At 43.3% G+C, this 72,089-nt stretch overlaps 1 protein-coding gene and 1 long non-coding RNA gene across 2 annotated transcripts; both read left to right on the top strand.

The window, feature by feature from the left end:
- The first annotated feature begins 2,817 nt into the window (after positions 1–2,817).
- PTCHD1 (patched domain containing 1) lies at positions 2,818–36,121 on the top strand. Its single transcript, XM_066571651.1, has 3 exons — positions 2,818–3,183; positions 15,196–15,856; positions 33,888–36,121. Exons 1-3 carry the CDS (start codon positions 2,833–2,835, stop codon positions 35,540–35,542), a joined length of 2,667 nt encoding a protein of 888 aa, XP_066427748.1. The 5' UTR covers positions 2,818–2,832; the 3' UTR covers positions 35,543–36,121.
- A 7,612-nt stretch (positions 36,122–43,733) lies between these two features.
- On the top strand, positions 43,734–47,861 carry LOC136571295 (uncharacterized). The gene is made up of 2 exons (XR_010785695.1): positions 43,734–45,458; positions 45,581–47,861. It is a non-coding gene; the product is annotated as an uncharacterized lncRNA (long non-coding RNA).
- Positions 47,862–72,089: the final 24,228 nt, after the last annotated feature.

The following is a 72,089-nucleotide window of genomic DNA, read 5'->3' on the forward strand; positions in this document are numbered from 1 at the left end:
AACAAGGTGATTTCACCACCTGCAAAGTCAGGAGTATGCAGGTTTCCCTGCTGGTTTGGGAACATCTACAGGGTGCTTGTAGCATTGTAATGTACTCAGTGCAGCTCCAGCACACACAGCTGAGCTCCAGTAGCATGTCAACATTCCCCCATATGTTCTTCCCCTACAGACAACCCTACAGTCAAAGGCAGGACAATTCCTTGAGCCAAAGGGAAGAAGAATTTTGTGGAGTAAAATCCTATGGCTCTCTTTGGAAAGACATAATTTCCACTGTCGCTAACAGTGCAGCCTGATGCTGGTTACAACAGGCAGTTAAACTGACACTGCTCTGGAAAGACAGGGGAACATCCAGCAGAATTGCTGATGCATCAGTTTTTTCTTCTATGCCCCTGCAAAAATGCATATATATTGTTAATGGTTGGGTTCAAATGATTCTTTGAGTCTTCCTGGGGTCACCTATAACTCACCCAAAGTTAATGTGCTGAGAACTGGGTTAGATGTCAGATCCTCAAACTAGTTTTCCTGAGATACCCTGGAGAACTGTGCATTGGCCACTGGATGGTTACTGAAACAATTAATAATCTCCCTTCCTTTTTAATAATGATAAAATATCTTTAATGGAGACCCAAAATACCAGCACAGATGATACTGCCTGCAGCAATGACAAAAGTTCTTTACTTGTTGGTAATGATGTAGAGCACTAGGCATTATGTTCCCCTGACACACAGAGGTGAGTAAGCCTGTGTTCAGATCCGTGTACAGTCATGGCAGTGAGGGGAAAGTGCTGGACTGGGAGACAAGAGACCTGGGCTCTGAGCCTGACCTAACAGTGAATGGTCACCTAAACTCGGGTCCAGTTCTCTCCTATGTCTGTGCTTCTATGTCCACCTTTGAAATGTTCTTTAAAATATATTCAAATTAGATTTTCTTTCTTAAACTTACATAGGACTGATACAAGCAGTGGGGACCCACCTCTGTGGGAGTGGAGCTGAGCAGGGGCGGGATCGCGTTACAAACCCCAGAATCCCTGCACTGGGCACTGTGGGTGCAGCTGCACAGACTTCACAGGCAGATCACTCCTGGAGTGATTCCTGGTCTTGGGCATGAAACCCAAAAGAACCAGGAGATGTTGGTTCTGACCTTGGCCATGCTCAATCAAGCCACTCACTTGCTCGCCACATTACAAGTGAAACATGGAGAGTTTAGCATTCAAGCTGTGTGACCTAGCTCTGAGGAGACAGGAATGATGTCAAGGTTTTGTGCATGAAGCGTCCATGACAAAACATTAGCTTAGGTCAGACACTACTGAAATGTAAAAGGGAGGATGACTGTCAGCCTATCAACAACCAAAACAGGGAACCAGTGCTGTTTTATGCAGCAATACATGTAACAGCTGTCAAAAGGAAACTTCCTTTTCTCTGATGTGTAAAACCACCGGCCTGGGTATTAAGTGGACTCCCATTACCAACACCTTTGGATTGGGAAGCAGCAGCCTGGGCCAGATCAGCGCTAGGAACCAGCGTGCCCAAATATGCCAACAGCTAGAGCATTTGCGCTCCTTTCTGCTATTTAGATACAATTTGTGTTTAAAATCGAGGCCGTGCCCCCGAATCGCATCCGGTCTGTACCTACACACAGGTGGGCAGCGCGCTCACCCACCCGCCGCCGGGGCTGCGGTTCGCGCTGCGGGGAGCGGCCGCGCTCCCCGGGCACGGCGCGGTGCCGGCAGGTGCGGGGCTCCCCGCGCGGGGCACGGCCCGGGCAGCCCGGGGCGGCTCCGGAGACGATGCCGGGCGGCCGGGGACCGTGAGACGGGCAGGGACAGCCTCGCCGCCGGCACCCGCTTTCCCTAATGGGCATGTGCGGCGCTCGCACATGCCCACTCGGGCCGCGCGGGGCCGGCGGGCTGTGCCGCGCTGCCGGCGCCGCCGCGGTGGCCGTGCGGCGGGACCGCGGGGCGCGCCGTCGGGCATCCCGGGACGAGGCCGGCCCCCGTGGCCGGGGGCAGCGCCCGGACGTTTCTGGCGGCGGGTCCCCGCAACAAAGCCCCCCACGAAACACACCCGACACCCCCTCCACCGGGCGCGGCCGTTCCGCGGCCCGCCGCCCGCCCGTCGGGGCCGCGGGCAGCCTGCGCTGTCCCGTCGTCCCGGGGGCGGCGGGGCGGGCGGGGCGGGGCGGGGCGGGGCGCGCCGCGGCGTCCCGAGCGCGGCCGGCGGGCGGGCGGGGGCCCCGGCGGGAGGCGCGGCGCTGCGCCCGCCGCCCCGTGCTCGGCGCCGCCCGGCGTGGCCCCGCGCCCCTGGGCGGAGGGCGGCGGCGGCGGGGGCGCCGCGGAGGGCTCTGCGCGCCCGCCCCGCCTCGCCTCGCCTGCCGCGGCCGGGGGATTAGTCAGCAGTCTGCGGGCAGCCCCGCTCCCGCGCAAACTCCGCGGCGGGGGCGGGGAGCGGCGCTTGCCCCTTCCCCTTCCCGCGGCGGGGCGGCGGCGGGGCTGCCCCCCCACACACACCCCCCGGCGGTCCGCGCCGCCGCTCCGCGGCGAGGGGCGGCGGGTTGGGAAGTCAGGCACCGAGGAGCTGGGAAACTCCTCTCGGGCACGGCGGCGTTGCGGGAGGACGAGCGCCCGAGGCGCCCCGCGCACGCACACGGGCGGGCGGGCGCGCACACACACCGCACACACACGCACACGCGCGGCGGCCGCCCCCGGCCCCCCGCAGCCGCGGCCGGCGGGGAGGCGGCGCCCGGCGGGGCTGCCCCATGGTCTTGAGGGGGCCGTGGGGGAGCTGCGGGGGCCCCGGCGCGGCGCTCGCTCTCCTGCGCGCCCTCCGCACTAGGATGTTGCGGCAGGTCTTGCACAGGGGGCTGGGGACGTCCTTCTCCCGGCTCGGCCACTTCGTCGCCAGCCACCCGGTGTTCTTCGCCTCGGCACCCGTGCTCATCTCCATCCTGCTGGGCGCCAGCTTCAGCCGCTACCAGGTGGAGGAGAGCGTGGAGCACCTCCTGGCCCCCACGCACAGCCTGGCCAAGATCGAGAGGAACCTGGTGGACAGCCTCTTCCCGGTGAACCGCTCCAAGCACCGGCTCTACTCCGACCTGCAGACGCCTGGGAGGTACGGCCGGGTGATCATCACCTCCTTCCGCAAGGCCAACATGCTGGACCAGCACCACACCGATCTCATCCTCAAGGTAACCCCGGCGGGTCCCCCGGCCCCGAGCATCGCTACCCCGCCCGGCCCGGCGCTCCGCATCCCGCCCCGCTCCCCGCACCTGCCCGCCGGCACGGACCCAGCCGCGCATGCCGTGCTCTGCCCGCCCGGCACGGGCGCTGCCACCGCAGCTCCCCGGTCACCTCCCTGCAACAGTTGGGACGCCAGCCCGGAGCGCCCGCGCCGCGGGATCCGCGCTCTCCCTCCTTTTTTTTTTTTTCTTTCTACCCCCACCCCCCATCTTTTTCTTTTTTTCCCCGTTTTGCTTTTATTTGCTTTGGGTGAGCGAGAAGGGCAGTCTGGCTTGCTTAAATAATTTTTTCGGTGTCTCTCCACTCGCGTGGCAGTTGTGCTCCCGAGTTAGGGCGTCTCGGGCTTTCATAAACTCAAACTTCAAAAACAGTTAGGTACCAGTCTATCAGGCTGCCGAGAATGGTTTGGGGGGCTGCTGCTGTGTCTGGACTGCACTTCTGCATGGAGAGGGGTACTACAAAACCTTCTTCTCACTGCTCATCAAGGCAAATGACATAACTCAGCAGCTTATTTTTAGTGGGTAGTGTTTTTTTCTCCTCCACTCCCAGCCCACCACCACCGGTTTCATAGATGAAGAGAAAATCCAGCCCAGCTGTAGACTGCAGGCATGGTGCAGCCTGTGCTGCCGGTTCAAGTTAGAGCGGGCAGCATCCTCCCACTTGAGCAGCACGGAGTGTGCAAGTCACAATCTGACAGGACATCTCACTGTGCTATAGATCATAACATGTCAGAAACCTGCTTTTCTTGAACCTGGTACTCTAGTTTATGCCCCAGTAGTTTTGAGCAATCCTGGAAAGAAAAACAGGGATGATAGATGCAAAAAACTTGAGTGTTAAGAGGGTCAAGTTCACTCAAGAAAAAGGAAAGGAACATTTTGAAATAAGCAGAGGTGTGGCTAGCTCAATCCTGCACATTTTTGCTGTTGCCTTGTGGAAGCCCAAAAGATTTCAGCATTGGTTTGGGTTTTTTTCCCTCTGAATGTCAAACTGTCAGCCCATATAAAAGCCAATGTTAATTCTTCTTTATCGCTTCAAGGAGTGTCTCTTCTAAAATGAAAAAACAGATGCAAACACCTATTCTAAGAGACTTCAGGGAGACCTCTCACTTTGCTAAACAATGAAATAACTGTTACAGTGAATTTACTTATGTTTCATTTCCACTGTAGGCACATACAGAACTGTGGTACAGAGCCACACAGTATTTTCTGTTTTCTTTTTGACATATTACCCAACAGTAATGAGCAAACATTTAATGAGTGTCGACTCACTAAGTACAGCAATATTACTGGCGAATAAGAAAACTCCAGAGAAATGATTTTCATGCCTTCATTTTCTTGCACTGTGAATTGCAATTGCATCCAGTATATGCACACTTACTCAGTCATAGAATAATAATGATAATGGATTTTTTCTCTGTACTGCTTTCTCTGGAGATGTGTAGTTTTATCAACAGCAGAGTGACACACAAATAAATGATACTCAGAATCTTTCTGCAGGCAAACTTCTGCATAAGATTTATCACGTCAGCAAGAGAGGTATAACTTAGAAAGTTCTGTCAGTATTTAACACAGCCCTATTTTTAATAGACAGAATTCACTAAAAAAAATTTTTTTCTTTTAGTGAGCTAATGAACACCATTGCTATTTGATTGTTTAGACATTGTCAGACGTGTCTGATGCATTATTTCCAACTCTCTACTTATCTAGTTAATTCCAATAGGTTTGTGTAGAATGGATTAAGTTCCTTGTCCTGATTATGCTTCTGTTTGTGGGCAGAGGCAGGCTCAGGCAGCTGCCTGTCCAGCCTTGGGGATGGCCCGTCCCATGGGCCACAGAACAGCAAAACAGGAGGGAGGGCTCCTAGCTCCCAAAATTGTTATATCTGTGGTGATGCAGGCCTACATCATCTGATGTTAACAGGGCCACCAAGGGAAGGAGAAAGAAAAAGGTGGCCATCAAGGCTTTCCTGTACACATTTGGTTTCATGAAAGGGAGAAGGGAGCAAAGGCAGCCCCAGCTGCGGTCCAGAGCCAACCAGCTCAAAGGACTGTGCTTGTAAATAAGTGTCCTGGGTGAAACCACAGAGTAAATCCCACTCACATTTCTGAAGCTGCCATGTAAGTACAGGCAGGGCAGAGAACCTACACAGCAGCTTTTGCTTATCTTTCCTTTTCTGGAGGATGACCTCCCCAAGGGAGAGGTTTTGCTTCGGAATAAATGTCAGGTTGGACACTGGCTCCTCCCACACGGCTGTTGCTGCATCTCCACCCACAAGCAGGAGGATGGGAGACGCAGGAGGATGGTTGCCCCAGGCAGATGCTGGATGCTCTTGCAGCACATCTTGCTGGTTTCCTTACCTGCCATATCCCACTTCATCTGCCAAAGAGGGAGAAGAATGAGCCTTGAGAAGCTACAGCTTCCCTAGTCATGTGCCAAGGAAGGAGATTTTCCCTGATCTAGGCAGAGGAAGAAGTCAGCTTCTGTTACTGTTCCTGAGTAAAAGGATACAAAGTTTTGGGCTCTAAGCAGTGGAAACTCAAACATAGACGCTCCTGTCAAAAGTTCATCAGTCTAACATCCAAGTCAGTTCATTAGTCAATGAAAATACTGTTATGGTGACATCTCTAACACACTCTGGTTACCTTAGTGCAGTTCCTGGTGGGCACATTACCAGACTGACAAGTCACCATTGCCAGTGCTGCACAATCCCTTGCTGCTGGCTGGGAGGGGATTCTGGGCAGGGCTCAGCCTCAGACCTGGCTCAGCCCAGGGCTCAGGCAGAGCTCCCAGAGCAGGAGCTGCTGGAGGGCTCCCGCTGTCAGTGCACATCTGCCAGCGCCACGCCGGCTGCTCCCAGCACAGCCCCAGGTCCTGCTGGACACACAAGCTGCTCCACACAGGAGCTCTCCTCCTTAGCAGAGAGGTGTGTGGCTCCCTTAGAGAATAGTTTTGCTTTTGAGATGATGCCAAGTACTCTTATATTTCCTATTTTTGTGTAAATCTCTATGCATCGTTCTCATGGCTCCCTGCAAGTGCTTACACCATTCTAGGCCTGCCATCCCAACATTGCATTTCCAGCTGCCATAGTCATTTGCAGAAGGGAGAAATCTAAACATATCCTCAGTCTCTGGTCTTGAATAGGTGTTCCAATAAAAAGCCTTGGTAGACTCTCAGATATGGAAGAGATGCATCCTGAGACTGAGATATCGTGGGAGGACAATAATGAAATTTTACTTGCTGCAGTACCTGCTCTATAGCTGAGCATAGGGAACTGGCATCCTGTGCTGTTGTTGTGCAGGACATTTCTCCCTCAAGATTTGTCTTTTGAGAGAGAGAGGTAGGAGGTAAAAACCCCTAATTGAAGAAAGTGTCCTTTTACCCCTGTATTTCCAAAGAGTGCTTAGAAAAGCAAAAATAATTGGGATACTTGGTGTGGACCATCATGCAGAGGTTCAGATGATTATATAAAGCCTGTAGAAATTCTCTAAAAAAACCTAGAATCCCACCTAAAAATAGTGTTAGAACAGCCCCCCTATCATTTCATGGTGATATTTTCACTTGCAGCGAGAGACTTGTTAGGTTAAAGTTATACAAACTCATGGGAATACAGACCTAGACAGATTTTTGAACCTCAGAAAATACATTGTAACTTAGAATTTGACACACCGATCCTTCTGATTCTGTTTATTCCTATATGCTTACAGTGAGTTAACTGCACCATACTAAAGACTTTTTTAAAGATTTACCCTTTTTTGCAGAAAAATATTCTCTTTCCATTTCCATTATGGTGTTTATAACAATAACACAGTACTAATATTTTTTTGGCCAAAACTCCGCTAAAGATATCAAGACATAAAGATGAAAAGGGATTGAAATGTAACACGCCTTACTGAAGGGGATTGTATTTGCAGTTTCCTTCTATAAAAATCTGTAGATGACAAGGGGTTTTTTTTCTTAAAGAAACCTTTACTAACTACAGATTTGTAGTGCTTATAGATTGCTTGTCTCCTAAACTGGCCATTATTTGATCTAGGTAACTGACTAAATATGTATTTGTACACACAAATGAAGTAAAGTCAGGTATTTCTGTTTAAGGACACATTTATTTAAGAACTTCAGAACTTCTGATTGCTGCAGAACAAAACAGTTTAGCTCCCAAATCTTGCAGACCTCATCTTGTTGGGGTTTTATTTCCTCTCTCTGCTCCTTAATTATTCTGTTCCTGTTAACGTGTGTGTTGGCACGCTCTGTCTACGGTCCTCACGGATTTCCTCACTTACTTTGTACGTGTGAGGAAATTCGTGGAGGAAACAACCTTGTTTAGAAATAACCACGTTCCCTTGTCTGTGGTATTCCCAATTGCTTTGCTGTACAAACATGGCACACTTTAACCATTATTTCCAAAGTCGGTGGAAGTGGGTTGTGATTGAAAGCTGGGTCTGTTGCAATCCTGAATAACAAAAGGTATCCTTTTTTTAGAAACTTTTGGCTACTCCTGAATGCCTGGACACAGGCAGTCAGCTGTGGATCTAGCAATGGATGTAGTAGGTCTCCACCTTCTCAGGGTAGCTCAGGCACTAAAAACACTTCTTGAGAAACAGGCAATAGAGCACACAGTGCATTCTGCTGAAAACAAAATAAAGGATGAAGTCATGTCTTTAGAGCAAGGCTGTAAGATGAGGGGAAGAGTCCTAATACAAGAAAAACAAGGGTGTGAAAGCAGCAGAAGTGCAAGCCTGTTGTCATAGCAGCACAATGCTGCAGGGCTAAAATGTATCTTATGCGAAAACAGATGAGAATTAAGATACGCAGGTAAGATCCAGGCACAGCCAAGGAAGAGGGAAGGTAAATAGCACGTTGCAAGGACAGTGTGGAAGTGTGTGCAGAAACCCCCCTGAGCTCCCAGTGTCAGCAGCAGCAGCTCCTCAGAGTGATTCCTGCAGGCAAGAGAGCTTGGTCTCTCCCGCAGGCACTGGGCAGCGCCTGGAGCAGAAGTCATAAAGTTGCCTGTGCCTGGGAGGACAGTCACATCCCCCTGGTGCCCACCACCCCCTGGCCCTGCTCCAGTAGCACCAGCCAGGACAGGGCCCCTCTGCTCTCCCTCCTGCTTCACTCCATGGTGTGATGCTCCCTACCACCCTGCGAGCCGAGCAGCCGTGCTCGGAATGCCCAGCACCCCGTGTTGCCTTGCCTTCCCTGCCTTGGAAGGTCAGACTTTGCTTCCCCTCTAGCAAGCAGAACACATGGAGGACAGGTGTTTTCAGTAGGTGGCCGGATGTGTTGTGTGTGCTGGGAGCATCCCCCCTCAGGGAGAGCACACAAGGGGGCAGGACAGGCATCCGAGGCCAGGGACATCTGTGCGTCACAGCCACCGGGACCAGGCCACCCCCAGGCAGTGTCACAGGGCTGAGAGAGAGCTGCCAGGCCTCCCCACTGACCACATTTGTACTTCCTAAAAGCTGGGACAAGGCCCTGCCTTTAAATTGGGGTTTACAGCCAGAGAACCCCCTCTTTCTTATTGAAAGACAGAAGGAGGAGCCGAGTTTTAACTGAGACCGTGGGCTGTGAACCTGCAGCTATTAAGGTTTCCCTGCAGCGCAGAAGAGGCTGTTCCTCAGGCTTCTGCTTGGCAAGAGCCCCTGAGAAGCAGTATAAAGATGGAAGGGTGTTCATGGAGACATCTGAAGTGCATGGAGAAAGCCGCCCGTGGTGGAACTGATGCAAGATCAGACAGAGGAGCGAAGTTTTATTCTTTTTTCCCCATCATGAAAAATTGATCTTGTTGCCGCACACCAGGCTGCGCGGAGAGGTTTCTGCTGCCCAGGTGTCCTGTCATCCAGCAGCAGTCAGCCCAAAAAACAGAGTGGCCTTTGGTGGAACAAATTCAGGCAGATTTACAAGGTGTCAGAATTAAGATGGTATTGATTAGAAAAGCTTCTCCACTTCAGATAAGAAAAGAAAAATCATATCTAGCGATTTTCTTTAGCTACCAAGAAGACAGATGGAAATGTAAATGTACGCACATCTGCCGCTCCCATCACTAATAGTTGTCCCTCAGTTGATGACTTGTGGTTTGAACAATTTTTAGATTTTATTTTTCTGAAAATTGTTCAGAGAAAAGATAAATCCTTGTGTTTTTGATAGCTGAAAAAATTAGTTGCAAAAATAAATCCCGTGCATAATTAATATCTTAGCGTCTCTTCAGGAAACCTGATTGTAGGACTGAGAAAAAGAGCCAAACTACTCAGAGCAATCCTTGCTGCTTGCTCTCCAGCTGTGACTTCTAATGTTTATCCCGAGCCATTAGGATCTGTTGGCTTCCTCTGCTGGCTGTGTGCAGGCTCCTCACCCCTTGCCAGGCTGGCATGGTCAGGAGGCCACTGCCCACCTGAACCCCTACCCTGGACCCACGGTCTCGGACTGACAGCAGGGCACAGCCTGGCCAGGGGTCCCTTGTCCTCCCTCTCTGCACCTTCTGATGAAAATGCACTCTTGAAAGTTTAATTCTGCCCCTATCTGCAGAACCCACAGTGGGGATTTTTTGTAAAATAAGCTGGAAGCTGTGCAAGTCTTTTCCCTCTCATAACCTTTTTATGTTTTGACTGAGGCCATCTCTTGACGTGAATAAAAAAGTACACTGCAAAGGTATGAAATGCCAGAGATTACTGAGATCATAGAAGAACTGGAGAAATTTATAGCTATCCATTAAAGGCATTTTCTCCTCTTCATTTTCCTTGGCACAAGTTACCTGTAAAAATTACTAAAAGAGTAAACCAGCATCTCATAAAAATGAAGTGTATATTTAAAATTATTGTCTTCATCCTGCTTTCTAGTTTTTCAGTCTTGAATCCAAAGCAGTAATAAAATTTTAAACAGTAATAGTCAATGAGTTCAGAGCCTTCTCAGTCTTTTCTCTGCAATCATGAGTTTAGAATTTTTTCTTTTTTCTTTTATTTTTTTTTTTAATGAAAGCTGTGATTAAAAAAAATGGCAATACTTCAGGCTCCAGGACTCAGAAAAAACAGACTTGGTGAAAATGACAGCAAAAATATTCTAAGAGTGGCAACACTGAAAAGCAAAGCTAATATTGGATTTGAACCATCAGATGGAGACTGCAAGACTAAATAAGTCAAATAATAGCAGCAACAACAAAGTAATACGGTTTTGCAAAGATGATGCTCCTGAAAGTTAAACACGTCTGCCTGCCAGATCATTGGCAGTGCAGGAGGACATCCATATATCTAGCTAGTTTTGTCTCATTGGCCATTCATTGACTGTATGTCAAGTACAAAGTATAGTCAAGTCCTTACAATGAGTTATGTCCTCTATAAACACCACATATCACTGCTCAGCAGCAAAACCAAACATATTTTTGAGGTATATATGATAAGCAGGAGGGAGTTGTACACATTCTTGTGATTAGAAATGGTGTCTGTGACTGACCCAGCTTCCAGGAGAGTCAGGATGTGTTTTCATGAGCTGGGCATGGGAGCTTGTTAAAGACTGAATGGTCCCACTGCATTTTGCTGTGGCTGTCACTGTGGAGTTTCCCCACAAAGCTGTGCCACCAGCAAGGTGAGATCCAAGTGGGACACCGGTGCTTGGGTCCTCATCCCCTTTGCCCATAGATTTGATTGGGGTAGGAAATTATGTAATATGAGTTTAAAGGATTTCTGGGATCGGACCATTGTGCAGATGAATCAGCAGTTTCTAACCCATCCCCGCTGGGAAGGGATCTGTTTCCTTCACAGGGAGGCTGCAGACTTCTTTGCTACCTGATTAAATTAACAAAATTCTGGTAATACCTTCTCACTTTTGAATTAAAGGATTTTTCGACAAAGCAAAGGGGTACAGGTTTTTCTCACCCCTTCTTGTAGCTTCCTGCATCTTTTGCAGGGACTTAAGAATAAAAACAAGCTTTCCTTTCTGTCCTGACCATACATCTCCAAGTACAACCCTTTTGCCTTCAGGCTCAGCTTTGATGGCACTGCTGAAAGTTGTTTCAAGCTCTGAACAGTGGAGAGCTGGCTCATAGAGCCCAGTGTGGGGCTTGGCCATCCCAGGGCATCCAAACTGACCCTACTGAGGGGCTCTGGTTCCCAGCACCTGTCTTTCTGTGCTGGTGGCAGAGATAGGAGGACCAGCAAAAATAAAACAGTTTGAAGAACTTCCAGCCATGGCTCTCTGAGGCCCTGGTGCAAATGGCATAGCCCAGGATAAGTGGAAGGATTTTTGCTTCCTGGCGTCCCCTCCTGGGCCCATGGACAGAACCAGCTGGCAGGGAAGTGCAATTTCACCACCTCTCATCTGTCAGCTGTGCCACAGGCTTAAACATGGCATGGTGGGGAGGTGTGAGACCAGTACAGCCCTCACCTGGAGATATTTGCTGGAAGGGATTTGTCTCCGTGTTGAAGCCATCATTCCTCTCTGTCTAAAATAAACAACCAAGTGAGCATGGGACTTAAAGTAAGCAAAGACCAAGACCAAGATGTTACCAAATGCAAATGACTAAAGACTAAAGGAAAACACAGTTCTAGAAATCTCTAAGGCGGTGCAGGACACATAAATACCATTTTCGGAAGGGAGAGGGCAAGTCCAAGGAATGGTCACTGTTTAAACCATGGCAGAAGGAAGAAGTGGATGTTATTTTTTCATGTCTGAACACTCAGTGTGCCACGGTGGTGAGGGAGCTTAGGTGGTGCTGTGCAGTTCTCATGCTGCAGTGCTCTGGCATCTCAGCAGTGAGCTGCTTTTTGGTTCCTTGCACTGTTAGCTAGCTGAAAAAGCTGGGAGTGATGAGCAAGCAGTGCATCCTTCAGGAAGAACCATTCATTCAGATTTTGTTATTGCTTTAAATTTCCCTTTCTCCTAATAGGATCAGTAAGGATAAGAACAGCTGGATAAATGAGGATCTGGTAGTCAGTCATTTGTCCCCGGACTAGGTGCCAGTTTTATTCCAAGTTAAATGGTTATTTGCTATTAGAAACCTCTGCTCTGAGGAGTGCAATATGCATTATGCATTAACAATTGCTAATGTTGTCCCCATCACACAACAGCCCTTACCATCAGACTGAAGTTTCCTGGGGGACCTCCTGGTGTACCATAGGTAAGCCAAATTGCAGACTGTGCAATCACAGGATGTGCCCTTGTAAGCTCTTGGAGCTTCTGTTTTCTATGGAAGCCATTCACCCAGGGTTATGACTGAATCCCCAGCATGGCAGCAGAAAGGAGAGTGCCATGGGACTGCAGCTCTCATCAGGGAGGAGGCAGCATCCTGTGGCTCACAGGCTGCCACAGGCAAGCAGAGGGAGAAAGGAGAGAGTCTGCAGCCATGCTGCAGCACACCCTGCCCTGCACTGAGGCAGCAGAGGGCTTTCCTAGCATCAGGTCTGAAAAAAGTGCAGATAAAGTGTTGTGTTTGTCTTGAGAAGGAAAGTCTGGGTCAGAATTCTCAGTGCTGAATCCTTGGGCATGCTGGTGCAGTTCTCAGCATCCTTTGTTGGGATGGAGGGAATGGCAAGCTTTCCTCTTCTTTGGCTGTTTGCCGCCAATTTGAGACCAAACATTGTGGCCATTGGCAAAGCTCAGAATATATCTCGTAGCTGCTCTAAACTGTACAAGCTTGCAGCCAGCTCTGGGGGCTGCTCAGCTGCCAGGATGTGCCAGGACACAGAGCTGTCTGCCTGCTTCCCTGTCTTCCCCAAAGCCCCATTGCTGAGAGGTGGGATGGACAGGTCATCCCCACGCAGCGCCCACTCCAGCCCAGCCGGTCTCGGAAGCACCAGGCCACTGCTGCAGAACAAGCTCCTCAGCCTGGAATGATCATTTCCAGGAGGAAAGGAGGATTTTAGGTGTGACATTTGGCTTCTAGCATTTCACTAAAGATGAAGTAATAGATGAGGTTATTTTATAACCTAAATATTAGAAGAAAGTGCTTCAGATGTGGGAGGAAGCAAAAGCTGCAGTGAGGCAGGGTGGGTAAATAGCAACACGCACTGTTTGATAAAAGTTGCATGTCAGTTTAGTTTCTTCTGCTTTGTGTCACTCCATAGATCCTCTCAGAAGGAGTTGTATTGTGAATCTAATAAAGGCAGGAAATTCCTTCTATTCCTCCTGGTTTCCCTCAGCTGCGATTCTTTATGTGATGTCTTGTTTTATAGCTGTTATCAATGAAAACCATTAAGTAGCTCCCACTGCAAAAAAATTAAAATCAGATATCTGTCTTTGATCTGGTAAATCAGGGCATTTTCCTCAAACTGTAGTCATGTACAATAGAATTTGTACCCCAAAACAGCGGAACTTTGCAACTCCAAACTGAAAAGATGAGAAGTATTCCACATAGAGGTTAATTTCTTTCTCATGTTCCTGCAAATATTTTATTTTGTTTTTTTTTAGAAGAAAGTTGTGCAAAAGACCCTAATCTGTTGCACAGACAGTTACATTTTTTCTCCCACCACGATGGAAAATTTTGCTTCTCACCATGGCCAGGTGAGAAGCAAAATATCATGTTCTCACAGTACTGTGAAAAGATTTGTTAGTTCAGTTCATTTCTCAAACTTATCTTCCTAATGTCAGTATTGAACTGTAATTTTTGTCAAAAAAATTAAAACTACTCAAAGGTGGAAAAATACACCCCCAAGCTGCTAGAGAAACACGATGAGAATATAGGAATGTTGTAATCTTTGTCTATATGATGTTATATTATTCTGTGGAGTGGAGGCAACATAATGAAATTTATACCCATCACAGAATGTGCAATGGAATCACAAAACAATCAGATTGATAGTAGCATATAAATTAGGAGGGGGAAGGGTGGCTGGGTGGGGTGCTGTAAATAAGTCTCAGATACCACACAAAAGTCACTATGACTCTTTAGTTTCATCAGATACAGGAGGTTAGCCAGGATTATTAGACATTTTTTTCTTTGCCCCCAGAAGAGTGTATAAACTCTACTGCGCTCCTGTACACTATCTTCTATTTATTAAACAATGTTTATCATCAGAGTGATACACATTAGCAAACTCAATATTTTATTTTTGAAAAACATTGTAACCCTAGCCTATTAGAGCTTTTCTTTTGCCATATTTTAAATTTCTTGTTTCTTCTATGTTGACTAAAATGGATTCAGAAAAGGTTGCAATAGTTTTCTGTATTTTTGAAGAGATGGTATTTTTTTTCTGCCTTTCTGATGCTCAAAAATAAGTAAATATTTTTGGGGTCAGAGCTCAGCCATGGCAAATTTCAGAAGGATGAGAAACAAAAAGGAAGGTGCACTAAGAGCTGCTAGACCTAAATAACCTACAAACCCTAAAGTTAGGGCACCCTCACTAATTAATAGAACCTCTCAGAGAGAGCAAGAGAAAACCAGTGTCTGTCTCTGCCATTGCTTCCTGCACTCAGACTACTGAGGATTTGATGGGGGAAAGAGGGAGGAGAAAAGAGGGCAAAGTAGTTATTGCCAGATCTCTTTTCCCTGCTGTGCCAGCAGTCTCTATAGGTTGGACATACAGCTGTGGCCTGCGCTGGTCCCCTGCGCTGCCAGGCTGCCAGTGCATCCTGCACAGGTGGCACACCTGGTCACGGTGCTCTTCTGCCTTCTGTACTTCAGGTTGATCTCTTGAGAGAGTAATTGGGCAATCCTGAGCACAACAGTGTCCCTGGACATGGTTGGGCTTTAGCTGGACCTGTTGAGTTGCTGCACGTGGCACATACGGACATCACATTATGCCAGAGTTACCAGCAAAGGACACAGGGGAATAATACTGCTGATTTGATGCATGTTTCCTTTTCTTTTCTTTTTTTTGCAATGAGTGTGCTATTAATACTGCAGTCACCAGAACTTTTGTTGTTGTTGCTTAGATCAATAGCAAAGGGACGGCGGTGAGGAGCTGCTGTGGCTCTGGCTGCTGCTGCACAAGATGAACTGGTGAATAACGTGTGTGATTTCTCTTTCCCTTGTAGTTGCACTCTGCAGTGACCAGGATCCAAGTTCAAAGACCTGGTTTCAATTACACGTTTGCCCATATATGTATCCTGAACAATGACAAGACATGCATAGTGGACGACATAGTGCATGTACTGGAGGAATTAAAGGCTGCTCGTTCTTCTAATCGAACTAATTTTGCAATCACTTACCCGATTACTCACTTAAAGGATGGCAGGGAAGTGTACAATGGGCATCAGCTCGGTGGGGTTACTGTGCACAGCAAGGACCAGGTGAAGTCTGCAGAAGCCATTCAGCTCACCTACTACTTGCAGGCAATCAACTCCTTGAATGACATGGTGGCAGAGAAATGGGAATCCATTTTTTGTGACACTGTTGAACTTTTCCAGAAATCCAACAGGAAAATCAAAATGTATCCTTTCACTTCCTCTTCGCTGAAGGAGGATTTCCAGAAGACGAGCAGGGTGTCAGAACGCTACCTGATCACGAGCTTGGTCCTTGTGGTCACCTTGGCCATTCTCTGCTGCTCCATGCAGGATTGTGTCCGCAGCAAACCCTGGCTTGGCCTGCTGGGATTGCTGACAGTGACCCTTGCCACCCTGACTGCTGCTGGGATCATCAATCTCACTGGTGGGAAATACAATTCCACCTTCCTGGGAATCCCCTTCGTCATGTTAGGTAACTATCTCCTCTCTCTCTTTTGTGTGTTTGTGCCTCCCTGATGCATTTCCCAGCAAGCAGACAAGCATCACTGCATGGCTCCTGTTGTCTCATTCCTGCAGCACTACCCCATGCCAAATCCACACTGCCTCTTTTCCTAAACTGTTTTTATGGTGCCTGGACATTAAAATCATGCCTGGGGCTCCAGTATGGCATAGCAAAAGGCTGTGGGATGTGGAGCCTGTGCAGTAGCAAGGAACAAGGATGTGCAAATGCCGTGCCTTTTGCAGAGAGGGAGCCCAGCTGCTGCTTCTCTGTGGATGTTTGATTCTGGTTTTGGAGAGAGACCTTTGCAGTGGTCCCCATGCAACACCGACAGCATCAGCTGTGCTGGCAAATCAAAGAGCTGCCCATGTTGGACATTTGGGGAGTGCTGGCTCCTTTGGAGACCAGAGCGATGCTGTCCTGGCTTGGCAGGTGTCTCCCTGTGGGATCAGAGCAGTGGTTGGTTCTGGGTTGCATTTCTCCAGAAGTCCTTGTGTTGGATGAGCAAGTGTAGGGAGAGTTTCACAGTCCTGGGGTGAGAACTGGGACAGGTACCCCTGGTCAGGGATGGACCTGCAAGCTCAGCACCAGCACATCCCATGGCAGAGGGTTATGGAGGGAAGGGGCACTGGTTGTTCCCTTGCTCCTGTGCCAGCAGAGACATCTTTATCTCCCTGGGTTTTGTACCACCTTCACTCACTGTGGAGTATGGAGTGGTTCCAGTTTGTTTTGTTTTGTTTTCGTCAAGGGTAGGAAAGGGGAGGACAGAAGTCTGGTCACAGACTTCTCCCAGACCAAAGTCAGAGCCCTCTCCTGCTGGCACCAGGGCATTTGTGGGAATTCTGCATATTGTACCCAAAGGGGCAGGAGGACTTCACAGGAGACAAAACGAGAGCTCTGGAGAGTTCACAGCCTCTTTGTTTGTTTTTGGTTCATAACCAGTGTGAAAAGCTTTGTGCACTGTAGGTGTTTAATATGTCCTTGTTCACGCCATTATTCATTTGTGGAGAATAATACATGCATTGATTTGATCACAGCTTCCTCAGCTGAAAATCAGTGTTCAGTAATCCTTCAGGTTTCAAGTGTAAGAGTGTCTCCACTGACTTAGTCACATCATGTAGTGATATGACACGTTGTGAGCACAGCTATTTTTATATCCAGCACCGGGTTCCTGTGCTGTGCTGGTACTGTAGTGCTGCTGCACTGTGGTATTGTTGCACTTTAATTAAAGAGTATGCCTCAGTGCATCACACTACCAGTTAACATACAGAATATATTCAGTGACAAACAGAATCCAGCTACATTACATCGGCTGTCATTTTCAGATGACATCCGTGAAAATTAAACTACATTGTAATCTAGAGGAAATGCAGCACCAGAAAGTCAGAGTCAAAAGAAGGGTATCTTTCTGACCTGAGTCTCTGGTTTCTTTGGTAGGGTTTTATGCCTGTTCATGTATTATAAAATTCAATTCCTCAAACTAAGCAGTGTATATTAAGTGTAACTTTAGATAGGAGGGGATTTTCTGATGTGTTACAAGAGTAGCAGAAAAGCAGTCTAAAGTCCAGACATATGAAGTGAAAGTACATGGGAAAACTGACTCAAAAATATGAAATATTAGCTTTGTTTAGGGATCAAATATCTGCTCACTCGGACAACCTTTCAGATCTTTAATTTACTAGTAGTGACAATGCTGAGACTTGAAATCCTCAAAGACTTACAGATAACTATGAATAGTTTCACGACTATTTTAGTGCTCCTTTAAGTGCCAAGCTGTATAGTCAATTCTGCTTTTCTTTTAGGTTTTTTTTTTCTTTTTCTTGATTTTTTTTTTTGCTCTTGCTTGGTTGAAGTATTCCACTCTTAAAAGGGCAGCTCAGCTCCCACTGTGAACAAGTCAAGATAGAGCAGCCAAGTCCGTGTAAATCTTGCCCGCTTCCCCAGCTGCATAAAATCTCCCAAGGGATGGGAATATCAACAGGTGAACAGAAGGCACTGACAGCATTTTGGAGTTTTTAATGGGAACTGTTTTAAGCTGGCAGATAGCTAGAAAGGCAGGTTGGCCTTTTTTTTTCTTCTTTCTGAAGTACAAAGGCAAGATTCATGCGTTTGGAGATGTATTTCATACCTAGATGTTGTTTTGCCTATAAAGGATGTTTTAAGTCAAGGCAACTGAAGGCTACAGACACCAAGAGCCTCCATTACAGCCTGCTGAACTGCTTCACTTAATTCCAGTGACCGTCAGATTAGATCATAGATTAACTGACCTTTAGAAAGCTAAAGGATTTCTGGCTAACGACGTAGCCCTGTATCTATTACTCATAATCTCATGGCTAAAAGCAGAAATGAGATAGAAAAAATGATTACACCGGACACATTTCAGGCACAGCCCCTTTACTGGTATACATCATTAATGAAGTTTCCCTGGTTTATAGCAGCTGAGGATTTTTAACTTTTCATCAGCGTTGCGGAGGCGGGGGGACACTCTCCAGACATCATTTGACACAGGATGAGATTACATCTTTCATAACAAATAGTTTTCATCATGCACTCTGTCTCCTCCTTGGACTACTTCCTCCTCTGTTTCACTGCACAACCACTACAGCATTTGCATCATGTCTAACCTGAGTTCCCCTTTTGTGACTTAGCTGTCCTCCTTACTTATCCATTGCATCTGGAAAATAATTTATTTTCTTTTTCTTTGCATATTTGGTACCACTCTCACTTGCCCAGTCTTCTTCCTTTTCATCCCAGCTTTCCTCAGACTCACACAGACTGTGTTTACCAGACTTCCAGCAATCTTCTTACTTTTGACCATTCCACGTCTTTGATGGAGTGTGGTTCCTAAATCCAGGCACAGGATTCAGACTGAGGCTTTCAGCAGCACGTAGAGTAGGAGGAGGATTTTTCACATCTTGCATATGGCACTGCTGTTCATACATCGCCATATGTCATTCATTTTTTTCTCAGCAGCACAAAATGGTTGGCATTTGGTTGGTGGTACATGGTAATTCACAGATCCTTCATGTCGTTTTCTACCCTATTTTCACAGCCATTTATTCCAAACAACATGTAGAAGTTTGCCCCTGTCCTTGCTGAATTATAGCTTGTTTATTTCACACCATTTCTCCTCAATAAGTTTCTCTGGAGACCATCACTGTCTCCAAGATGTATTAGCTGGTCAGCAATGTTTTGCAATTATCAACCTTTTCATATTTTCAAGAATTACTTTCTGAATAGGTTGTCCAGTCACAAGCCCAGTCTAAAAATATAGGCAGTATGTCTGGAAAATAGTCTGATCAAAGTGCTTTGTAATACTTCTTCCATTCATCCTGTTTTCTTTGACATCCCTTATTCATCAGCCATTTCCAAGAACAAACAAGCTACAGTGAAGGGTACCAGCTTCTGTAGATGTTGAATCCTCAGCTTTTGCATCAACAGGGAATTTAAAAAGTTACTAAATTACCATTACTTACCAAATTACAGTCTTAAGCTCAGGCTGTGTAAGTGTAGGCAGGAATATCTTTTGCCTACTCCACCTGTTAAATATGACATGCCAGTTTAAACACTTCATACTTTGGTTTTAATCTTGGTAGTTTATTCTAATTTATTTTACTTTTGATTAAGGCAGACTACTGTAACCCATCTTACAAAAGATGACTCTACATAGTCTGAGTATGTCATTACTGTGACAATTTTGTGGTGAGGCAGGTTTCTTTTCTGCTGTCCCTGATTTCTAACTCAATGGCAAAAACTGAAGCTTGGAGAAATGTTGCCAGAGTCCCCCTTCCCCAGCAGATACTAAATAGTGAAGGTTCCCTTTGGTGCCTGGAGTTCCAGCTGTGAGAGGCCATGGCTGGGGCTGGCCTGAACCCCACTGATGGCTGGGGTGAAGCAGCAGAGTCCAGGCTGGCTGCAGCCACTCTTTTCCTGGGATATCTTGTCAAGTCAAACTGGGAACTGCTCTTCTCCAGTTATAGGTTAACACAGGTACTTCCAACCTGAAAGTGAAGCCTAAACCCTGGGAAAATTAGCAGGCTCCCACCATTTGTCTGGACATAGTATGAATTAGCTTATGTCTCTGTGGTTTTTTCAAATTGCCATCTACATCTATCAGTGTGCAAACAAGTAATTTAAGGACAAGTTTGCTGATATGTCTAGATCTTGTGAATACTTTGCTGAATTAGGGATGTTCATTTTTGACCACAGGAACCAAAAAAAATTAATTCTACAACTAGGTTGGGTTTAAAATAGCTGATTTATAATGTCAGCTGAAAAACAGAATTAAAATTCTGATTTCCTATTGCCTTCTTCATTAAAAACTACAGATGTTTGGTCTGGCACAGATGCTAATATATCCATCATAAGTTTCCCTTACGCATTAAATGCTGTTTAAAAACTGCCAAACCTTTAAAAATAATGTTTTCCTCAAAAAATCACAGTGTTACCAAACAAATCATTGGACAACAACCAGCGCTGTCTGAACAAGTTTTTGGCATGACTTTTTTTCCCTTCCCAGAGGCAGAGTGGAAACCTAGGCACTCAAAAGAAAATTGCAACATAGCCCTTTGCACTGCAAACTAGCAATGTGTTTGCTGTTCCTTCAGAAATGGATACAGCTTACTCGGGGAGAAGTGGCTCTCTTCAGCTGCCAAGTTCGTGAAAAGCATCGGCTCTGTGAAACCGCGCTGGAACGCCGGGCGCTGCCAGATATGGGCAGGGACTCAGGGCCAGCTCCCTGAGCTTATATTTAGCCTCCAATGCTGGCAGGGGAAAAACAGGTAGAAGTTATGAGAGTGGCTTCAGCTTGTAGCACACTGTAAAAGGAAATGATAGGCAGCCGTGTGTGAAACTCAGCAAAAACGGGCAAATGAAAACCCCTTCTTACAACGCCCATCGCATCCCACCCTGCAGCATGCCCCTTCTGGGCTGAGAGAAAGGAAAAGCAGTCAGCAGAGAGAGCCAGGGAGGGATGAGTGGGAAGGAGCAGGTGGACATGTCAGGCAGGACCCAGGCAGGGTTCTCCTGAGGTTCAGTCTCAAGTGGAGGAAAGTCAGGGGGAGAAGGAGACACCCTTACAGGGCTGCAGAGCAGGCCCAGGAGCAGGCGAGGTATGGAGCACTTTGGAAGGTACCTGGAGGAACCAGGGCTCATAGTGGCACCTTACAGATGAGAGAAGTTCCAGTCACTTCATAGAAACACAAATTTGTTGAGGGCACACCTTGCATGTGGCTTGACTGGGGGAGAGCTGTGCTGATGGAGAAGTGAGCTCAGATACCTGTGCGGGGGCTTTACAAATGCAAAAAGTTGGAACACCATAGATGGAATCTGAGGTCAGAGACAGTTGGGAAAGAAGATTGGAAGGAAAAAGGCAACAGAAGAAGAGGAGAGGTCAATCTGTTTGATGATAGAAGTGAAAAGCACAGGAGGGCAAGTGAGAGCACTGCTGAAGGTTAGACACCATGAAGGCAGCAGGCAACTAAACCCAGCAGGGCAGCTGGCAAGCAGCACAAAAACCTGAGGGTGTTCAGGCCAGCACACAGCAGTACATGGGGCTCACTGGTGCGGTGCCTCAGTGCCAGTAAGGCTCCTGGCCTGGCTGCTGCTTAGTTCTCTGGAAGAACATGCTGGTAGGGAGTTGCAACAAATGCCAAATTCATACACCCCAAAAGCATCCATTATCCTCCCTATCATGCATCCAAGTGTTTGCTATTTTCAATAAAACTGAAGAGTCAACATTGGTTACATATAGAGAGTTTCAAAGACAGTGAAGCAGCCCCTCCACAGGTCTCCCCAGTGCCCCTCAGGCCACACACAGAAGTAACACACACCCCCAGATGTTTGACTTTGTACAGTGTTTTTCCACCAATTTTCCTGCAGCCGGTTAATAAAAATGTGAAGCTTATTGAGTCTGTTTTTGTATTCCCCAGCTAAGCTTTCTCATTCTACCTGTCCAGCTGTCCCTCTGCTGTCCTTTCATGCTGTGAAGAAGCATGTCCTCCTTCAGCTGGCTCAGCTGGCTGCCCCCGTGTCTATTTCTCCCATGTCATCCATCTCTTTAGCAGTAGCTGGCAGCCTCCTCCAGCAGGTCTCACCCATCTTCCTGCTCCAGGCCATGGCATCTCCTTCCTTATGCCTGCATAACTCTCAGCATCTTTTGGTCTCCTTAAGCTTCCTTCATCTTTTCTGCTGTTTTTCACATTCCTGTGAGTGTGTCCCCTCTGCCATTTTGGTTGGGTTTTCTTTAAATTTCTCCTCTCTCATCCTTCTCTCCTCTCCTCAGCCACAGCTGGGCCCATTGCTCCCACCATTCTCCCTATATTCTTCACAACTTCCTTGGCACTCACATAGGTCCCCACTGTGCCCTGCAGTTGTATCTCAGCTGCTTGTGGTTTCCACCATTCATCCTTTCCTTTTTTCATGCTGCCAAAGCACTCCAAGAGTGCCCTGGAAGTACACTTGGTTTTTTGTCACTCCATCTGCTCAGCTTTCCCAGTTCAACCCTGCACAGCTCAGTTACAGTCCTAAAGCATTTTGTGGTTTGTTCCTTTCATCCTTCTTCTAAGAAATGAATAAAATTATCTGGTTTTATCTACCCTGAACAGACAGAATCCCAGGCATGTCACTTTCCTCATCATGCTTTTTTCTTCTCCCTTTTCTGTTCTCAGTCCCTCAGTCTTTTATTGTGGATTCTTACATTTTATGACATCTCTAAGCAGCCATGCATCTTTTGCAGTCCTTCAAGCATTTCTGTTCCTCATGTGGAAGAGGGAGTAAGAGCAGAAGTAGATTCCCAGCTCACCCCTCCTCACTCAATGTACCAATTAGTCCTCTCACCAAAGTCGGCATTTTCCACCCAAGGTGGAGCTGATTAATCACCTCCTTTACCTGCTGGTCTTCCCCACTCCAGCTCTCCTCCTGAAGGATGATGTCTCCAGCCCCTTAAGGAACCCAAATGCAGAAACCACTATTGCATGGGAAAGAAATAGACTTGAAAAACAAGTGGTGCAGACTGTTTTAGGCCCCAGCCCTTTCCTGAGCAGTTGGAAAGCAGCAGGTAGAGCTTGCAGCTGGCACACAGGACAGACACACAGCCAACATGGTGTCCAGGTTCCCCCTTCACCAGCACAAAGCCCAGTGAAATCCCTGCACATGGTTGTGCTTCTTGGCTTCGGAACCCTGCTGATGACTCAGATAATTTACAATGTTTTTTGGAAGAGAGGAGCCGTATCCATAGGAAGTCAGTCCAGAGAACATCTTAATGTTGAAACCAAGTGCTGTACAGCCATTTCCTCTTCACTTTTGGTGTTCCAATATACACTTGTGAAAAGTGTATTACAGGTGATGCAGTGTTTCAATCAGCATTCATTTATGCAAAAAGTAACAGAAAATTGTTACACTTTCACTGTCTGCATTCCTGTAACTGCACGGAACTCAGTGCATGCAAGGGCTCAGTGGAGGGCCTTGTGAGAAGTGTCCCAAACAGTCACAGGAGCCAAGAGTTTGGCACTGACATCCTGATTGTCTTCATGTAGCGACGTCCCTCAAGAGAAACTTTCACATGTATGAGAATTTACTGGAAGTTCAGAGGCTAAAGAAAGGAATCTTGTCTCTATAGTTACATGTAGAATGTGTGTGTGTGTGTGTGTGTGTGTGTGTGTGTGTATATATTTGTTTGTGGTACACTTTATGTACTGGGCCTGGGTGGTCAATGAGGACTTGGGGAACATCAGCAGGAACTGATGTGACTTCATTTTAGGTCTGGCTGCAGGAGAGATGGTGCACGTTGTGAGCTTCAAATAAATGACATTCCCCAGATAGACAGTAGCCTAGAGGTATGCAGAGAGGGGACCAGTCGTTTTCAGGTCATGAAACCTCTGGCAGAGAATCCAGTGGTGAATTAACTAAATTGGAATAAGTCTGGATGCTTTGTGAAAAGCCCAAGCTAATTCCAAACTTGTAATTTTTTTTTTTAATCAGTAAAAATAGTAGGTTGGGTGTGCTTTAACTGAATTTTTGCAACTTTCTGAACATTGTGTTTCACATATGGTTGACCTATATATTATGAGTAAGAGTAGTGACAAACATCACTGAAACAGGAGAATTTAAGTGTACACCTGAGATATTGCAGTTGTAGCTTTCTTGCCAGAAAAGGAGAAACTTGAAGAGTGGTAAACAAATTCATATTCACTGGCCCATGTTCTACTGGGACAGCACTCCTAGGAGCAAATGATATTTTATCTTGTAGCCTTAGAAATTTAAAGCAGATTGAAAACCTGTTTGCCCCAAATGTACCCACTATGCCTTACTCCATCTTCAGGAGGTTTGCTGTGTGTCACTTGGCTGCTCTGTAACATGATAAACCTTAACCTAGCATGGGTGATTGCAGGAGGCTCTCACTTTTAAGTGCTTATTTTCCACAACATGCATAAAATCTGTCCAAAAATTACCTAGTGATGAAAATCAGTTTTCAGTTTTGTCTGCTGATATGAGTCATAGCATGTCATATGTGAGACAAGCCCAGGTTTCTTAACAGACTAACTCCACGTGTGACCACCTCCTCAGCTAGTGAGGCTCGAGCTTTGTGCACCACAGGGAAATTCATCTTGCCAGCTGTACCTGTCCTGGCATGGCACTCTCCCATCCTGGACAGCTGCCCTGGTGAGCTCACACACCCTGGGGTCTGCACCCCATGCCAGCAGCAGTGGTGAGCAGACCCCTGCCCTCCTCCCTTGTCTTCCTCCTTGCAGCTTTCTCCCTCTCTTTTCAAAAAACAGCTAGCCCAGGGCACTCTGCTTCCTGGGAGATTTCCTGGTGTTTCCAAGCTAAAGAGGATGAAGAGGCATTCCTGGGAGGACTTTGGGGCAGGCAGATCCTTTGGAGGCCAGACAGAGTCAGGTGCTCCCTGGTGCTTGGTCCAGAAGCGCAGAGTTGCACGTACGGCGCAGGTTTGGCTCAAATGCTTTCGGTTCACATCTGCAACAGGTCTGGGGAGTCAGTAGAGGAGCAAGCCATGCAGACACAAATATTCCAGCAGCTAAAGCCAGATTTTGCTAGCACACATCTCCTTCTGTTGCACTGAAAGAAATATGACTTTTAACTTTTGCCAGGTCTTTTGTGAAAACACAGGAAAGCAAGTGACGCGTTTAAATAGAGCTGACAGCCTGCTATTTAAATGACAAAACAACCCTTTACTGATTTTTAAGTGGAATAAATGTTCTCTTTATATATAAAAGTGGATTTTGAACTATAACTTAGTTTGCTTATCAAAATACAAGATCCACTCAAGTTTTCTTTCAAATGTATCTCTGTTTTTAAAATGTGTTTATATGACATTCTTGCTATCACTGTAACAACAAAATCTCAAATATTACATTGTTTCAAAAGTAAAAAATACAAGAAAAACATCCATCATTCTCCCAAAACCTAAATCAATAATTTTATTTAATTGAAATCAATGGGTCTGTTCAGGATTTACCATGTAAGTGCTGAATTGCATGTATAATCATTATAGTAGGAGGCTGTTAATTTAAACAGAATTTGGTATACTTTAAAAAAATAATTTGAAAATGCAATATTAAACAGTAAGATTTTTTTTAATTAGTAAATAGCTCTAAAATACTCCAAAAATAAAAATTAGTGAACCATGTTACCACCATCACTGATTAGGTATTGTGAAGAAGTCTAGGTATATGAATACCAAGGCATTATTTAATTCTACTTAATTAAAATATTTCTCATTCTCTTTGTTTCTTTTCCCCTTAAATAGATAGAAAAATTACAGAATGCTTATGTGTGTCTTGTGTACGTGCATGTATTTCTTCAAAGATAGAGATTTATATGTAGAATGATATTCATTTCAATAGTTATATGTCATCATGGTTTATATATATATATATATATATGTAATATGTGATCATAGTTTTAAAATTAGCTTGTGACTTGTCCTGTTTTCTTAAATATTGGCTCTTTTTAGTTTGTTTGCCATGATAAAAAATAGTACTGAGGAGTTTATAGCGTGTGTGCACCATGTACCCCAAGCATTGCTGACTGTGTCCCCACAGTTCAGGGTGAGAGTGAGGGGGTGATTTCATTTTGTCCATGCCTGCTTTGTGCAAATGTGTGCTTTTTAGTACAGGTCAGAAAGGGCTACACAGACTGTTTCACAGGACAGCAAAGAATTGACTGGGTGCTCCATTTGCAAAAGCTCAGTTTAAAAATGTAGGATATTATGGCAGACCCTCATTGCCAGAAGGTTATTATAATTACTCTGGTGCAGCAGATCCCTACGAGTCTTAGGAGGAACCTACTCCCCTTTTGTGACTGGGAGTGCTGCACAAGACCTAAATGAGGCCTCAATCTTGTGCTGGATTTCCAGACACACTCCATTTTCCTGACTGTGCATTAAGCAATTTCAGTGCAGGCTTAATTGCCCGGAGAGCCTTTCAGCAGGATCTACGACTGAGAATATCATTGTGGTCTCCCAGTGTGAAGCACTGAGCACCAGTTGAAGACATCTTCTCTGCAGCCACCAACCAAGGCAGCGTGTGCTGCACGGGGACACTTCTCTTCACAGTGCATTTCTGTGGGTACAGCCACCCACAGCTGTGAAATACAGCAGATTCTGAGAGCATATTATTAAACATTTTGGTTTCTCTTACTTTGTTGCCAAGAAGATACTGCACAAAACAGAGCTCTCTCTCCAGAGACTGAGGCAGATTTTTATCTGCTGTGCATGCACCAAGATACTGTGGTTTTGATGCTGGTAGTGAGTTGAGGAATACTTGGGCATGAGTGGGGCTTTGTGACTGGGATGGCCAGTGCTGTTTTAAACATGGTTGGAGAGATCAGCCTGACACTTGAGGGTGAATGGCTAATAATCAAATATAAAGCAAAACTAGAGATTGATCAAATGGTTTCATGCCTAGATACCTAACAGGCTCACCTACCTAATTTCAGTATGTGTCTCTCTTGGGAAGATCCCAAGTCAGATGTTAGTACCAGCCATAGTACATCTCGGGTGATAATATGTGTAAAATTTAAAAACCCTTTAAAAAAGAAGTTGCAAATACTGAATCTACCCAACAGTGCTGTTACCATGTTTCTGAGGTGTGTTGTCATACCTGTAAAGCAGCTACAGTACTGACATGTAGAGTCTGTGGCACAGGAGGTGAATAAAGCACTGCAATATGCACAGCTCATACCAGTACATCCCATCCCATGTTGCTCTTCATGTGTCCTAAATCCCTGTACCATGCCTGCACATAGCATTCAGGCTTACTTGGCCTTTGAACCTGTGCCTGGAGGTGTGAAATGAGGTCAGGCTGAGCTTGTGTGGCTGGGAGTTCAATCACTTTGCCAAAGATGATGCATTTAATGCTACTTAACTGTCCACAGCCTGCAGTCCCCTGGTCACAATTTCTCTAAGACAAACACTGCTGCCTGGAAGCACAGTTGTTTAGATGAGTACCTTACAGAATGTTAGTATCCTCCAGGATTTTACTCTACACTGTGAACTGGGCTCCCACAAACAGGCAAGTGTAGGAAAAGCAAGTAGGATTCACAGTGCATTTCTCAGCTCAGCACAAATGTTTGGGACAGACAAGTCTGCACTGTGGGATGTTCAGCAATACACACCCTCCTTCACGTCTGATATTCATGCAGCAAAACTGGAGTGTTGCACAATTTATGGACCACAAAGTTGGACATTGCTTGGGGTTTGTTACAACAGCATGCTAATGATGGTATAGCTGGTCAGCTCAACCTTTGCCAGTAAATTGTTATCCACTCAGTGAAAAGTGCTGTATAAATTAGGCTTGGTCTGATTCTGTCTGCATGCTGAAGGATCTCGTTGAGCTGTAGTATTGCATTATTTCAGTGAGAACAGGCTGTGGAACCAGATGTTTGCTTCAGCTGGATGCAAATATTCTTGCTCTGCCTGTCACCTTCAGTAGCAGTTTGAGCCTGCTATATGTTCTGGGCTGAAATTGTGCCTGCTGGGAGAGGCCACATGAAGCAGACCAGGTCTTCAGTCAACAACTGGTTGATTGCAACTCCTGTGACAAAGAGAGTCTGGATTAGTGGTTTCACTTGGCTTGTCAAAAGATGGGAACTGATGAGATCACTGATCTAGCTGGAAAAAATAAGTCAGCAGGGGGAAATTATCTCAGCCTCTTTGTTGACATTACTGTAGAAAGCAGTTCTAGAGTTGAGCAGTGTCCATTGTTATTTTTAAATGCTGTCAGCTAGGAAAATTCATTGCACCTTCATTATATCATATGTTATTGCAGGTGCCGTTTTGGAAAGGGCAATTCCTGTGATGTGATTCTGATCTCCTATGTACTATTTTTGCACAAGAGCAGTTCTTGAGACCTTGCCTGCATTGGCAGCAAGCTGGGATATGCATTTACAGCATCCTAGTTATTTCATGTTAATTCATCTGGTGTTTGTCTCTGAGGATGATATTTCACTCCACTTTGAATGTGAATCAAGCTGTGCTTCACAGATACCCACAAAGAAAGCTGGTGCAACAGTTTGCCCTCTGTACATTCACACCCTTTTCCACAGGATGCTAAATTCCTCTTGCAGACAAGTGCTCCAATTCAGTGGACTGATTTCAGGCTTAAATCAACCTGAGTGGGACAACACTGGTCCAGCTGAGCTGATAGTGCTACAGGGATGCAGCCATTACAGTGCAAGCAAAACCCTTAAATCAAAATCCACTCTTAACCTCAGATATTCCATCAGAGCATGCTTCCACTTCAAATTTTCAGCCACCCAGTTTACAAGGCTCCCATATATCCTACCATGAGTCATTACCCATTTCAGACAGTCTTTTATGCTATCAGTATCAGGAAAAGCTTTTGTTTCAAAAGTAACCTTCAAAAAGAAAAAAAGGCTACTTTCTGATCCCCACCATTCCTTTAGCCCAGTGTAGACTAAAACAGGTGAATCAGTAGCCATGTGGGAGCAGAAAACTTCAGTAGGAGAGGGGAAGTAATGCCTGAGAAGTGAGAAACACCCCATAGCCCAACTTTGCCACTAGGGAAGTCTGCTCCCTCTGGAAGAGAGTTTGATGCTTTATTGGAGTTAATTGTGGCAGTGAATGGGCACCATATACCCTGGTGCAGTACTCAGCCTCTCTGAGGGGCACATCTGTTGTTTTTGTTAGTGTTTTGTGTGCCTCTGAATTAAAATGGGATTAATAAAATCTATTAGCCCTGAAATGCCACCTTCCACACAGAAGGTTGGAACTTCACAACCTGTAAGTGGCATTTTACTCAGAGAGATTTTACTCAAGTATCAAACACATACAGACACATACAACCTTCAAAACAGTAAGGACAAAAAAGATGAGACCCATAGTGTACTATTGTTCTCTACTTTCATAGATGGGTAAAAGTGCAAAAAGAAGAACCAAAAACCTCTTTCTCAGTCATTCCCCTCAATTTTTTTTGATGGAAGAAGTCTGTTTGGATATCCAAGCCTCATATTACCACAATAAGATCAAAACTTCATATGATTTTAGTGCAAAATTGATACCCCTCATTTGTTTTACAGAAGCAGGCAGCAGGCCTTGTTTCAGGTAAGCAATTAAGCCAAGCAAGTAGAGATGTGGTTTGTGACTGCAGTGACCAGCAGGTCACTTTGCTGCCCTCTCACCGGCTCTGGGGCTGCTTAAATCCCTTCTCCTCCCTCTGCTTTGGTCTCCCTGTTTGCAGTCAGGAGCAGAGCCAGCACTAAGCCCGGGCTGCCCATGCCAACTCATGAGGGCCCCTTGCTTGAACAACCCCTTAACAGGAGAAAGGATGCATTTCTTTTTTGAGGTTTGAAAATGGTACTAAAAAGAATCATTTCAGTGCCTGCACATAAGTAGTATTTTAAAATGAGGTACATGATTTGATAATTTTAAGGAAGATAAAAATTTTCTTTCATTTTCACAACTTCCTACAAATGCTTTTTTTCCGATGTAGGCTCTGCATTGATTTTGCAGAGCATGTGTAATTGCAAGACTTGTTTCTGAAGGAGGCAAATGAAACTTTTTATAGCATTTTCAGGCTACTCATAAAAGTGCTGTATTTAAGATAGGCCTAATTTATCAGGTTTATTGGTAGTATTACTATTATCATCAGGTTCTAAAATTAAATGTAGCCCACCCACCTCAGGCTGAAAAACCTGTGGAGATCCTCAGCATTAACAGTAATTTTCTTCTTCATTTTCTTTGACTACAGAAGTCAGAATGTCTGCTCTCAGTCCTCCAACATAAGGTAGGAGTATCTCCTAAATGCAAAGCAGCAGAAAAAGAGAATAAAAAAAAAAATTTGATTCCTATTTTGTCCAAAATACCTATCTCCTCTCCCTTTAACATTTTCCTTTGACCCTGAACTTCTTTTTCTTAAAAAACTCCCATCTTTCTGTGTACTTCTTGTTAGCTCGTGATTGTACAGCCTGGCTGTAGGGCACGACCGGTGAATCATAACAGCAAATGTCAGCAGGAAAAGATCTCCAGTAGCCCATTAGCTGTTTGAGTTCATATTTATTATTTACTGAATGACCGTGAATAATGAACAAGTTGCTCTAAATGATTACAGATTTGTGGCTAAATCTCTATTAAAAAGGGAAAATCAGTTGAAGCAATTACAGAATTTATTTACAAGGAAAAAATTCCCTTCATCTCATTAATATTACATGGAGGAGATGTAGCAACAGCAAGAGAAATAGAGGTAATTGGTGCAAATTGATTAGGGATGCAAAAAATGAAAACTCTGAAATGACAGAGAAGTGAAAGAAATTCTCTCAAAATGCCAAAATGCTTCCATGGAGATATCTGCCCTAGTCTCAGTGGGCTAGACTCATATGAACATCAGAGAGTTACATTGTTGGACATTGTTACCCAAGTTGTGTTTACAGTCAGTATTTAGAGGTAAATTATGTTAGGTAAATCCCATCCTAGCTAAATACAGCTAATCTTTTGACTGCCTAATTTGTGCTTGAGTTTGGGCCTAATTTTTTTCTGAGGAAACTGGATAAGGTCAGGAATGGCACTGGTGCAAAAGTCTGCAACTTTAGGCATGTCCTACTCAATGTAAATGATAATTCTGTAGCTATCTTATAAATGGACAGAGAAATCACAAACTGTACAATTGAAGGAAAATACCATCTCCTAGTACACAGATTGTGTAGCAAACAACAAAAGGAACCTATCCTAAAATAGGAAAGTATCCAAATATTTTTCTCTTGACTTTGTGGAGCACATGTGGTGACGCCTCTTCATGCATTTACTTGAGCAGTTCTCTTAATCAGATTCCATTTTAGGGTAGTCTTAGAGATTATGTAAGAGCAAATTGTGGTTTTATCTTTCCTGCTTAAAGAAGGAATGTGGTATCAGAAGTCATGTTATCAGGCATTATCCAAAGCCTTATACCTGTTCAAATGTCATGTTCAGCAACATATTTAACTAGCTCTAATTTCCTTCTCTCATTGCACAGTCAAAGGTTCCCCAAATTAATATGGCTATTTGAGTATTTTTAGGCAAGAGCCTATTAATGCTGGGTTTGTTTTTTTCACAAAAACATGCAATAGCTAAAGCTCATGATGGAAGTAATTTGTAATATCCAATGATCTCATTTTATTCTGTTTTGCTCACTCAATGCTAATGCGTGTGATGCCATGTGAAATTCGCAGACGAGCCTGTCTGCGGGACTCATGGGAGCCATAAATGGATTAAACCTCTCACTCCCTACTTTGGCAAGTGATCAGTTACATTTAAATAAAGGTCAGTCTGTCTTTACAAAGAACACACTGAAAGCAAGCTTAATAGCTTCCCCTACTGAGCCTAGAACATAACTATTTGAAGCATAATTAGCAACGGGGTGCCAGTCACTGATTGTGCTTTTTGCTTGGTTTTATGTCTGGGGAGTTCCAGTATTCCCTATTAGCTTTAAGAGGGGACACAGTGCTAGTTATCAAATTGACAGTCTTGACCTGGCCTCTGAAAGCAGCTGTAAAACACTGTTGGGGAAAATTAAGATGAATGCCAAAGCCAGGTCTGTAATACTGCTACAAATTGGACATTTGAGGTCCATGCCATGACTCTAAATAACAAAATAGGTAAAATATCTGATATACATGAGAGTGTGGACTTCATTACACTAAACATCAGGTGATTAGATACACCAGTTTTCCTTTTGTCTCATCTTATGAGCTCTGTATTGTGGCTTCTTTATAAAATACTCCATACCTATTCTTTTCAGCATAACAGAGTGACCAGCTCTGCCATCTGTCAAAATACAGATTTCAAGAAGGGTGGAGTGAATCAGCAACAACTGCCCCTACAGTAAAAGGTGATGACCGCAAAAGGGTTGTTTTGTGAAGTTAATTAAATATTTAGCCTGTATGAGACATTTAAGAATTAACATGGTTAAAGACACAGCATCATAGGATGGTTTGGGCTGGAAGGGACCTTCAAGATCATCTAGTTCAAACATCCCTAACATATCATGTGGTGTTCCAGTTCTTCAAAATACCTCATTTGCTTGGGGGTTATGGGCTGGTATTTATATCCCTGGTAGGAAAAGTGATAATTGTCTACAGGGGGAGAGAACAGAGCTGATACAGCAATCTTGGTACTCTGCAGACAGCCTGAAATTCTAAGAGAGATCTGTGAATTACCTTGACCTTCCTGACTGCAGCATCAGCTTCAAAAGTTCAGTGATTGCACTTCAGTGTTATCAGCAACTAATTTAGCACTGATCATTTTATCTACTACTATCAGAGAAGATGGGTAAGAGCAAAACACAGTGGACTGACTTTTGGGAATTTCTGGAGATAATCCAAGAGCAGACCAGAGAAGCAGACAAGTGACAGCAAAATCAGCAAAAGAATAAGGAGGAGGAGGAGGAGGAGGAATTAAAAGGCAGCAAAGAGGCTGGGATTATATGGAAAAGATCTCTTAAGTAAAGATGAACGTTATAATAAATTATTATGAGAAAATATTACCATCTCACATTTTGGTGTGATACAAAGACTATATTCTGTTTATCTCTGTGTAAATCATCAAACTACATTTACTTCAGCTCCTCTCACCTGATAGATGGTCAGTGGCTGCATTCCCAGCTCAGGATCACTACCAGAGAGGAGAGGTCTGTGTCCTCCAAATGCACCTTCACAACATAGAAACTGTAAGAGGAAGATGACCAACCAGGGATTAAAAGAAAAGCATGTACTTTTCCTGATTTACCTGCACTTGGGGGTAAAACACAGGATTTTAGGCCATTCCTTTTGTGAATGGTATATCCATTTTAAGAGTCAATTAAATACATTACAAAATGTAGGCATTGCCAAGAAATATGGGGCTGTATTTGTTTTATAAGCTCTCAGATACATAAAGACCAATCCCTTAAGCAGCTCCATATCAGTTTTACCACTCTCCTTTTCTAAAATTTATTTGTTCTTCTGTTTGTTTCACTTCTAGGATTTCTTTTTCCTGATGGAAAATTTGTGGAGAAATCAGTGACTGATTTAATTGATCATTTTCAGATTATGTGGAATTTTCATTTTTTACAGATTTTCTACAATGCAGCCAACTAATGCTCTGCCTCCAGCACAGACACTTCAAGGTCGTATTTCTTTGTTTTCAACACAGGTCAGATACCATCACCAGGAAAAACTAATTTGAAAGCATCTTCCATCACAGGCACTTGGAAATAATGAAACAAAACAGCCAAGCAGAGTAAAAAAGTCCTGTTTCTTTAACCCATGGATCCTGTGCCAGCAGTGAAGAACTCTCCTCAAGCTCTCACAGTAAGGTTTGCTAGGCAGGTAGCAAACGTGCTCCTGTGGTTTACACCTCCATAATCATTTCTCTCTTCTGCAGGATGTTTCCTTCAAGCACTGGTAGCATCCAGCTGTGTCTCCTTTGAGCCTTTTAGCATGTCAACGTTACTTTCTTCTGTGTAATTTGGTATTTGAATACATTGAACACTACCTTTGTTCTCTGTTGTAGGTCATGGGTTGTATGGGACTTTTGAAATGTTGTCCTCCTGGAGAAAAACTAGGGAAGACCAACACGTTAAAGAGAGGACTGCAGCTGTATTTGCAGACTCCATGCTCTCGTTTTCTCTCACCACTGCCATGTACCTGGTCACTTTTGGAATAGGTGCCAGTCCCTTCACTAACATTGAAGCAGCCAGGATTTTCTGCTGCAATTCCTGTATTGCAATTTTCTTCAACTACCTCTATGTACTCTCCTTTTATGGTTCCAGCCTGGTGTTTACTGGCTACATAGAAAACAACTACCAGCATAGTATCTTCTGCAGAAAGGTACCAAAGCCAGAGGTATTGCAAGAGAAGCCTGCATGGTATAGGTTTCTTCTGACAGCCAGATTCAGTGAGGACACAGATGATTCAGAGGAAACGAACACTTATGAGAGTCATCTTTTGGTGTGGTTCCTGAAACGCTATTATTGTGACTGGATAACAAACACTTACGTCAAGCCTTTTGTAGTTCTCTTTTACCTTGTTTATATTTCCTTTGCCTTAATGGGCTACCTGCAGGTCAGTGAGGGGTCAGACCTGAGCAACATCGTAGCGACCGCGACTCGGACCATCGAGTACACGACTGCCCAGCAGAAGTATTTCAGTAACTACAGCCCGGTCATTGGGTTCTACATCTACGAGTCCATCGAGTACTGGAACACCAGTGTCCAGGAGGACGTGCTGGAGTACACCAAGGGCTTCGTGAGGATATCTTGGTTCGAAAGCTACTTAAATTATCTTAGGAAACTCAACATATCTACTGGATTGCCGAAGAAAAATTTCACCGATATGTTGAGGAACTCCTTCCTGAAGACCCCTCAGTTTGCCCATTTTTCAGAGGATATCATCTTTTCCAAGAAATACAACAATGAAGTTGATGTTGTGGCCTCCAGGATGTTCTTGGTGGCCAAGACAATGGAAACCAAGAGGGAAGAACTTTATGACCTCCTGGAGACCCTGAGGAAGCTCTCTCTCACCTCCAAGGTGAAATTCATCGTTTTCAATCCATCATTTGTGTACATGGATCGTTATGCCTCTTCAGTGGGAGCCCCCTTACAAAACTCCTGCATTAGTGCTTTATTTCTGCTCTTCTTCTCTGCATTCCTGGTGGCAGACTCTCTGATCAATGTCTGGCTCACTCTAACTGTTGCCTCGGTTGAATTCGGAGTTATAGGTTTTATGACCTTGTGGAAAGTGGAACTAGATTGTATTTCTGTGTTGTGCTTGATTTACGGAATTAATTATACAATTGACAACTGTGCTCCACTGTTATCAACCTTTGTCCTGGGCAAAGAGTTCACAAGAACTAAATGGGTGAAAAATGCCCTGGAAGTGCATGGGGTAGCTATTTTGCAGAGCTACCTCTGCTATATTGTTGGTCTGATTCCTCTTGCAGCTGTGCCTTCAAATCTGACCCGTACACTGTTCAGGTGCTTGTTTTTAATAGCATTAGTCACCTTCTTTCACTGCTTTGCCATTTTACCTGTGATACTGACTTTCCTGCCACCCTCCAAGAAGAAGAGGAAAGAGAAGAAGAATCCTGAAAACCGTGAGGAAATAGAGTGTGTTGAAATGGTGGATATGGATAGCACCAGAGTGGTTGACCAAATTACAACAGTCTAACTTGATTTGTTGGTTGCTTTTTTACACTAGGTCTTACTGAGAAAAAAAAAGAAACCAGTACTGACTAAATGTGTGGGAACAGGAAGATTGGAGGTTTTCCCCTCCCTCCTCTAAGCTAAATCCAGGAATATTCAAAATTATGGGAGAAATTAAAAATAAATTTAAAAAAAAAAGCAAGAGCCGGGGTATTGTACCTTGCTCAGTTCCTATAACAGGTAATAGGGGAGAATTTGCACACCCATGCAAAGAGAGGTTAAATTTTAGATGCATGAAGTAAGATCTAATGGAAGAAGTTGGGTTCTTAAGCAGTCGTCTGCATCGCCTGTACTGCAGATGCTGCAATTATTGTGGCTAAACCAAATCATGTTGAAAGGTCAACTGTCAAGGCTGAAGTAGCACTAAATGTTCGCTGGATGTAAAGGCTTTACAAACTTTCTGCACAGCAATAACTCAAGTCAGTGAGTCAGCTCTTGTAAGTCTTTGCCATCACATTTAATATTTCTTTTCTCCCCTAATCTAAACATTTATGCAAGACTATATAAAAAATAGCAAACTGTACTGGGAAAGAAGGCAGTACACAGCAACCAAGTGCTTTCCAAACACCTTTATGTTATGAATCACTTTTTTTTTTTTTAAAGTATCATTATTTTAAAATTGAAATCATCCCTTTTAACATTTTTAATCATGGTTTTATAGCTGTTTCTTTTTCTTATAAAAACAAAAAAGAACAAAAAAAAGGAACAAAAAAATCCATGTGACTCTGTCACTCTAGAAAATATATAATTCTATTTTATACATGTCTCGCTACTAGTTAAACATGTAATCTGCTTTACCAACTGTAATTTTGTTAGCACTCTACTAAGACATGTGAGTGGATCTAGCAGCAGACAGAAGATGGTGTACTGAATATTTCAGCACCAAAATCCATGATACAAACCTCAAATACTAAAATGTCATCAAGAAAGTGAATGTTAGGGCTCTTTTAGTGAGAGCCTATTTCAGGCCATTCACTGGTAATGCACACTAAGAGGATTAGTGGGTAGTTTTACATAATGTATAACTTAATCCCTCAATCTTCCTAGAGTACCTGTAAAGCAATAGACCTTGCAGCTATGGGCTCTTCCAGGAGACAGTAGACAGTAAGAGTTGTGTGGAACAAACTGAAGGTTGGGACTGTGGTTTAGCAGCAGCAAGTTTAACAACGTCCGCAAAGAGCCCATATCTAAGGGGCCTATTGAAAACATCACATGTGAGAGGGAAAAAAAAAAAAAACAAAAACAAACAAACAAACAAAAAAACAACTTAAAAAGAAAAAAGATTACATTACCGAGTCTTTTTGGAGCCGTGAGTTCTAAATCAATAATTCTGTCAGCATCTGTGATGTGGAGTAAAACAGATCAAGCAGCATCTCTTCCCTCCTCCGCCCCCTCCACCCTTAAGAGCGACAGGCTCATTGCTGTAAGGTTTTATCATGTGGTTGAACCCCAGTGGGGATATGTAAGCCAATTCTGTAGGTTTTGCTGAGAGTGTTCCGACCATACATTGCCTGTGAAACCCCAGTGGCAGGAAGCTGGCTGGTGTGTGTCGGGTGGGTTCATATGGACTGTTGCTTTGTGGTGCAACATGAATGTATTCCAACCAGACTCCCTTCTGCAGCTCACCTGGAAGCTAAGAGTACTTGAAAAGTTTTCAGCATTTGGCACAAAGTTTGCTTTAATGTCAGTATCTGGAGGGGGAGGGGTGTTGCAAGAGCCATGGGGCTTGGAGCACTGGGAGCACCGTGGCTCAGGAGGTTGCCTGTGGTACCTGTACAGTCACTAGGAGATCTGTGGTCACAAAACCAGGATGTGCTTCATTGCTTGAAACATCTCTTTAGCATCCAAATCCCAGTGACCCCCAAATAACCTGTACAAAACCTGCAAATGCCACCGACTGAATATTAATTTTCCAGCAAAGAGATATTTCTGAAGCATCCTTCCTAGCAGAAAATAAGATAACCAGATATTTTGCCCTGAAGCAAAATATTACATTCTCACTAGCAAAACAAATCAGCAGAGCAGCTGGCAACATTTACTTTCCCCTGGATAAGTCCCTTCCCTGACCAGAAGAAAGGAAGCTGTGTCCAGGAATGCACAGGCTCTTTGCTTAAGTAAACAACAGTTGCTTCAGTAGCAGCTGGGAAGCTGCAACAACAACTTCAGCCTTGGCAGAACACAGGCAGACACCTTGAAGACAGCCAAATGAATGTAAGGCTAGGAAAAAGATCTGTTTCCCCTGGTTTTTTTAGACTCAGGCTTGGGGCTATGTTTTCTGGCCAAAAAATATTCCTTAGATATAGTTCACTGTAATTTTCTGTGATCATCATTTGTTGTTTAAATACCAGTCACCCCATCCCCTGGCTGTTCAACGGGCAGCTGCCGTGGCTTTTAAACTTCTGAGGGCATTAGCAAATTAGCTGAGAGTTACAGAGGAACTGCAATTCCTCTGCAGTGATCTACTGACTTGTGTGACACTTGGAAATGGGACACGTGTCAAAGAGGCTGTTTGAACACTGCCAAGAGGGATACATGGCAAACACTGATTTTACACCTCTGCTATCCCTCATGCTATGCTAACACCAGATGCCAAGATAGTTACCATAAACCTCCTCACATCTAATTGCAGTGCATAGACCAGGAGCATCTTTAAAGAGATGTCCAAAGACAAGCTTGCAGTTTCACAGATCTCTTATTAAATCTCACCATGTGAGGCCTTCAGAGATCTTCAAGAAAGGTGATAAAACCAGGGATAAAATTACTTCTCTATCTCCAAACCTGTCAGAAAAAGGATGTGGAGGCATTCCTGTGACAAAGTGCTGCAGAAGAGGCTTGAGTGTCCACAGAAGGCAGGGTGAGAAGTCATGGAGTCCACGCCCTTGCCCCCAGGGCAGAGCCAACAATGTAAATTTACAGAACAGAAATTTAAATAATTTCTGAAGGATGTTTGTCCAGCCCATTCCTAAAAGTCTTTTTAAGGGCAGATTCCTTTCCCAGTAGTTCCCCCCAGTGCCATGTTACCCTCTCTAGTAACCAGTAACTCCTGCTAGCCACCCAAGACTGGGATGGAGAAGAGGAGGCGTGCCCCCTTCTACACAGGGATAGGACAGGAGCATCCTATCCCAGCAGGAGACTGGAGCATCCCCAAAAGAGAAAAAACCCAGAACAGACCCAGAACCAGCTTACATGCATTTTTCACTGTGTTTCACATCAAGCTGCCATTCTGCTCCCCAGCACTGGCAAGGTACAGCCATGGAAATGTCCAAGGTGCACTCAGCCCAGGTCTCTGAGAATTCAGCCTGAATCCTGATGTGTCTGAGGGATGCAACAAATGCTCCTTCTCTGCAGGTAGCTTGAATACCTCAACATGAACCACGTTCTCAAGGTTTCAGACTATGCTAAGCCACTTTGGCCTTCCTCCCCTTCAACTTTTTCCTCTGAAGCAATTATTTTCACCAAAGTCAATGGACCTCCCTGCACTGATTGATTAGTAGGTGCAGATGCAGTGCTCTGTTCTCAGTCCAAAGCACTCCCAGTGGCTAACTGTGCATGAGATTTTACCCTTACTGGTGAACCTCCAGTTTGGAAGACTACCTAGGCTTAAGCAGATTTTTGTCGTATTCTTAAGTGGCTTTTCAGCCCAGGTTCACTGTGGTTTTGTTTGCAATATAGATGATCCAATTTTTTATAAATGCAGTGAGTAGAACAGAGTATCATACACTGTCAGGTACTGACTAAAATCTAACAGTGAAAATTTTAGCTAAGGCTTACAAGACTATATAGGACTATGGCTCACTGAGTACTTATATCTTCTACAAACATGAAAATTCCCATACAGGAAGGTATGGTGTACAGTATATTTTACTGCAGGGTAAGCATGGGGAAAAAGAGCCAACCTACGTGCGTATCGCCCTCAAGATCAATCCAGTTTTCTTGTAATATAACTTCTGATATTGTGTTAGCACAAGTCCACTTTCAATTTACAATTACTCTAAATGGAGAAAAAAAATAAAGAAAATTTGTTATAGCCGGAATAACTATGCCATAAACATTAATTGACGAAGACAGAATTTTCTGCCCAAAGCAGAAATGTGGAAGTGTTCTAGTTAGATTAAAATTAGAGCTGGAATTGTTGAAAAACCTATCTGTGAAAGAAAAAGAGCTTCTTTTCCAAAGACAAGCAAATACACTTATTATGGTCAACTGCATGAACCTGGAGGGAATTCAGTACCAAAGTGGCCTGAGGTTATGTTGAGTCACGAGAGGATTCACATCTGCTCTCAGAAGTCTTCTGAGCCAGCGCTGAATTCAGGTAAAACATGTACTGTAAATTGAAAGGTGTACTTTTAAATGTTTTTTTTCTAGGCTGACTGTCCTCCTGTGAGCCATGAAATCCCACATCAGCCAACACCTTTATTTTTATTCAAAGGGAAAACAAAACTGAGTGGTGGCATGACTGGGCAGAGATCAGGAGAGTCCAGAAGGAAGACTGGTTTCTCTGAAAAACAGAGAGAGCCAGCAAAGCAAATGGGTTGTGGGAGAAGACCTGGTGGCTTCAAAACTTAGCAAAGTGGTGGTTTTTCCTACTTTGTTAACTTGGAAAGCAAATAGCATGTTCAGGGAGACATGGGGAAGGGAAGCTGAGTTAGTGGGAGTCAGCCTTGGGTTTGCTGTGCACTCGAGTTATAGTAGGTCCTCTGGCATGGTTGGGAGCTGTCAGCAGGATGGAAACTGGGAGGGGCAGGGCTGGCACTGCTGTGTGGGCACTGGGGATGCCATACCAGGGACTGTGATGGTGCCATATCCCTTGTCCCCATCCCACAGCCCTGTCAGGGGTTCCCAGGCTGTGCAGCCTGCAGAGAGCATCAGCTGCCCTGCAGGAACAGCTCCTCACAATTCTCACACTGTGGCAGCACTGCTGGGGGGTTTTGCTGAACCAATGCTTTCATGGTAAGGCACAAGCCCTGTAGGAAACCACTTTCTGGAAGCTCTTGGTTGGAAAGAATTACCCAGAACCTTTTCCTCCCCTGCCTTTGCACATATTAAAATCCTGATCCATAAAAATCAGATTGTACAATTTAGCTCTGTAGGGACAAAGTATTTCTTCCATGGCTTTATCCCTACATTTATCACTAAAAGTACCTGTCATTTATTTTCTTATCAACATTGTGAAATAAGTAAGCCTTTCTGGGGTACACACAAATCTGATGAGAAGGAGGTGGGGAGGGGGGAGAGCCCCTTCCCTTTCCCTAAGGTAGGAAGCATCTTCCACCCATGGCCAGGCACTGCACCATCGCTGCAGGGCACCCCAGTGACCCCAGCTCAGTGCAGTGGGGAGGACAACCTTATTCCCCCTCCCCAGTTTTATTAGAGAACAGGGAGAAGCTTTAACTCCAAACTGTGGGAAGAGATGGGCCCCTAAGAAGAAGCCCTTGTGAAACTCATCCACTGCCGGGAAAGCGCAGTGGCGAACTTCTTGTTTGGCTGGGTTTTTTTGAGAAAGAGATGGCAAAAGGATCCCAGGAGGGCATTTGAACAAAAATTCCTGTCTATGGTGTGGGGGTTGGAGCAGAATGGCATGCCCTGACGTGCCACCCCTTGCCCTGTTGTCCTGGCACAGCTTCCTGCCTGGAGAGAGGGCACCTCAGCATCACGTGCGCCTGCCTGGGGCAGCCGCTTCTCAGGCACAAATTGTTCTTCTGATGTCGTTGGCATTCTGCAAGTCATTACCTTTTTTTAATTTTTGGGGAAAACAAAACAAAAAAGATCGGCAGAAACAATTCTAGATTATTTAAGCTCCAAGAAGTCTTAATCTGTGCATCAAATAAATGGCTTGCAAGATGTCAGGGGTTTTCGTTTAGGCTTTTTTTAACCTATTTTTACTATTTTTGTATTAATTTAGGGGAAAAATTGTATAATGAATCTCAATGTATAGCATAAGCCTAAAATAAAATGGCTGTCTCTCTCTTTGCTTCCTGTGCTCCCAAACTGCTACAGAAATCACATGCCATTGCCAATGCAACAAACTGATTTTCCTGGCCTAACCCAAATAATCAGGATGAGCATGATCTCCAAGTCCCCACAGAGGGGTGGTGGAGGAGGAGTTCAGGGGCACCTGCTCAGCACAGAGCCAGCAATGTCCCCAGGATGATGGGCATGCTGCTTCTGCAGGAGCCCCTCTTGTTCCAGGCTGCACACTGCAAGCACAGGGAAAACTACACCCATTCATTTCCATGTTATTGGGATCTAAGTGCTTTTTGGGGGTGTTCTAGATAATCCAGCAGCAGAACTCCAGCCTCAGCTGGCAAACGAACAGCTAAGGCAAAAATCTGAAAGTGATTTGATTAAAAACTATGTTTTATTTCCTCAAACAAGACCTGGATGTTCTGAGATCTGGTAGGTAGGTAGACCTGAAGTATTACTGTTTAACAGAAGTACTGTGATTGAACAGCCTTATTACTATTAAAATTTTTCTCACCCAGACCTTATCTTTCACAAACTCAGAAGCCCCATCATCACTGAGAGACCCACCTCTCTCACCAGCAGAACCACAGCTGCTGCTCCAGGATCTTCTGATGACTGTGCTCAATCATCTTCTTCCCATGCCCAAGCAGATAACCCATTTACCCTTCTTTCCTAATGTTTTGGAGAAGGGGAGCAGCATCCCTGAGACCCGCTTGGACCAACTGCTTCAAAGCAGAAGCAAACCACTCCACCAGGGGATGGGGATGACAGCTACAGGTGCTGTCACATGTGACTGCAGAAATGAGATATGCATCACTTTACTGTAAAAAACAGGTGAGCCAGATCCAATCCCAAGTCACTGCAACAAATAGCAGGAGCTGGGTGTTTTGGCTACCAAGGGCTTTCAGCCACTTTAGTTTAATGGGAAGTTTGGGTCTGCAATTTAAAGGTGATTCCTGTCACCTGTTGCAGCTTTGGGCCTTGTCCCTTTCAGTCATTCTCTCTCTCATTGCCTTAAATTCAGAATCCAGAAGCACTGTTGCCAAAAATTCTGTCTGAAACTGAAACTCAAATGATATCAATTTTTCTAGTTGCTAGTGTAATGTAAGAGAGGCTATGTCTAAGCTTCACACAGGAACTCAAAAGCAAAACCCCCATACCAGGCTGGTGTTCCTCATTTGTAATAGCAGGAGTTCCTTCATGCAAATCTTCACCGATCTAATTTACAAAATTCAGGCTTTCCAAATGTGTAATCAGCACGTTTCATTCTGAAAGTTCATCTGTACATGTACCTTCAAAATAAAACCATGTTAAATCTGATTTTTAGCTTATCAAGGAATACAGTTCAACCCAACAAATGTTCGTGAGCAGCATGTCTGAATCCCACATGCAATTCTTACACTGCTGCATACAAGTCAGAATATTTTCACTCCCAAATGCCACATTTCCTTATTTATACAACTAATTTGCACACAGAAACTAGGCAGGATTGTGGACCCAAAACAGTGAAGTGTGCCCATGTTTACATTATTCCTGTATATATCACTTAAACTTTTAAAGGTTAGTGGCTATATAGAACTCATTGAGAACAGGATTTTTTGCTGACTTCAGTTTACTGGCCAAATATAACAAATATAAACACTGGCCAAGCACTAGATAGAAAGAACCAGGGAATAAGACATCCAACAGTCCATCCAATCATCCACTTGAAAATTCATACATACGAGAAATGTAAGAATCATGTTAAAGGCCTTAGCTGGATATCCAGACTATACATGGCATATGTTATATATGAATGCAGAATATTCCATTCTTTTTGGCCACATTGAATCCTCTGAAATATGCTCTGTTCTGTGAGGAGGCATACTTCTGAGCAAAACTGACATTTATCTTCTTAGAAGTTACCAATTTGCGCAGGTGAAGTTTGCTGGAAACAAAATTTTAAATGTATACAAACAAACTGATGCCAGAAAACACAATTTGTAAAAATTATGCCTTCACATACTGATTATATTTCATAATAAGCAATCTGTTCCCTGATGCTCCAAGTAAAAACTGATTTTTTATTTGTCAGCTATATTCAGGAAAATGAGATGCCCCACTAATGTATATATAGTGCATACACCCCCATAGCAATTATGTATTTCTTATACGCCCAACACAAGTTGGCTCTGTATAAAGAGGAGGAAAAGCCAACCTAGATATGTAGCTGAAAGCTGGTAGGAAGAATAGTTTATCTGTACTGAGATTAGTAATGGATCAGCAGGGGAGGAGCAACAGAGAAGTTTGGTAAGGAGTTTAAGAACAAAGAAACTGGCTACAGAAATGCAGAGCTGTCAATAAAATTCAGGTTTTATTGTGTCAGGAGGATCAGAAAGAAATTATATAAAAACCCTCTGAGTTGCAAAGGGAAGGAAGGTCTAAGCCAGTATGAGACTGAGAAAAATCATATGAACATATGTAAGACTAAGACAGCTGTAATGTATATTAAGGCTGTTTAATAAAAGACAGGATCTGTCTATACAAGGAAAATAAAAAATCACAGCTGCCTAATTATATGATTTCAAATATAGATTCAGTACCTCATTGTTTTGGAATAAAAGGAGAATACAATTCATAATCTAATCTGGGGCCCAGAGCTGAAGAATTTGACATGATCTATAAACAGTATCATACAGAAAAAGAGATTGGTCATGGATTCTGGCTCATAACTTACTTAAAAATGACAAATTGACCCTCACTATTTTACTGCAGCTCTTATTTAGAGAAAAGCAGCTGACTTTAATGTTCTGAAACAGTCATGCCTTCCTGACAAAAGACTTGTGTGTTGGAAGGATTTCTTTTCTTTTCTTTGAAGATGCGATCAATTTTCTCTCTGGACAAAGTGAGTCCTCAGGCACAAAACCCACAGCAAGAAGTGGGAAATTCCTCCCTTAAGGTGATTCCTGATTCAAGGACATCCATCTGCAATTGCATTTCTCTTTTCTCTCCTCTCTGCATACTATTGCAGGCAGTTCCAGACCTGTCTTCTGGCAGTTTGACCGATCAGTACATCGTACCCCTCTTGGCAAGAGAGGTGGGGTTCTGCCAAGCATCCCCTGATGCTGCCTCCAGAGGCAGTGGCCACATTATAATTTCAGGATTATTCCTGCTCATTAGCCCCTCTCCTGGGAGCCTTTCTGTCAATATCTTGGATCTTACTGGAAGGGTGGCTACAATGGCTGTCACAGGACAGCCAACAGCAATTTGCTGACCTGCCATGTCTCTGATATACACAAGTGACACAGCATTATCAGATCTAGCAGGGAGAAGTATCCAAAGCTCACTGTCAGGACATCATATGATATTTAATATCACCATCTGTGAGGATGTTTATACAGCAGACTCATATGGAATTAGCAGAAATAGGAAGAGATAGAATATCAGTTAAACTGCTCATTCAGCACTTTCCAAACCTCTCCATCAAAGGAAGAGTTCTTGCCTCACAGTCAGTGGTGATACCAAACATTAAGAATCTATTTTACAGAAAAAGATTAAAAGAATTTGGCTTAGAAAGGGGAAATGTGGAGCAGAGATATGTGACCAGAATTATGGATAAAATTGCTAACATCAGTGAGTTCTCTTTTTTTCTTTTTTTTTGTCCAGCATATCCCTCAAAGCCAGAATCTCATCTCAGAGTACAAAATATTTGAAGTGAGAAGCAAATAATAAATTCATGGAGAATTTCACAGGTAGAAATGACAAATACATGTTGGAAACTGTAAAGTCAAGGGAGACAAAAAAATCAACTCAGATGAGAAATGCTTAAATTTACTGTAGAGAACTCCATGAAAACCTGGACAGAAAACCTCCTAAATGTACTCACAGCCCTGGAGAGCTCTTCAGGTGGTCTGTTCCAGCACCAGATCAAAAATAAGGTAAGAGTTTTAAATTATTGACAACTACAACCAACAGAGCTTTAAAGTGTAGAACTTGGGTAAGGGAGAAATGGAAAAATTATGGGAAAAATACTGAATTACTTACTCATTGTGTTCATCAGCACCTCTCCACAGACTTCTCAGGAGTTACAGCTAATAGCATTTGTTTAAAGCACCACCCAGCACATTCCAGACAACTGTTCTCCCCTTCCCCTGGAAGCCTGAGGCTGATCCCTCTGACAGTGGCTGAGTGACAAAGGACCTGAGACACAGAGGTAAGCACAGACCAGCACAGGAAACACCTGAGCCATGGCAATGCAAAACATTGTTCCTCCTTCATCAGACAGCTGTGCAAATGAGGGCATTCCAGTTTCTAATGTGCTTTAAAAAGCTTATAAGAAAAATTGGCCTCTGTGGAACACTGTGGTTTCCCTAGGCAGTAGATGTGCTGTGGATGCTGTCCAGGCATCCTTATGCTTGTGCTTTCCCAAATCTTAGCAGCCCTCAGCCTTTGGCTCCATGCCACACAGTCCCTCTGACACTCATATTGCAAGTTTCATTGAGATACCTTTTTGGTGAAAATTAGTTCTTTCACAACAAACAAATCTTTTAAAATATGAACTCTTCTATTTGCCCCAGGCTCCCACACCTGCCATCTCTGTTCTCTGTCAGTACATCTGGAAATGAAAGTGGCCACAGTGGGAAGGAGAGATCTGGAAAGCAAGTAAAAGTCCCATCATTTCAGTCCAGTGGCAGCTAGTTTTGTGAGGCTCAATTACCAGGAATTTTGTGACCTTCATATTCCAGTACCAAATTTTTAAAAGGTGCTCACTATTCCACTCCCCAGCCAGGAAGAACTATGGATTTTCAGACTACTCCAAGCAGAATATAACTGCTCTATTGAAACTATGTTGTCCAGTGGAAATAAAGCATTGGGAAGGGGAGGAGAGATGATTAGAGTTGCTGGATTTGAAATTTTCAACAGAAAAGACTGGGTGTTCTTTTTTTAAAGAAAGTTCACATTTTTACCTTTGTTCTGAAAGGAGAAGTCTTTTAGTCTGACAAACTCAATGCACATAAATTCATATACAACACCTTCTGTTCAGGAGAGGAGAGTCCAGATGTGAGTTGAGAAAAGATATCAATGTAGTAGCAAAGGCAAAAAATAGCAAACATTGCACTTCTATGGAAACATGGATTTGAATGCATAATTGGCTGAATGTTACCAAAAATCCCCTGATTCAGGAAAAATAAAGTCAGGGAAAGATTGTAAAAAAAACTTTCTATGGTTTTTAACTTCTTATTATGGCTCATCTGTGGCTTTTACCCTCCATTCAAATCTGTAACTGTTTCTTTAGACATACTTGTCATTAATATACATTCAGCCATTGACCAAATATGAACCATACTCAGGTGGCCAGTCATAGATCTCAAGCAGTCAAAGGTCATCCTTTACAGCTACCCCCACTCCTAAAATACATATAAAGCCTATGTATTTCACAGAATAATGGGAAAAATCTATACCAAATTCTGACCTACCTGGAAACAATTTGCTTTAAACAAGCCAAACAGAATTGAAAAATTGTCTGCAGAAAATACTTTTAAAAGCTCAAAATATGAAGGTAAAGTAGCTCTATTCAAACCTTTTGAAGAGAATGAATGAGAGAATGAATGTGAAAAATCACATGGAGTGCAATTTAAAGAAGCAAGCAAGCGAATCATGACCAGAGAATGTCTATAAAACCTTGGCAGTTGACCTTCAATGGGTGAGGATGGTAAGTGGTTTGGAGAATCAGCATTTCATCAAGTGGTTGAGTATATTTTTACCCTTTTCAAATATGAACCAGCTCATCAGGTAAAAACTGGTCATGCAAGGTTTGTCCATTTGCCTGCTCTCAGTGAGCATGAAAAAAATCATATTCCTAAATGAGCCTGTGGTTTCTGCTGGCTTTTGTTAATTCCAGTATGTTTCTGTTAACCACTAAGGGGACAAAAGACAGAAATAAAAATCCTCCAAACCTTTATTGCTATTTCCTTTCTCAAGAATGTATCCTACACCTCCCATTACCTTCTCCTTTTGCTATGCCAGACCTCTCTGATGAAATTCCCCAATTTTGGCCAGTTGACTCAAGCGCTCCCCTAATACACTCTTGCAATTGTAAGTACTCAGGGGTTCCACTAAAGGGGTGGCTGGATGCAGCTTCAGGACTAATTGTATCCTAAGAGTTATAGAATTATGCACCAACAGCTAAAAGGACACAATTACAAAGTGAACTATTGTGGCACACACTGTGTAATGTCATACAATCAAATGCAATGTTTAGTAAACATGAACCTCTTTGTCATTTTGTATTTATTTATACAAGTTTAAAAAAATAAAAATAAAGCACACATTTAAAAATATCCCTTTCTCCATTGTGTCTCTGCAGCATTATGCAACTTCCCATTGAGGCTGATGGGAAGGCAATGACTCGGTCAGTGCCTGGGGAACTAGACAGTGACTAGCAAGGAATATGCAGCTCTTGTTTGAATTGAATTATACCTGCAAAGAGAGGCAGACAACCTTCCAGAGAGAGTGGGAGAGAAAAGGAACGGCTCACCAGGCATTTGCTAGGAGCTGCCTAGGTGGGAACACCAAATTTCTGCAGAAGTAGGAGCCTTAACTAGGTCACTGCCTAAAGGACTGCATCTTTCCAGCAATGTGCCAGTAATGAAACACCAAAGGGTTTCTAATTCCTGGGCTCCTCCCTCGGCTACAAAGTCTGAGGGAAAAAGGAAAGGGGAAAAAGGAAAGGGGAAAAAGGTCTTCCCTTACAGCTGGAGAACTGATAAATCTCTGACATGCCCTCAAAGCAGGGAGGTGACACCAGGGAGCCAGGTCCTGCCGGTTTGCCCAAGGACCCATGGTTTATCCCACCAAGTCTGTAACACACAAAGGCTCTGCTTTGCAGACCTCCAGCAGCACTGCCCCTCTCCTCTGGGAGTGACAATGCACATTTCAAGATCTCCGTCTTTCTTCAGAGGAAGATTCTCTGGCACCTTGCCCTCCTGCAATGCCACCCTCTTCTCTCTCCTTGCTTGTTGTCATCCTCATTTATCTCACAGACACACGCATAAGAGATGCCTGTGCAAAAGGTTGATCTCAGTCCATGCCCCCATGGCCTTAGCCATTGGCAAAGGAAAGCAATCCACAATTTGGGCAAAATGATCATTTCTCTCCTTTCCTCAATACACCACAAGAAACGGAGAAAGATGATTTAATGATGGATATTCAAAATACTGCAGAGGGAACAAAAACCAAGCATGCTACTAATTTTTACAAAATATGTGCTGTGAGTTTAGTGCAAGTACAATGAGTGGAGAGGGCATATCATCCTTTTCTACAATGCTTACAGAATCAGTTTTGTGGTAGCAGTTTTGGTCTGTGCTTTGAATACAAAGCAATTACAATGTCAAATGGCACTATTTTGAAAAAAGATAAGTGTTTTTGAAATTTAATTGTGTTCAAATCCCAGAGTAATTGTGGTACAGTAGGAATTACCAGGTCAGATTTCAAATCTATCTCTACATTTGCATGTGTGTCCATGCTCACATTTGGTGTACTCAGTGGTACTCTTAGCAGACACACGAGGGGGAGATCCCACATGGGCTCCTCAGGGCCAGCTCCATTCAATGTTTTCGCTACTACCAGCATGGACAGTGCACAAAAGAAGATATTAATAAAGCATTGTCTGCCTAAGTTAGGAAGAAATGCAGAATTCTGAAGGCCAAGAGCAGAGTCAAAACACACTCAGACCATTGAAAGAAAGAATGATGTGAAATCAACTGTAAGAAATTCAGAAAAGCCAGGTCCATGGGGGAAAGAGAAATCAGTGGTGCAAACACAAAGTATGGAAAAACTGATTAAACAGCAGTTTTGCAGAAGAGTATTAGAGATTGCACTTGGTCACTGCTTCACAGTGAATAAAAACTGTGGCAATGCTACAAAGCCACCACATCTAATCCTTATCCAATTTATTAAAAGAATCACATACAGAAGACATGGAAGACGTTTTTTTTCTGTTCTCCTTAGACGAGATGAATCTTCAACTGAACACTGTGGGCATGACCCTTGGAAAGAGTACGGAATTAAATGAGAATGAGGAGTCAGAAAAATGCATTTTCTTCAGGAAAGCCTGCTTATTCTATGAGAGATGAATTTGAGAACCACAGTGACACTTTTCTGTATGAAAAGGATATATAAGAACTGGTATCAAATGTTTCTTGTGTCCCCTGAAGGTGGGACAAGATACAATCATTTTAATTTGCAGCAAATATAAGTATTTTGTATATCCTAATTCCAAGAATAGGCATGTACTGGGAATATGCCTAGGCTGGCTGTGGGACCATGTTTAGCAGGGTTTAAAGAAGAGGTTAAACAAAAAACTGCTTGAAACAGCCTAGATATTGATTCAGCCCCTTTTTTAACAAAAATCCAGTGTTTTCCAACTCAAGTATGGTATAGCAATTTAGGTTGCCCCAAGCTATGTCCCTTTAGATTGGTTCAAATTATGTATTCAGAAACAGAGGCACCTTGAATTGCTTGTCATGTTACTTAGCATAAAAGCTGGATTCCTGGCCTGTAGAGGCTGGGATGTGTTCAAAAAAATGGGAGATTTATGTGTCTGTAACTAATACTTTTAAGTACGGCAATTTAAAATTTGTAGCAATTCAGTCACAATAAGTGGAGAAAATGTGGTGTCTTCTACTGTTTCCTGGTGCACTTTAATATGTATCTGTGAAATTCAAGCTCTTGAGCTCACAGAAAATCTCTGCTGTAAAACATTCAGTTGGAAGGGTCCATGAAGTACAGAATAACAGCAGAAGAAAGAGACAAATTAATTTGCTCAATCGACAATTATTGGAAGCTTAGGAGACAAGAAATACCAGATTAAATACTTTCTCCATTTCTTTCTTGCAAATCAGTCTTTGGGTGTTTAATGAGTTCCTATCGGTCTATGCAAATAATTCACAATGAATAATTTATCTGATATTTTTTCTGTTTGTGGGATATCTAAAAGCAAATTGGTTTCCTCTCACATATTCATTATTCAAAATTATATTAATACAACCTTGGGTGAGTGTGTTTCCACTGCAGTTGCTTCGCTCCACAATTCAGTTTTCATACCACCTACGCGTGGCTAGGGTCCCACAGAATTTCTCTTGCCCTCAGGGCAAAGATTTCTTCAAGATGAGTTAAGGTCCCACTGTCACCAGGCTCTGCAGGATGTCTCTCTGTCTACTGCTGCCATGGAGGGGGCCAACCTCCTAATCTGAGCATCTGGATCTGATGTGGGCATCTGGATTAGGCTGGCTGGTGGGAACTACTGCCAGTGCTAAATTAAGGACCCTCTTGAGCTCCCACTTTCCAAATTAACTGGCTGAAGAGAAGCAAGATTACCCAGGGAAAGAAAAGCAGCACTCCTCCAGGCACCCCATTTCTACCATTAATGCTCCCTATCTCTTCCATTGGCTGTTCTCAGTCAACATTATCATAAAATCAAGAAATATTTTAAGTCATAAAATACTTTTGGGGCATTCAGACTACTGTGTATTAGATGTCTGCTGGCACTTGGTTTGCACACAAGAGGTGGGCAAAGGATTATGACCTTAGTTTTGAATCTCATTTTAATAATTCCTATGTGAAGGAAATTGCCACTGTACTTGAAGACTTCACCCTTTTGGGTACAGTCCATGGAGCTCCTTCTGCTCCTTGGAACAGAGAATTAAATGCCTGTGTGGAGAACTTTCAATTCACCTCTGTCATGAAGCTTAGGGATGCCAGACAGAGCAGCTAACACAACAGGCATTGTTCCTGTCCTGCAAAACACTGAGAATGCCAAATGTGACTGAGAGCTGGCAAGGTCCTTCAACAAGCAAATTTTGAATAGGAAGGAAAGCTTGAACTGCAGTTGTTTTTTCCAGATGCAGTCATATCTTTTGATAATCATATTATACAGAGGCAGTTCTATACATTTTCTCTTGACTTCAGTGCAGACAGTTAAGGGGTTTGGTAACTGAACACAATGAAATATTTGTGTTGCTAGAGGCACTTGACAAGGGGACACACTGTATTAGAAGTTCAGTGTGTCCAACTCCTTCAAATTCCTTCTTTAACATTTTCAGAATGCCAATTACACTGCAGCATTTGCCTTTGAAGATTCATCTTCCTCAGAAGCTCACCTCAAACTTCCTCTTTCACCATCTCAGACTGCTAGAAGAAGTCATTCAAAGTTATCAAGAATATTTTTATTCACAAATGGAAAGGCTCATTCTCTTTACTGCCATAAAAAGCCAGCTTAAATTGCTGACTGCTTGTGGCTAGCCTATTAATGTAAAAGTGAGAGAGCATGCATGGGGGAGATAAAAAGGGGCAAAGGAAAGAACAGAAAGCGGGCAGGGAGAAAAAAAGAGATTAAAAGAAGAGGGGGAAAATTCAAAGAAATAAGTGGAATGGGAAAAAGGCAGAAAAGGAAGGCAAAATATAGAGATGTTGTCAGTACAAAGGAAGAAACAGTGAAGAAAAACAAGGATATTGGGAAAAGGCAAGGATGATACCAGATCTTAAAATTTGAGAAAATAGATGGTGATGTCAAAATCCCAGTAATTGAATTTTTGCCTTGAAAAGCCACTGACAGCTTTGCTTAAATGTTTAGCCACATAAAATCAAACTCCACATCCCTGACTGCATGTATCTCTCAATGAAGTCAACAAGAATCAATAGCAACTGCAGCATTCAAATCCATGCTGTTTTCATTGTAGAAAAGGTAAATACAATATTCTTTCCATACCTGCACCATTTCTCCATCTTTTTGTAGCCTCTAACACACTTCCTAATACGTCTATCCCAAAGCCACTGTTGTTAGCCTTCCTGAATTGATGGCATCCAGCTGAAGAGAAGCCAGTGAGGGAGAGCTCACATATTGTCTGTTCTTAATAAGTAATCATTAAAGGATAGATTGGTAGCACCACAGCATTGTCCAACACTCAGAGTCTATTTGCCTTGAGTCAGCTGCTCTGTACTTTCTCCCTATTCTTGCATAATTGAATACTACATCTTACATTTCTTTTTTTATCTGTGCAATGACTGGTCTCATCTGAAAAATATTGTACATTCATTCAAATTTCATGAATTCATTGCACCTAATGCAAACTGGAGGTACAGAAAAACCAAATAATAAACCAGCACCTCTCCACTACCTATTAATAGTGGTATTTTCTGTTTCCTTTAACTGCAATTCAGGCCTGCCTGGCCTCTCCTCCTTTGCAAATGACACTGAAATATTTATGAGCAGCCCAAACTTCTTCAATCATTTCAATATCTCAGACTTACAACCTATCACATAAAGTGAGTACTGAAATGTTTGAATCATCACACTGAGGCCACATTTCTTGGACCAGTGATGTTCCCATCCATCCACCCAATGGGTCTGATGAGACACCTGCAAACAGGGGCCAGACAAGGAAGTAATAGAGTCACATAAGAGTTAGATAAATGCTTCACTAGTGGAAGCAGTTCAAAGATTTCTTGGCAGTTTAGACAAATCCTGAATGCTGTAAGCACAGGAGCACATGAGTGAGTAGGTCTCCTTTCAGACCCGAAGCTCAGGTGATCATGGTGGTAGAGGGCTGTGGATGAGCACAGGGGCACACAGTGTCACCATGAGGGGCAGGGAGCTGATGGGGGCTGTGAAAAATGCTTATTTTATGATTGACATTTAGCAAAAAATTGAAATGAATATTATATGTGTTATGTTAGAAAGTAATGCTGTATTAATTCTCTTAAGTAGTGTGTTAAATATAGTTTCAGGTTATAACAAAATGTTAAAATAGAAACAATGCTATGTAGGATACTTTTTTTCTAAAGAAAGGACACACTGAGATAGCAGCCACAGGACACCTAAATCTTTCAGAGAAAGAGACTTTATTGCTCCATTATCAGGAGACATGAACTTCTTCCAGCCTCACTTGGGCAGGATGACACCGTTAGGATCATGAGGAAGAGCTGACAATGCCCAGACAGAATCCTGTATTTGAATGGAATTTATGCATCATGTATGAGGTGTATGAATATGCAACAGGTTATTAGGTTATTGTTTTTAAGGATTGATCCTCTGTAAATATGTGTCCTTTTTTGGGGTTATGCCACCCAGAAAAAGGTACCTGGACATCCATAACTGTTTTCATTGTCTCATATTGTCCTAACTCATATTGTCTTAATTCATATTGTCCTAATTCAAATTGTCCAAATTATTATTACTCTAATTGTATTACTATTTTTATAACCATTTTATTACTATTAAATTTTTAAAATTTTAAAAACAAGTGATGGGCATTTTTCACAGGGACCATGACAATCCAGAAGGGGTGGCAGGTGGTCAGAGGGTTTCTGGAGTTTGTGGGGATGCCTCTTTCCTACCTTTCCATCAATCTCACAGGTGCTGACACAAGATCTCCCAGTTTATTTTATCCCTGGTGGGCTTTGGTCTGTAACAGGGGCACAGCACAGCACCAGACCCAGCCCTGCTCCCTCGGGGAGCCCAGCCCATGCCCTCTGGTCAGGCTGCCAGGCTGTCCTTGCCCTGTCCCACCCCAGTGGTGCAGCTCCCCCCAGTTCCCAGACAGGCGATGCCCCCACGTGAGCTCAGGCGCTGCACACCTGCAGGGGACAGCAGGGACACTGCAGGCACAGCTCCCAGCAGCTGCCAGTCCCCCTGCCTGCCTGCTGGGACACGGGGAGGAGCGCATGGCCCCGTGCCTCAGCCTGAGTCAGACACACTAATGCTGAAAAGCACATCCTAAAATCCAACAGGCTCAGGTCTTCAAGAACATTTTGCCTGTGCAAAAACCTAATGATTCTTCATTTGGACACCAGTCTAGATAGCAGAGCCATGATGATCCAGAGGGAGCTGTCAGGCTTGTAGGTTTCTCTGTGTGTCTCATTTAGGATGGGAAGACAGATAATAGACAATCAGGTTGATTAGCCAGAGGGAGTGACTTACAGTTTCGTGTACTGAGTGCTTTGTACACCTAAGCAACAGAACTAATCCAGATATATTTCTGAGTGGCCTATATAATCAGAAATATCTATATCTAGGCCCTAAAACAGAGAGAGGATTTGTCTCTCTTTTAAAAGTCAAGGTATCTAAGCACAAAATATAGAAGGAAAGAAAACTTAGTATTTCCCTCTAGAGGTCTTTTAACAAAAGAATGTGTCACAATGATGTATAGAAGGTAGAAAACAAATTTGATAAAATAAAAATACAGAAAAAATATTATTTTTAAGGACAGTGTCACACAATATTTTTGGTTATGATGCAAAAGCAAATTTTTGATTTGCACAATAAGACCCTTTCCAGAAATACTCACTATTGGTTGTAAAATGTCATGTTGTAAAGCAGAATCATCCCTCAAAATGCAAAACAAGCAGGTTTCTTATTTTGGAACAAATAGAGTTCACCAAAGATATGAGGTCATGTGAAAAGAAGGAAAAATTTCTGTATTTTTTAGCCAGCAGTGTTGTGAGAAAAATCCTGTCTGAATTCTTGCCATTTATGTGCCTGTGATGTACCTGTGCAGCTTGAGGTTCCTCGTAGACAGAAAGCAGGATGCATTAATCATGAGGAACAGAGGGCCTGAAGCTGCAGTGTGCCACTCCACTTGAAAGGCCTCTAAAACATGTTAGTGCCAGATCTGCCTGGGCTGAAAACTGTGTACTGCTCACAATGATGCATCTGAAAGGAGTAAAATTAAATGTAGGCTCTCAGAAAACTTGCTGCACATCTACTCCCAATTTCTTCCCATTTCTGCCCAACCAAAGGGTTGCAATTTCCATCTCTGTCTTAAGCATACCCCTTCTGTGTTTTTCATCAGACCAACAGAGCTTCCTCCTGCCTTTCTCATGCAAGTTCACCTCAATGAAATCACCGAGGTAAATAAGGCGAGCAAGATTTTCCCACTACCTCACAGGGAATTCATCTGCTGAGGCCTCATTTTCTGTAATGTATGGCTTTTGTTCCTGGCCTCCTGCACACATTTAGGCACCCAGGCACGATGGTGATGTGGCTTTCTCCCCATGTGCACCTGGCAGATGGTGCTGTGTGTTAGCTCTGCACTCAGCAATGCAGCCTGCTCATCGCCACGCTGGAGCAAGAACAGCCTCGGCCACGTTCCCAAGCACTTACTCTTTGTCTGGAGCTCCTCAGATGTTTCAGTGCCAGCCATACATCACAACTTTCAGAGCTGAGGTGACAATTCAAAATATGAAAATCATTGCAGAGTAAATGAAGCAAATGATCGTTTTTGACAAATACACATGAGTGTGGCACTCAGAAATCTGGCTTGGATGTCTCTAAATAATTAAATTTATCTACCTCAGTAACTACATTTGAATTGCAAATTAATTCTCCACCTCAGCCCTGCCTCATGTGTGTGTCTCCACTGGTACCTGAGCTGCCACAGGCACAGGCTCTGAGTGCAGGAGCACCTTTGGGCAGAAGCATTTCAGTGCAGAGAAAAGTGTCCAGGGTGGGGACACTTGGCTTTGCTACACAAGGTTTTGTTGTCACCCTCTTTGCACTTCCTTTTGGTGCCTTTTAGTGGGTTCTGTGCTGTGCAGCCCATCAGAGCCCAGGGACAGAGCCAAGCATGGAGCTGCTGAGGCAGGGCTGTGCTCCAGCAAACCTGGCTTAGGTCCATCATGTGTGTTGTGGTATCTTTTAACTGCATAAACCATCCTCCCTACCATGCTCCTGTCCTTCTACACAGAATAGACAGGGCAGCACTGCTCCCCTGATAATCCCCACTGGGGGAATGACAAAATACATTGTTAAGTCCCTGTATTGTTTCCATCTTTGTTCAATTCTCCACCAATGCCACCCTTACTACAAGTCACTCAAATTCCATTGTAAGACAGAATTATCCACCTCCCTACCACTTCTCAGCATATGAGCATTTTCCCAAGAACAATGACTTTGTTCTCCCAAATGTCCTGTGAAATGAGGAAACTTCCATTTTACAAATAGAAGCTTGAGGCACAGAGATATTAATGTCAACAGGGCTAAGTCACTTTAAAAGTTTATAGTTTGACTTTCTTAGGGAACCAGGCATTTTATTGCACTAGGTTTCTCCACAGCAGTGCAGTTTCCATTAGAAACTCCAAGCATTCCTCATTTCATTTCAACAAGTCAGACTGAAGGGCTCAGATAAGAAATCCAGAAATTGAAGAACACACAGGCATCACCTGTGAGAAATATCAGTGGAGTGATGTGATTTAAATCCCAGTGGAATTCTGGCAAGTCAGGAAGAAAAGAAAGTTCTCCAGGGCAGTATTTAACAGCCCATCCCAGTAGACATCCTCCTGTTCCCTCTTATTCACTGCACAGATTCCCAGTTCCCACAGCAAATGATGCAGAGGTCCTGGACGTGACAGTTTCTCCCCATGGCTGTGACACATCCCCAGCCCATGTACCCGGAACTATTTACAGCACCATGGAAAACTCTGTGTGTGGTGTGAAGGGTGAGCAAGTAGCCCAAAATTGCACTTGTTACCATTCAGGGTTGTAATGTCAGCTTTGCACAGGCAAGTTGAAAACTGATTTTTTTTTTCTAGTTCCATACCCTCTTCTGGTGCTGTAAGAAAACCCTTAGGACAAGTGCAGAAGGGGCTAGGAATTCCCAGATTTCATGCTTGCAGCCCTGAAGCAACCCCAAGCAGGAATAATCCTCTGCAGAGGTGTCACAAAGATGACAATGGCAAATGGCCACTGTGGCTCTTTAGCAAAGGAACTGCACTCCACAATGGCAGTAAGTGAATTTTTGCCCTTGCACCCTGAGCTGTTCTATTCCTCAGGCCAGGTTCAGCCCTCCTGACCCCTTGTGACTTTCAGTGCCTCGGGTTTGGTGCCACCTGAGCCCCACCCTCATCCCACAGGGCTCTGTCCTGCCCCCCTTCCTCATCCCCAACCTTCCCAACCTTCCCCTTCCCAAGTCCCTCTCCACCACACACACACACACACACACAGACACACACACAGACACACACACACACACAGACACACACACACACACAGAGACACACACACAGTGACCATTCTGCACACAGGATGAAATCAGTCAGCAGAAGCTCCACTCTTTCAGGGGTATTTTCACAGAGAGAGTAAGGGATAGATCCTGACACCAGCCCTGCTCCTCACCCAGCTTTCCCACCCTGCCCTAAAGCTCTGCCTGAGCAAGGCAGTCCCCTCTTTCTTGCAAACAGAAAATTGTTTCAGAGAATAGAAATTGTGCGCATGTTTTGGCAGTGAAAGTTTTAAATGTAAACTCTTAAATTTTAGCAAAGTTATGAAACACAGAAAAACAATTATAAATATTTTTGTAGCCTGGAGTGAGGCTTGATTACCTGGCTGCAATATTTAAGGACAGCTTTTACAAACAAAAATAATATGCATGTGATCTCTGGATAATCAGACAACCTCAGCTGAAAAAAACAGTAATTAAATGACCACAGGACTCAGTTTAATTCTCTCTGTCAGGCGGCCAGGTCTCTACTACTCAGAGATTAAGAAGTGAATTCTCTCTATAGAATCCTTTCTTTATATCTGGAAGCAAAACCCAAAGCTTTTTAGCAGCACTTTCAATTTATCCCTTCCACTAACAGGCAGCATCCTCTTAAAAATCTTTTGATCTCTCTACAGTACTAAATTACACAGTCCTAATCCCAAGTGAATCAGATGATTGTGCCTGTCTGTACTGTAGAGGCACTTGGAGACAGCTTCACTCAACACAAGCAGCATCTGCTCTGCAAACATCATACCTGCTATCCACACCTAAAAGTGGCTGTGGCTGACTGACAAGCATTACTCTTGGAACATCAGCCCAGCTGGATAGTGTTCATTTATATAGTCTGTTTTATAGGTATGTGTTTATTTATTACTATTAATAAATAATATAGTAGAATAATATAGTGCAATGATAAATTACATAATTGTTTGTTTGTTCAGATAATTAATATATAATCTGTTGGCCCAACTACATCTTTAGGTGTAGATAGAAGTTTGGGACAGCTATAGGCTCTCTGGAGTCATCTGCCACATGCAGTGGGTACAGAGATCATGGATAGCCTTAGCAGGGGGAGGAGGCTCATGTGACAGTGCTGTGTGTATTTCTAGGAATTTTCTCAAATGTGTCAAAGGATTTGAAGAAAGGATGTTATACTGATTCCAAGTGACCTCATCACTGCAGCTGGATGCAAGATGCTGGGTGGTCATAGTGCCTGCTCACAGCTCAGTGTCCTACACCAGCTGGGTGGCAGCATCACCTTTCAAACACAGACAGGCCTGTGTCACTGTCATATTTTCTGGGAAAATCCCTTCACCAGGATTTGCTCCTGGGAAGCTGAGAAGCCTCAGAGAAGAATGAAAACAATAATTATCTCGTTTGCTTCTCCTGTGTTTTGCTGCTTTGGAATGTGGTTTGGACATTGTTTACCAACAGATGCTTGTTTGATGGGTTTCATGTGAATTGTTTTGGCTTAATGACCAATCACCATCAGCTGTGTCAGGGCTCTGGAAGGAGTCATGAGTTTTTCAGTAGTATCTTGTTAAGCCTTCTGTAAGTATCCTTTCTCTATTCTTTAGTATTGTTTTAGTATAGCATTCTTTAATATAATATAGTAACATAAAATAATAAATTAGCCTTCTAAAAACACGGAGTCAGATTCATTCCTTCCTGCCACAGGGGACCCCAGTAAATGCCATAGGCCTGGCTTTCCATGTCACAACTGTCTTGCCATTTAGGCCTAACCCTGAGGTCTGGGATGAGAATCCAGCCTGGCAAGGCTCCCAGCCTGCCTCACCACTGTGACAAACCCATCAGCAACCACCTGGCTTAAGACCACGGTGCTCTGGCTGGACCCCTCTCACCTGTAGCTCCAGGCTGTTCCCAGGAGGACAAGGGGAACTTTGGAGCACAGTTCAAGTGGGACATATGTTCATTTGCAAAGTAATGTGCAAGAAGTTTGAGGAGCTGCTGTCTCAGCGGGGAGCTCACTCTCACTCAGCCACAACCTCAGCTGAAGGAGCTCAAACTCCTTAAACAGCTCTGAGCTCTTTCTAGGGCCAGTGCCAGTGCCCTGGGCTGCTTCACACTGGCACTCAGGGCTCCACCACCACAGGCACAGATTTAAAGGACCAATTCCAAGCTCCCTGTGTGTCTCCAGCAGAACTGATTCAACAGGAGCTTGAAGGCATCATCATCCATCCAAGAACCACAGGCTTGGACTGAAGGTCTTGGGAAAGAAAACGTGTGGTCTGGAGCCTGTCCCTGGATTCAGGGGGAAATTGCTGGTGCTCTCCCATGGTTCATGACTGACTGACTGGCTCTGGGAGACATCCCAACAGCCCTGCACTTGCCAAAGTCACTGGGGATGGGAATTAGATTATCTTTAAGGTCCCTTCCAGCCCAAGCCTTTGTATGATTCTATAAAATCTATGAAATATCCTTCATTATATTTTAAATAGAAAGGATATTTCTTTTACACTCTGTATTCTGAGCCTTTGGAGTGCCCTTATCCAGGCTGGTCTCTTTGACAATGGAAGCCTCCTCATAATGCAGTTCAGTAATGCGACTTCAGACAGGGAAGCTTCAAGGAAAACTCCAAAAGCTGCAGCAGAGCTCTCAGAGCTGGCAGCACCAGGAAGGGATCACAGGCAGACTCTGCTTACCCAGGGACACCCTCCTCTCTGCCTGTCAGACCCTTCGTTTTTCTTCCATTTCCACTCCACCATCTCTCATCAAAGTGACAGGTGTGAGACCATGGATCTCAATTAATGTCTGTTAACTGCTTGGATGGAATTTGACAGAATATGAAATGCTATTATTAAATGCATAGAAATAACTAAAGATAGGATAAAGTGCACATGCATAGATATGTAACAATTTTATATATATATATATATATATATGTATATATGTATGCATTATTTTTTTTCTCAAGAAGCCAGTGAAAAGTTATTGACTTTTTATCCCCTTCTGAGATACTTTCTGATTATGTACGGCCTTGACAATTATTCCAATGCTTGTTATATGAAACACCAGTGTGTCTCATATGTAAGCAATATCCTTCCAGAAATAACTATCCTTTTGACATAATGTTATATATATGCTTCTTTGTTTAGGCATCCTGCAGATTAATAAAATCAAGAGCCAGATGCCTTGAGACAAATTAGCCATTTCCTGTCAATAAAATGTAATGCAGCACACTTAATTTATAGGAAACACTGGTGCCATGAAATGCTTGGGGCTGCCTGTGCTGCTCATCCCTGTGGCAGCACCATTGCTACTGCAGCCCTACAACCACACAGCATTGGTCCATAAGTACAGAAGATTTTATCTAAATAAGAGACATTAACAGGCTAAGATGGTTCTGCACCACAAAGATCCATTTGACTTTGAATTTGCTTAGTCACTCTCCAATTCATTTTTCATCTCCAAGATTGTCTATATTCACTTCTAAAACCAGGTTGTGTTTATGGGCATTTGAATAATGACAGAGCTCTGCAGCTGTTTGGCACTGCTTATGAAATGGCATTTGTGACAGGGAAGATGCCTCTGACAAGACCAAGTCACAGAATCATACAATCACACAATCACTGAGGTTGGAAAAGACCTCTAGGATAATTAAGTCTGCATCTAACCAATCTGTTAGATTGGTTGTTAATAACTTGAGAGAAGAAATATCTGAAAAAGTTCTTAAAAACCAACCCCTCCTATCATCCTGTATTTTTCTTGTATATTTCTAACTCATCCAAGGGTTGTTTTCTTCTCTAGACTTTGGTTAAAATACTTTGGTGCCCCAGCCTAGTTTGGGACAAATTGCTGAGACTCATCTGCAATTAGCACAGTTATTTTTGGAAGACCTGTTGCTGTGCCATAGTTAAGCTGCATTATGTTTTATCATGTTGTTTAACATGCAAAGCATGTGGTATCACCCTCAAATGTTTACCATGTACTCCCCTTTTTAAAACTTGACATTTTTGAGGTTTTTCAAGAAAGACAATAATTCAGGCTCTAAGTGCTAAATAATTAAGAATTAGTCCCCAAAAGCTCACGTTTTGAGTTCTGTGATTTATTGAAGACCTTCTACATTGACAAGGTCAAAACAGAGAAAGAGAAAACACGGGGAACATTTCATGACTTTTCATTGGCTCTGGCATTATTTTACTCTAAAAATTCAGACTTTCAGCAGTCAACATAAAATTTCTGAGAGTTTCTCCAATTCTTCAATGCTGTATTAAAAACCATCTTAATCAGCTGAAGTGATAAGTATGGTGGGACCTGTTCACACAGGACCCTTTCTCTCAGCCTCCACCAAGGAGACAGAAATAACCTCTGCTGGGGTTTCTTCTTTAACATAAAAAATTATAGGGGAATAGGGAAGCATTCACTAATTATTTGTTAAGACAAGGTGGAAGTCCTGAACTGGCTAACTTTAATGGAAACAAAGAAATCTGTTCCTCAGCCAAAGCTTATGATTCTCATGGAGTGCCCAGCCCATTTCCCCTTCCCTTTGATTTATAGCAAACGGATCCATTCCTTGAAACAGACAGATTTTTTGCACTCCCCTCACGAAAAAGCTAAACAACAGAACCAGCCAGCAAAAACAAACAAAAAAATTCCTCTTTTTTAAACAATAGCGACCTTTTCTCAAGAAAATATCAATTTTGATAAAAGTTTATTGTTTCCCCCAGACTTCTGGTGACCAGGGAGGAAAAGGTCAAGTTCCCACTAGAGCATTTTTCATCTGAGCAATGCTGAGAGGTCAGAGAGCTCAGCATGCTGAAGGTGAAGCCCCAAGGTGACCCTGTCAGCCTGAGCACTGCCTGCCACCAGTGATCCAGCCCCAGCCCCTGGCCCCAGGGCCCACACCCACCCCTGGGCTGCCTCCCCTCCTGCCCCAATGCAGAGCAAACCCACCAAAACACATCCTCACCTATGTCACCCTGACAGAAACCTCAGAGAGCAGAACAGGCTCTCACAAAGCAAAAGACCTTTTTTATTTGCACAAAACAGAAAGTTCTACTCAGAGCTATGTGGCTCTGCGAGGAAAATTGGATGTTGGGCAAAAAAAAAAAATCTCCGATCTTTTCCATCTATCTGAGTAAGTGACAGCTGTGATCAGATGCACACACTTGGGAAATTACAGCATGTGGCAAGGACAAGGGGCTGTAATCCTTTCAAAAAGACTTGTGTTCCCAGAGGGGACCCCTCAGACACTCCAGGAGACCCCATCCTTCCCCCAGCTCTGCTCTGTTTTCCCCCTTTAGCCCTCCCCAGATGGGAATCCCCCATCCCCTCCCCACTGCCTTGCAATGGAAGCAGCAACAGCAGGAGGCTTCACAGCTCACTGCCCCAGCCCTGCAGCCTGAACACGAGGAGGAAGAGCAGGGACAAAGATTGGAGTGACTTTGAAGGAGCAGGAGGACATGACTGTTAAATTGCAGCAGAATGTGGATTAAAGCAGTTGAGCCTGGTTTGGCACAGAAAGTCTGCCACGTCTCTTGGCCCTGCAAAGCTGCATTGGGCCAACCTGCTTGCAGCTCCTGGTAAGGTTTATTTATAGGCCACCTTTCTCTTTTGTCCATGCACAATTAGGAAGTGCAGAAAACTAAATTACTTGCAGCAAATGGAATTTGGATGGGGAAATGCCTCCTTACATCCCATGGAAAATGAGGTGTCTACCTCAGAAATCTTCTGTTCAACACCTCTGGATCATGCATGAGTGGCAAACTAATGTGCTTTGGCTGATAGGGGAGCCTTTTCTGCTCTTTTACATCTGTTTTTTTGGTTCCAAGAGGAAGGAAGGAGCTTAGAAGTGAATTTTAGAAAAATAACTTCAGTTTATGTGTGTGAATTCCCTCACTAGAGAACATACTCACGCCAGTCAAATCTCACTATAAAGAACTTATTCAACCCAACAGGTTGATTTCAAGAGCCCATTATACAAGGCACAAATGGAAAAAAAATCTGTGTATTTGCTGTATGTTTTCACAGTGTTCAGCTCACTTACAATTAAACTTTCCATTTTAAGGAATATTACAATAGGGTTTTAATTCAACAGCATCTCCAGAAAAAGAGTTATACTTCATATTTCCATATTTATCATGTCAAAGGGTAGAAACAAATGAGCATTGTCACATTCTGACACTGAATAAAATGTCATGAAAGCCAAATTACACACTTAGAATTTACAATTTTTATTCCAGGAGAGAGAGAAACTGTTAAATATATTTAAGGAAAAAGAAGTAAAGCATTCAAAACAATGAAAGAGAGGATCTTTCTTGCTTTATTACCTCTAGAATGCCAACCTCTTCTTTTTAAAAGCCAGGCAGACAAAGACCTGTCATCCAGTATCTTCACAAATTACAGTCCAACCTGTAAATACAAACAGAGCACTTGATATGATCTTCAGGCATTTCTATTTTCTATTTAATACTGTTTCATGCATTCATGTGCTAATAAAGGTTAAACTAGGTGATCCTTCAAGCAGCCCTCTACACTTTATCTGCCAGAGCTATAAAAGCCAAAGAAAATTGGTGCATTTATATTGTGAAAAGAGAAAGACTTGGAGCATTGTAATGAAGTAGGGTATTTCTTCTCGTGTATCATTTCAGCAGCAGTTGTTTACAACAAAAACATTTAGTCAGAACTGGATTTTTATGAGAAATCCTCATGTGTTACTAATCTTCTGCTGACATCAGACTGATTCTCTTGGATCTTTCATTTGCTTCTGGTGAATCACCCTGCTCATAAAACAAATTGCCTTGTCCTGACTTGGATTTCCACCTTGATTTTCAGTGTGGCTTCAGGTATATGCAGCAGTTTACCCTTGAGAAAATTCAGCATACTCATGCTAGCACAGTCTTCATCTTAAAATAACACATAACTCCATTGTGCAATGAACAAAATAAAAAATTGGAGGAATTAATTCTAGAACACTTCCAGTATAGAACAGCCTTTTTACCTCAGACTCCAAAACCAGAACCAGATGCACAATTAGGTACAAGATGGCCTGCATAACCAGCAGACAAAAGTGTTTATCAAAATATCTCCTTATCCCCTTTGACTTCCCAGCCTTGTCTTCAGCCTTCCTAAGGTATCAATTTCTCCTACTCTATTCTGCAAATACACAAGTCCCCTTTTAACCCTCGCAGTAGTTTGAAACACATGGCATAAAAACCTTTTGTGGAGCCCCACAAAGAACCTTTGGGCAAAATAAGCAGCTGACTAAAATCACCTTTTCAGATCTCCACATCCCTCAAAAGTTCAGAGCAAGGTCCTGAACACAAATGGTTGCTTTGGCTGAGAGCTGGCAGATTTGGGTTACAAGATGAGGAAAAGGCGTAATGAAAACCTTTGTCATACAGACAAAAAAGATTGCCCCATAATGAAAGCCAAAGAAACACATGGATATAGAAGCTGGGTTTAGCAAAATTGCTTCCATGGTTTCACCAAAGAGCTGAGATAAACATGAACAGGCAAATCTTGATGCACCCACTCATTGGGCTAGAGAACAAATTATCATTACAGAATAAATGGCATTCTCCTTTGGGCAGAGCTGATAAACAGCAATCTAGAGAGAAGGGAAAAAAGCAAGAATATCCCTTGCAAAGGAATTACAATAAAAAGCCCATGTGTTACTATAATGTTTCACGATCACACAGGATGAGCCAACACCAATTAAAGGCCAAACTCTGCTCTGGAACTACAAGCTCATCTCCCATTTGCAGCAGCAATGATAGAAGCAGCAAATTTTGGCCATGACCTCGTCTTTTATTAACATCCTAGGTGCCAGAAGGCAGATTTACAAAGGCATTTTTTGAGATAAAATTGCATATGGGCCCGTTGACACAAATACAGGGATTTGCAGAAGATCCTCTGGGATGCCTGAAGTGACTTTTTTAATTTTTAATCACAAACAAATGAGTCATGTTAGAAAGAGTACACAGAAAGAGAACTACTACCATGTCCATAAGCACTGATTGTTTTAAAAAACCTAAATTAAGCTTGGCAATTCTAGCACTTGAAGTTTCTTTTCTCTGTTATTTGTATGCACACACACGGTCTGACAAAGCACCTCCAAAATTATGACATAGATTTAAACCAAAAAAAAATAAAAACTGTGCACATTTTTAGAAATACCCACTATGGTGCAGCAAAATTCTTTCATTATTTTCCCATCTTTTCATTTTAATCTGATAAATGTACACATTAAGCCCTTCTCTCAATAAATTTTTTATAATCAAGTGGAATCTGATTTTTCCCAACATTGTTATTCTCAACTGCTTCCTTCCTTTTCCAAAGGCATTTTTTGACTTAAGTTGTTTTTTTACATTTGAAATGGAGCAACTGAAATTGGAATTGAGCAAAGCATTTCATTTCCTTAGATCAAGAGATTCTTAGGATTTTCCAGAAATGCTTTAATTATTTTGGGAGAAAAACGTTAGCTTTCCTTAGTAACTCAGAGCAGGTCCTTCCCTGTATAGCAGGCTAGTCAGTGCTTCTTTAGCCTAAAATAGCAGCTCATCTTTTAAAATATTGAGTTATGCTCTATGAACAATGTATTTTGTCACATCATGCTGCTTTTTGTGGTTTTTTTTTTCCCTGAAATGTCTTCCTTGAATATTTTTTTATATAAGTTGGTAAAATATAGATTATCTAAGAGTCTATCATTGTTTGCATCATCCTCCTCCATTTACTGTAATCTACAGACCTCAAGACCATGGATTTGACAGCAGTGCCACCATCCAAGGCACTCACAAAACAACAAACACCACGGCTATGGCAAGATCCTGAACTCATGTGCTAGAGGGTTTCTGCATTTCACAGTTATTGTTCTTTGTTTTGAGGAGGTGCCTACAGTTCTCAGCAGCAAACTGATCCCTCCTAGATATCAGGTCATGTGTAATGAAAACTAAAAGGGACAATGAAAATAATAACTTGTTGATTGGTCATTTTCTCCCAGCTGTCATTTATGTCCTCACCATGCCTTCATTTCTGTTTCCAAGTTAATGTTTTTTAATTTTGACCAAGCTCGTGCTGAAATTTAACACAAAGCTATTTAAAATACTTAAGGTCCAATCTAACTCCTATTCAAGTAGATTGAAGGAAAGATGGATTTTATTTCTTTATTTCAGAATAGAAAATATTCCTGTATTTCTGCTAAGATAAAGGCCAGTGCAGGACATCAAACTGCTGGATTCCATCATGCCAGAAGCATTTCCCACACATGTCTCAACAACGTGAGATCCAGATGAAAACAAAAGCCTTTTTCCCAAGCAACAGCACCACCCCAGTCCTGTCCCAAGCCCCTCCTCACTCCTTCCTGAGCTGGGACAATTGTTCAAAGTCTTTTCCAAAATTTTTCAATTTACTTTCCTTATATTTACTTCCCAGTTTATACTGGCAATGAAGCCAGCCAAGGCATTCCTTTTTGTCTTGAGCAGAACAAGGTGGATTTTTTTTGTAAATCATTTTTACATATACAATATTCATAGTCCTAGAGATGAGCTAAAAAAATCTACTGTAAGGACTGAGCAGCTGTTCTTAAACAAACTTGCTTGATTTTATTGCTGGTGCTTTATTTTTCCTTTTTCTCTCCTCTCTTGTTGTCTCTGTCACCAGTACCAACCATTTTCATCCCTGACATCAGACTGTAATTTATGGAAGTTCTTGCTCTATGGTTTAAAAAACTATTTTAATGACCTCCATTAATTAAAATACATCTTCAAATCTTTGTGCTATAGCTGCTGAGGCAAGCAGGAGTCTCAAAATATCTGTGAAAAGAATTTATTGAAAATTTTACATCTAAAAAGACTAGCTAAGAAATTTTTTCACAGGCTTTGATTCCATGAAGTAGCCATGATCTTCCTCCAAAACCAGACAGACAAAAAAAAAGCCACTTTGAGGAAAATGAAAAAAAATTATAATGCAGAAAATACTACCCTGAAGCAGAGTTCACATCTCAATGAAGAAGAAACTCAAGGACTTCATGTTTGTTGTAGACCTTGATGTAAAAATGCACATCTCTAGTGGGATGAAGGATGGTAGTGCAGAGCTCGAGACAGAAACAGGGCAGCACCTGAACCCTTTGTTTAAGTGTAGAATCATCATACAATCATTAAGGCTGGAAAAGACCTCTAAGATCATTGAGTCCAACCATCCAGCTGTGGGGCACAGGAGAGGTGTCCTTTGAGATACAACAGCTGTTTGTGTCCTCTTGCATCAAAAATATTACACTGTCCCACGCCATGAGTTTGCAAACCACGTATCCCTGCATGTGAAGGGCAATGTGGAGCCAGACTCATGTGAAGCAGGAGCAAGAAGCCCACAGGACAAGTATTCCTCTAATGTGGCCTCCCTGCATCACCAGAACAGCTTCTGCTGGCTCCCAACCCTAAAAGCAGGACCCAGGAAAGGGACAGAAGAGGTGGGAGGCAGGGGCACGAGGAAGCTCAGCTCCCAGAGCAAGCCAAAGCATCCAGGGAGACCAGGGACAGGAGACCAGGGAGGGCTGAGCCCCTCCTCCTGTGCCACCTCTGTGTGCTCACTGAAGGAAATCCAGTGCTCACATCTGCCTGCAGCACAGCATTCCCTGGGCTCCCACTGCCACACAGCAGCCTCTGCTCTGCCCCTTGCACAGCTCTGCAAAGCCTCCTCTGAAACAATGAAGTACAAGGAAGTGTAACTCTAAGTTCTGTCTGTAACTTACTCTGAGCTGTTATAAAAGGAGGAACATTACCCAGATTATAAATGTTACATGAGTAAATGAGGAATATGAATGAGTGAGAGCTATTCATCTCAATGAGCACTTCTCTCCTGGAGAGTGTTACAAAGCCACAGGATGTCCCCAAGTTTCAGAATTTGCATTCCCACCTTTGAGTTGGATGAAAAACTCACAAAAGCATATATATCTAGATAGCTCCTTCACCACCCTGCCTCTCAGGAGAATTCTGTGCATTGAATATTCAGGAGAGAAAATGCAAAAGGTTGTACCATGCATGCTTACCAATAATAATTGCTATTTAAACAGCCATTTTCTCCTGCAAAAAAAAGCTTTACTGGGCACCTACTATCACCCCTCTGAATGAGGGAAAGCCAAAGATCTTTCAAATAAGTAGATGGGGAGCAATGGGGTAGCAACTGAAACCATTTCCATTGCCTAAGGCTGTGTCTGTATTGCAATTAAAAGATGTATGTGGAGATAAACACTTAGAGCTGAGAACCTAAAGCCACATTATTTTAAAAAAACAGGGGGGATGGAGAGTGGGGATGTATTCAGGCATGGTCTAGTCTGATCTGATATGCTGGATTAGCAATGGGAGCACTGGTCTCCATCCAGGAGGAGCTGAGTTCATGAGCTCTGAGGAACTCAGTACCACAAACCAAACGAACTTAGTATGAGCAACTGGAAGAGCTGCTTCAAAATGCATTCAGATCTGAATAACACCACAAATGTAAATGCACACTTCTTCATCCTGTTCCTCTGTACCTTTGAGAACACTGAAATAAGTCATGCACAAAGGCACAACTCAAGGAGAAGTAAGATTGCACAGTCATTTCTCTTTTGCCCAAGCTTCCATGCCTTTCATGTTGTTCTGATAATAAAGGCAACAAAAGTCTGAAGCAGAACTATTCAACTAAACTACACTCCATTGCCTGGTTCTAAATAAAGGAATTTCAAGCTTTTCTACCTTACCTATTATGCTATTCTAAGACAAAGATTTCTATAATTTTAAAGGTTTGTTGGGATTTTTTTCCTCTGCATTGAGAATTTTTCTCCATCTGAGAATTTAACAGTTTTCTCACAATCACCACTCCACCTTCAGTTTCTTTAACACACCTGTTTCTGCACAGCAGACAAGAATGAGCTGGTTTTTTTAGGCAGTGTATTCCCAGTGAGCTGCTGCCACTGCACTGCTGAGCACCTCTCACAGCAACACCCAGCTCTTCTTTCTGAACCTTCAGTGCCAAAGCTGCATGTTGATTTTGCTGCACCAGATTTCCATTCAGCAGAATTCATTGCTGCACCAGAAGCATCCTTCCTGCAGAATTAACAGGAATACCTCTGGGTCAGTGCAGGAACCATAACAAAAGCAGGCAGAATTGCAGCCTCTCTCTTTCTCCCAGGTTGTTTGTGAGGGCAGCTGCTTTTTTTAGCATATTTCTTAAACTGGAAACTATTTTTCTAAAAAAAAGAAACTCGCACAAAAAACCTGACCACTCATTTTTCAGTTCTGGTGCTAAGAGAAACACCATTTCTTTCAGGTACAGGGAGGGTAAATTGCAGCTTTAAACCAAAGTGATCTTTTTCTGACAAACACATATGATTTTTTTTCCTGAAACTTCTCTCCTGCCCTTCCACATGCCCAGACTGGCGAACACACAGTGGGTACAGAAACTCCTCCCTGCCAGGAAAGCCAAACCATGAGCAGACACCTCTGGGAGTGAGCTCAGGGCAGGAAACAAGCCCAGTGAAAGCTGCTTAGAAACCACACCCGGGATGCTCTGCAACTGCTCCCATTCCCCTGGGACTGCACCCTTACAGAGGCAGCTCCTCAGTGGCTCTTCCCTTCCCAAAGGCACTGTGGCTCTTTCTTCCCTTTCCAAAGCCACTGTGGCACTTCCCTTCCCAATGGCACCGTGGCAGTTCCCTTCCCAATGGCACTGTGGTTCTTTCTTCCCTTTCCAAAGCCACTGTGGCACTTCCCTTCCCAATGGCACTGTGGTTCTTTCTTCCCTTCCCAAAGGCACTGTGGCTCTTCCCTTCCCAATGGCACTGTGGTTCTTTCTTCCCTTTCCAAAGCCACTGTGGCACTTCCTTTCCAATGGCACTGTGGCTCTTTCTTCCCTTTCCAAAGCCACTGTGGCTCTTCCCTTACAAAGGCACTGTGGCCCCAGCCTCAAGCCCTGCTTTGGCGTGAGCAGCTCTTTCCCCCTGGGCTGGGACATGGCTCTCTCCTGGGTTTGAAGTTAAACCATCTGTCTATCAGGTCTCCCAAGACCCAGGTAACACCAGAAGATGCCCAAATCACCAAAATTTTCACACCTGGCTGGGTTAGGAAGTTAGGTGGAGAGCAGAACAGCATTTCATCTGGGAGCCCAAGGAAGGGACAGGTTTGGCCCCACTGTGAAAGCAGCAAAGAATTCACACTGCCCTGTGACCAGATCTTTCCATGATGCCAACCTGAGCTTTGTGAAGGAGTGGGGAACATCTTCACCACCTTCACATGATCCCACCTCAGGATCTTAGATCTAACTTCACTATGCTTAAAAAAAAATATGTTTTATGCGATTGGTCTGTTTCTGCTCCTTGGTGATGTTCATGACAGCAACACAGCAGAAATATAGCACATGCCCTTAATTTAGTCCCTGTAAAGCTCTCCTGTTACTGCTTAATGCAATCAATTACTGAGTAATCTGAACTGTTCCCACAAAATGAGCAGAAATTGGCATCGAAGCCATGACAATGCAAGTGGTGGTGTTAATTCCCAACCATCTATTGTAATGCAGTATTCATTGGAGAGGTTTCTCTCCTGGTAAATTTTAGAAGCTCTTTACACAAATGACTGCTTTCCTTTCATGTAGAGCAACAGGGAATGTCTTTTTAGCACTAAAATTACACAAAACATACTATGCATAGATGTACACAAGCTGAACTGAACAAACAGTATCTATAGAAATTCTGGACTCATTTGCTTTGGTGGATATTATAAATACTGTATTTAGGTAAAGTCCATTTACAAAAATACATGACACATCTATTTATATGTGTATATATACGTATACATATACACACACATCCCTTCAGTGCAGAAAATTCCTTTAAAAAGTGTTCAGAACTCCACTGTGCATTAACTGCAAAATAATCCACACGCAGTGTTGCCGATGACAAGCAGCAGAGGGGGAACGCTGTGCACTATTCCAGGGCTAGGTGAGGCAGCAGCGCGGGAGCCCTGCCCTCCTGCTCCGGGGAAGGAGGGAGGGCAGGAGGGAGGGCAGGAGGGAGGGGTCGGGGATGCTGGGGAAGCTGCGCGGCCGCGCTCCTGCGCTCCCTCTGCCTCTCGCCCTCTCCAGGCTTTTCCTTCTCACACTGCCGCAGAGCTTTCCAAATGAAGAAGCTGTTTCCATGACACCAAACCCTTAATTTGAAGCATACATATAAACAGCCTATGATTGGGATCACAATGCACCATTTCTTATTTATTTTATTCTTTTGTTTTGGTTCTGCTTTGGACAGACAGGCAGTTCTTATGAAATGCCACATAAAAATCGCTGGTTGTAAACAGCAAGCAGTTTCACCTTCAGTGTTTTACAAATACCTTGATTTCTCTATTAAATTTCTTGTCATGTTTAATAAACCTAAGAAGCAGACTAGTTGGCTAATCAGAGTGCTTTGTGGTTTTGCTTCGTACTTGTAGCCAGACACATCTCTGAGGTGCTTTGTTCTTTTGGTGAGGTCTTAGCTTAGTACATCCTTTCTCCTCACTATTTACTTTTCATTAAAAGCTATTTTTTGGTCACTCTCTTCCCCAG

The sequence above is a fragment of the Molothrus aeneus genome, chromosome 2 (assembly GCF_037042795.1).
Source record: "Molothrus aeneus isolate 106 chromosome 2, BPBGC_Maene_1.0, whole genome shotgun sequence".
NCBI lineage: Eukaryota > Metazoa > Chordata > Aves > Passeriformes > Icteridae > Molothrus > Molothrus aeneus.

Excerpts from the sequence above, each read along its gene's own strand:
- PTCHD1 (XM_066571651.1), top strand. The coding sequence starts at position 2,833 with ATGTTGCGGCAGGTCTTGCACAGGGGGCTGGGGACGTCCTTCTCCCGG. Across the intron at positions 3,184-15,195 it reads ACACCGATCTCATCCTCAAG|TTGCACTCTGCAGTGACCAG; the intron begins GTAACCCCGGCG and ends TTTCCCTTGTAG. Across the intron at positions 15,857-33,887 it reads AATCCCCTTCGTCATGTTAG|GTCATGGGTTGTATGGGACT; the intron begins GTAACTATCTCC and ends TCTCTGTTGTAG.